This window comes from Lolium perenne, chromosome 2 (assembly GCF_019359855.2).
Source record: "Lolium perenne isolate Kyuss_39 chromosome 2, Kyuss_2.0, whole genome shotgun sequence".
Lineage (NCBI taxonomy): Eukaryota > Viridiplantae > Streptophyta > Magnoliopsida > Poales > Poaceae > Lolium > Lolium perenne.
Genome location: NC_067245.2, coordinates 238030192 through 238102280, shown reverse-complemented (window position 1 = coordinate 238102280; position 72089 = coordinate 238030192). Strand labels below are relative to the sequence as shown.

Genomic DNA, 72089 nt, shown 5'->3' with positions numbered 1-72089 from the left:
TCCAAGAGCAGAGTAGAAGAGCTACCCAATTGAGGGGCAGGTTCAATGATCGTTTCAATCCTTGTCCTTTTTGGTGAAGGAGCAAGGGGGCTTGATGGCGGAGTAGTGGTGACGACGTTTCGTTGAGGAGGCGAAGATTCTTATCCTTCAACTAGCGTATCCGAGGCAAGTAAAGTATGTGACGTGCTCGTCCGAGGAGCCACGTCAACAGTTGGTACTTCTTCCTCATCATCGCTGTGATTAAAAATCGACAGCATAAAAAGCAAGACAAGACAAACATTTCAAGTACAGAAATAAGGAGAAATAAAAATGACTTACGAGCTGACGAGGGATTCAAGATAAGGATCGTAAGCTGCCTTCTGATGTGAAGGATCAACTTCTTTGGCTTTGGAAGTGCCGGAATCTTCGACATCATTCCTCTTCCTTTTGCCTTTCGGGGAGACAGCGGAGGAGGAGATTGTGCCGACGCAGTACCTTCGGAAGAACCCGCAGATTTTCGAGAATCCACGGGTTCATTCACAAAAGATGGAGCTTCTTGATTGTCATCAGTGACAATGGCCCTTTCTTCGACTTCTCCACCTTCAGGGAGAGGAGGAAGCGAGACAAGGTCTGGATGATTCTGTGCAAAATAAAACAGGGAGCGATATCAGAAATAAAGCTACAAAAAAGATAGCAAAGCAACAACAGGACAATAGACAAGGATTACCTCGGGAAGTGGATTGGCGGCGCTGAATGGCGTCACACGACAAGAAGAAGGGACAGCATCTTTTTTGCTGAGAGATGAAATTTTTCGGACAAGTCTTTCTAAATCCTTGACCTCCAAATTCACCGACAGCCGATCTACGTCCTTGTCGCCGGCATATTTCCAGAAAGGATGTTTGCGAGCCTGAAGCGGCTGCACCCTAGTCCTAAGGAAGTATGCAGTGATTTGAATACCTGATAATTCTTTGCCGTGAGTATTTTGCAACTCGTGGATACGAGCCATCAAGGTTTCTGTCGACGCCCTTTCTTCTTCGGTGGCCTCCGCGTCCCATGAGCGGCGGCGAAAGATTTTCTCGGCGCCATCAAAAGGAGGGATGTTGTCTTCCGCACATCCATGGTTCTCCTCCTGAATGTACAACCACTTCTTGCGCCATCCTTGAACTGAGTCAGGAAGCTTGACATCGAAGTAGTCGACAGTGGGCCGAACAGAAATTACAACACCGCCTATATTATAGGCGACATTGGGCGAGCCATTACGGCGGCAGAAGAAAATGCGCTTCCATAGCGCCCAGTTAGGCTGGACGCCAAGGAAGGCCTCGCACAAAGTGATGAAAATGGAGATGTGGAGAATTGAATTTGGCGTGAGGTGGTGGAGTTGCAAACCATAGACAAAAAGCAGTCCGCGGAGAAAAGGATGAATAGGGGCGGAAAGACCGCGGATGAGGTGGTCGACAAAACTTACCCGGTACCCCATTGGAGGGGTTGTGTCGTTGCCTAATCGACGGTACCTCGGAAGAGGGATCCTCACGAGGGGGAGAAGAAGTAGGGGCCATAGGGCGGAGTGCTCTCGGGACGGTGGTACGCGAGTTACCCAGCTTCGGAACACCTGCACGATGACAGGGCCTACTGCTGCTTGTCTGGAATTATCTGGGCGCTTTCGCGTTGTTACAATGAGTTGTGATTGTTCTGAACGTGCACGTGAACGTGAACGTGAACGTGTTACAATGAGTTGTGATTGTGCTGAACGTGCACGTGAACGTGAACGTGAACGTGCCTCTAGGGCTCCCAGGATCCGGCTTATAAAGGCGCACGGATCTAGGGTTTACATGGAGAGTCCTAGCCGGATTACAGGTCGCCTAACTACGGTACAAGGTCTTGCCGTGTACGCCAAGGATCTGCCTTCCTCCCTACGTCGTACTGGATCCGGGTTCCACATGGGCCTCCATGGATCCGGGTTACTCCTGGGCCTCCATGGATCCGGGTTACTCCTGGGCCTCCATGGATCCGGGTTACTCCTGGGCCTCCATTGATCCGGGTTCCCTATCCTGGGCTGGACTTCATCCTTTAGGATCAACAGCAACTGGGCTGCCCGGTGGGTCATAAGCCATCACCACCATCTGTGAGCCACCCGGGCTTGCCGGAATCGGACCATGTCGATGGTATACCTATGAAGTATATCCACAACAGTAGCCCCCGGAGTTCTCCAAGATTCACCGTTCTTCCATCCAGCTCAGCTTGCGCATGTATCTTCATCCTTTGGCTGGAACGAATAATAGAGAATCTTGAAGGACTCCAAACTTCGTATCTCCAACCAAGTATTGGTCGGAAACTTCATGATCCAATGGTCAGATTCTTCGGAGACACCATCCAATGTAATCTTCGGTATGGATCCGACTAGCCAAATGTAGGTTCGGATCTGACTAGCCAAAATATAGGTGTGGATCCGACTACCCAAAATATAGGTGCGGATCCGACTAACAAAAGATTAGGTGCGGATCCGACTAACAAAAGATTAGGTGCGGATCCGGCTACCGAAAATTGAGGTGCGGATCCGACTACCAAAAATTAGGTGCGGATCCGGCTACCAAAAAATAGTTGCGGATCCAGCTACCAAATATATAGGTGCGGATCCGGCTACCAAAAATTAGGTGCGGATCCGGCTACCAAAAATTAGGTGCGGATCCGGCTACCAAAAAGTTAGGTGCGGATCCGGCTACCAAAAAGTTAGGTGCGGATCCGACTACCAAAAAATTAGGTGCGGATCCGACTAGTTAGCCAGATTTTCGCCATCTTTGAAATTTTTCTTGACATAACCATATGTATGTAGCCCCCGAGCGTTGAGTCGGCTTGCTCCAAGGAGACTCGATGCTCGTAAACTTAGCCCCAAGCGTCAAGGTGGAAAATTTCCGGCCTATTGCTCCAAAGAGAACTTCATCGGTGTAGCCCCCGAGCGCCAAGGTGAATTTACTTGAAAATCCGGCTTGGTGCTCTTAGAGTAGCTTTATCTTTATATGTGACTTAGGAATAGCGTAAATCCCAAGCATCTAGGCGGAAATTTCCAGCACTGATACCCGAAAGGAAACACACTTTTCACCTAAGATCAAACCGCAGCCCCCGAGGGTTGGTTCCAGCAAAGCATAGCGGAATCAAGACTCAAGCTGCTTCTCCAGCTGTGCACGCCATGGATCCGCCTAACCTTCTCTCATTGGATCCGGCTAGCTTCACCTGGGGCTTCGCGCGATGCTAGATCTACTTGAAAACACCTTAAATCGAGGACTGTTGTACGTCCAAGTGTCATGTACCTGATACATAAACATAAAAACATATTTGTATTAAATTGTTTCTTTGATCATGTTCAACGAACAAATGTAAGGCGGAACAAAAACGGCCTTTGAACAAATGTTTTAAAGCTGAAACTATGCAGCAGTTGAACAACATAATACTGTCAAGGCGGAAAAAACTCGACTATCTTGAACAGTTAATGTAATTTATATGTTTTAAGCAAGTGCTGGTTTATCCGTTCTTCTGGTTTATATGCTTGACTTTTCGCGAGCCGGCAAACTTTAAACACAGAACATCTGCTGAGGCGATAGCGCTTAATAGCGAAACAATCAAGAACCTCAGAAACAGAGGCCGGCTTTAAGTACCGAGATGTCACTACTAAGGAATCCACACATAAAACAACAGAAAACGTGTAGGCCAGAAAACTCAAGCTAACGCCCGAAGGCGGAAATTTTGCAACAGATCTTGGAGCCTTAAGCGGCAAAAACAGTACAAAGTTTTTCACGAGCGCGAGGCAAATCGTGGGAAAGATATGACCAACAGTGAAAGCGGTAAAAGACTCAGGATATGAGTGAACCAATCTTAATCTCATGATCATAAAATTTTAAAATATGAAATATAAATAGGGACTTAGCTGTTTGGAGCGGAGTCAACGTCGGTCGTGGCGGTTTTTCTTCGGCGTTCCGTCGAGCCGGTGCGAGATTGATTGTCGCAGTGGTCCTGTCGGTGCGGATCCACCTACCAAAATTTAGGTGTGGATCCGACCTCCAAAAATTTAGGTGCGGATCCACCTACCAAAATTTTGGTATGGATCCGGCTACAAAAATATAGGTGCGGATCCGACTACCAAAAACGTAGGCGCGGATCCGGCAACCAAAAATATAGGTGCGGATCCGACTACCAAAATCGTAGGCGCGGATCCGGCAACCAAAAATATAGGTGCGGATCCGACTACCAAAAACGTAGGCGCGGATCCGGCAACCAAAAATATAGGTGCGGATCCGACTACCAAAAACGTAGGCGCGGATCCGGCAACCAAAAATATAGGTGCGGATCCGACTACCAAAAACGTAGGCGCGGATCCGGCAACCAAAAATATAGGTGCGGATCCGACTACCAAAAACGTAGGCGCGGATCCGGCAACCAAAAATATAGGTGCGGATCCGACTACCAAAAACGTAGGCGCGGATCCGGCAACCAAAAATAGGTATGGATCCGGCTACCAAAAAATAGGTGCGGATCCGACTACCAAAACCAGAATTTGAAATTTCCAGGTCTAAGGCGGATTCTTCCGTGGAAAGCTCCAGCGACTCGGATCGGATCTTTGCAGCTGCGTCCTGCTCGGCGGCGGTCGTAGCTACATTACTTACCAGTGCGTTTCCGTCGAAATGAACGGTCTCGCAGATGAAGATGTGGAACCCGCCCGGTTCCGGCCTCCAGACGCCGCAGGCCCCACGGTGGGCGCCAACTGTCGTTGCCTAATCGACGGTACCTCGGAAGAGGGATCCTCACGAGGGGGAGAAGAAGTAGGGGCCATAGGGCGGAGTGCTCTCGGGACGGTGGTACGCGAGTTACCCAGCTTCGGAACACCTGCACGATGACAGGGCCTACTGCTGCTTGTCTGGAATTATCTGGGCGCTTTCGCGTTGTTACAATGAGTTGTGATTGTTCTGAACGTGCACGTGAACGTGAACGTGAACATGTTACAATGAGTTGTGATTGTGCTGAACGTGCACGTGAACGTGAACGTGAACGTGCCTCTAGGGCTCCCAGGATCCGGCTTATAAAGGCGCACGGATCTAGGGTTTACATGGAGAGTCCTAGCCGGATTACAGGTCGCCTAACTACGGTACAAGGTCTTGCTGTGTACGCCAAGGATCTGCCTTCCTCCCTACGTCGTACTGGATCCGGGTTCCACATGGGCCTCCATGGATCCGGGTTACTCCTGGGCCTCCATGGATCCGGGTTACTCCTGGGCCTCCATGGATCCGGGTTACTCCTGGGCCTCCATTGATCCGGGTTCCCTATCCTGGGCTGGACTTCATCCTTTAGGATCAACAGCAACTGGGCTGCCCGGTGGGTCATAAGCCATCACCACCATCTGTGAGCCACCCGGGCTTGCCGGAATCGGACCATGTCGATGGTATACCTATGAAGTATATCCACAACAGGTTGGGTAGCTCTCCTCACTGGGGAAGCACAATGCCTTGGGTTTCTTGCTGATCCCCAGCTTTTTCAGCATGTTGACGTCTTGAGTGGAAATTTTGGATCTTTCCCACTCCGCCGCTCCAAGATCCACGGCGGCCATGGAGGATTCCGGCGTGCTGTGCCTTGTCAATCGACGCGGTGGCATCAACAATGGCGCAGGGTTTGCAGCTTGGAAGCGAGGAGCTTAGGAGATTGTGGATCGCAAGGGGAAATTTGCAGATGAGAAAAGGAGGACGGCGCGAGCGGAAGTGCTCAAGGAGGAAGACGATGATCTTATATAAAGGTGCGGCGAAACGACGAACCGTTGGATAAGGAATATGTGTGACAGATGATAGCCACGTGGCAACAAGGGTAAAAAAGTAACTTAACGTTGGGGAAGTTACGGTGCGTGTGCCCGAAAAAGCGGAGGACGTGTGTCCCCCACTTGCACGACGTGTCAGGAAAGTGGATCAATTGGGCCCGCATGGCAGCGAGAACAGACTTGTCGCAAAATTCTGACTAGCAATCGTGGCTATCGTCAACAATAACGTCACCTTGGCAGAAGGAAAAATTCGACTACACAACTTCATAAAAGGCGACATGGAAAAATAATGCTGAGCCTTTGATCAAATACAAGTTTTTGATCAAATGCTCGGGGGCTACTTTGGAAAAAAGAAAAAAGATCCAGAAAGACAAAATAGAAATGGCGTGAGCCTATGACCAAATACAAATATTTGTTCATAGTCTCGGGGGCTACTCCCATCGGGAGCGCTGTTCGCGCACCCGAGAAATTATAAAACTTCGGGAGATTAAAGAAAATATATCGGCATAAGGCGCGGAGCCTACACCCAAGTACAAGTCCTTGGCTGTAGCCTCGGGGGCTACTCCCATCGGGAACGCTGCTCGCGTGCCCGATGAAGTTATAAAAAGAAAGAAAGAAAGAGAAAAAGAAAGATAGAAGAGCAAAAAAGTATATTTCGAGTTATAATTAACTCTTCATATACTCCCATCGGGAGAGCAATATAAGTCATCTTTGACCCGATAAAATGTGCCATTCCAACAGCCGAAAAAGCACTCGATAATATATTCTCAGAACGCCAAAGTTGCGATCAATTTCTGAATGCCGCAAATTTGCGAAGGTAAGACCCAGCATCCATTCTCACGGGCGTGGCATCGCCGAAGACTGCGCTCTGCTACTTTTATCCGTATCAACAGATACGAAGAAAAATCCTAACGGACGCGTTAGGTACCCGATAAATTTTACTGGGACTCGACAGAATGGTAAGACCTTAAGCGGCGCCTGTCGAAGTTTACACTGGTATCCCGAGGTCATGTCCAGGGACGTGATCTTGAAGTAGGTTTTTGCGGATTGCCACTAGAGCAGTTAACTAGTACCAGATCCGTCAGATGAACTAGCCCCAACTACCATTATCCCTGTACAATATAGATGTTTATGAGAAGAAATATAGAAAAGTCAAAGCTGTCGAATAAAGATAAACAGTGGAGATTTTCCTTGACCCTACGATTCAAGCAAAATCTCGGGGGCTACTGACATAGGCATCCCAAATGGGCTCGCGAAGATAGTACCCGGGGTTTACTGAAGGCCCACTACCCGAAGAATAAGAAGATTCGGAAGCCCAAGATATTATTAAGGAAAGTTAGAGTTGTAATAGGAAGCGTTATTTGTAATCTTGCGGGATGAGTTAGAAACCATCCCGGACTCTGTAACTTGTACAACACGAATCCCTCGGCTCCGCCTCCTATATAAAGGGGGAGTCGAGGGACGAGGAAGGCATCGAATCATTGTTTACAAACCCTAGTTTTCATAATCGTCGAGTACTTTTCGGCTGAAACCTTCGAGATCTACTTGCCCTCTACTTCCAACTAAACCCTAGCCTACAATCCATAGGCATTTACAAGTTAATACCTTGTCACTATGTGGTGTGTCATACTCATGAGAAATTCAAATTCTGAATGTCCATTAATCATCTCTAATCGATTTTTAGTTGCCTCGTGTTTAGAAGAAATGTTTTATCACATTATGGGGAGTAATATGTTTTGTACATATCACAAGCCTAGAAAATGTGAACATATGAGGTTTTGCCACTTAGAGTTGATGCTCTTAATTATCTTGCTTCTAGGTGGCATGTTTGCTCAAACAAGCTCCACTTGTAGTAAAAAGCTTTTATTGCTCATCTTTTGGTTCTTGTTTGAGTAAGAGATTCTTGGTACGGTTTTCCTCAAATACATATCTCTATATCTTATTTGGGACACCATTTGCTTCAAGTTATTCTAATCATTGCCGTGCGTGATTGTTTGACTAATTGAAGCTATCAAGAATCTTCATCCATGCATAGTGCTTAATTCTATATACTTATCCTATGCCTTTTATTGTGAAGTTGATCCTTACTATCCTTGTTATATACCACCAGAAGTTAATTCCAATATTCTCATTGTCTTTGACAATTGATAACCTTGTATGTGGTTGAATTTATGGATCATCTTCATCTTGGATTGCTTCCTATTTCCTTACTTTATTTCCAAGAAATTTTTGTTGCTCCCATGTGTCTTCCTTGTCCCTTTGAAAAACCTTTTGATAAATTCTCTTGATTCATATCAAGTGTTTGTTTTGGAAGACAAACCTTTTCCTTACGGTACATTGTGCCATTGTGAAAAGTGTAGAGGGTTTGGTTTATGTGTTTGAACCTTGCTCTTTTTGGGAGTTTGCTATCTCATTCCTTCTTACATATTTTATTTGCTTGAATGAGATAAATCTTTGAGCATGTTTGCTTTATTTCATCCTTTATGCTCGATGGTTTCTTCTTAGTTCATTTGTTGAACTTTGTTGAACAAATCTTTTGTGATTTGCTTCTTAGATATAACTTGGACAACAAATTTGTTTTTTGGCACCTCTATGCCTTATTTAATTCTTTTGGTGTTTTGTCCAAAGTATATCTTTCTTGGATCTTTAAAGGTTTTGGTGCATGCTTATATGTAATTTGTTTATACTTGTAGCATGCTTGCTTTCTTTTGATCCATTATGTAGGATATACTCCATCAAATCCTAAATGGCTAAGATGTGCATGAAATTCAAACTTCATCTAAATATGCACATGTTTATATGGAGTGTGTCCTATATATTGTGGTTAGTCTAACCATGTTGGACCCAATAAGTTTGGGGACCAAGATGTACTTGAATAATGTTTTAGGTACATTGGAGATGCAATGGAGGCTTGTCTCATCTATAAGGAAGGTGTTGTCACCATATGAGAATTGGAGTCAAGCTAGGATGATCGATGAACTCTTATCTACTACATCAAGCCATTGCTATCTCGGTAACAAGTATCTTATTCATGCATTCTCATATAGCATCCAACCTCTTGTAGGTTGTATCTTGGCATGAAATTATTTATTTCAAAAAATATTGCAGTTCTTGAAAACTCATTTTTAAAGTAAAACTTTTTATTGTACATTTGAGTAATTTGAGAAGATGCATATGTTGGGAATATATATACATCATGTTTATGATTCACCTACCCAAATATGCCCTCTAGCAATTTATTGCATATCAATTCCTCAAAGAGATCTTATGTGCAATATTGATGAAATTGCGAAATAAATCCATATTTATGATACTTGTTGCCTTTCTCAAAACACTCCAACTAGCTCTATTTCCCTTATTGTTAGTTGTGATGTTTTTGAGGTTTAACTTGGTTGAAGTTCATTCATACACCATAAGTGAAAATTGGAGCCATAGGCTATATATGCTTCTTAAGCAAACATCTGTTGGTATATTTTATGACTTCATCTTGGATATCTTGTCTTATCTATTTTGTTAACCTCTTGTGTGTGCATGTTTCTTTATGGATCACTTTGTCCACTTTAGGAACTCATATACATAAGAGCGTTAATCCATCATCTTGATATCCTTGTTCTTTGCCGACCATCTTTTACCCCTTTTGTTTTTAGTGGGTTGGTAAAGAAAATTTATGAGTGCTTGGTTTATTTATTTTCTTCATGCACTCATATCTCGTAATTGTTGGACTAAAGTTGTTCTTGATAAGCATACTCTCTTTATCTTAGTTGTGTTCTAAATGATATATAGGGAGTGAGGATTCCATGTTTGTGCATATTGTATTCAAATGCAAACATTATAAATTGTGCACGAACCTTGGGGAGCTTTCTTATTTTTAGAAGCACTATATCTCTCTTATCATGATATCTTTGTTTGTCCAATTGGATCTTTGATTGCTTGCTTTATTTGTTGAAGCTCACTTCACCATGTTATCTTTATGCAATCTTTGATCCTCAATATAGTTTGGCTTCCTTCAAGTATTCATCATTGGATATGTGCACTTGATTCCACTCAAATTATGAGAAGTGCACACTTTGGGGAGGAACTCACATTATATTGGCCTTCTAAATTTTTCACCCATTTTGACAATCGATGCCAATGGGGGAGAAGTTTAGAGGGTTTAAGGGAATGGTTTTATACTTAAGTTTGGTTTTTGCTTAAGTATTTTGCCTCTCATGCATAGTTTAGAGGGTTTAAGGGAATGGTTTTATACTTAAGTTTGGTTTGTGCTTAAGTGTTTTGCCTCTCATGCATTCCATATTTATATGTCTTGCATGGTTGTATATATATAGTGGAAACTATCCCAAAGGTTAATCTTGACAATGTATGCAATGAATTCATGTTCATCACACGTGCATATATTGTGGGGGAGTCTTCTCTATATATATTGGTTTTACTCACATCTCTTGCATTTGTTGTAGTTGTGTGAGTAGAGCCGGTTTTGAGATGGGCTAGTAGCTTTGTGTTACTTGACCATATCAAATACAACCTCTTGTATACAACTTATTCTCGGATAAGTTGCGTACTTGTTTCTAATATTCATTATATAAACCCTCTTAGTGTGGTTGTCATCAATTACCAAAATGGGGGAGATTGTAAGGGTACATTGCCCCTATGTGTGATTTTGGTAATCAATGACAACCCCTATGGACTAATGTTTTCATTGAGTTTATATGAAGGAATATTTCATAGGATCTACTTGCTCTCCATGTGTTGGATTCAAGTATGGATGCCATGAAGATAAAGATATACCTTGTGTATTGGCATCAAGATCATCGGTATGAAGATATATATGTGATATGATCAAGAAGAAGAAATGAAGATGGAGTTCTTATGTGGAACTCAATATTAGCCATGCTCTATCTTAAGTGAGTATGAGAAGATACAAGGTTGAGTTGGGCAAGTTCAAGATGAGCATCTTGAGTGGATCACATGCTTGAAGCTTGCCGTCCATTTGGTGATAGTGGACATGTGAAGATGTGCATCAATAGAGCTTTCCCATCATAGTGTATGGGGGAGCATTTGTAAGTATACACGAAGCGACAATGATCAAGTGATGGGATGCGCAAGGCAAAGGTATGACCTTGATAGGTTTTCCTTTTACCGGTCTCAAGGTGGTTGATGGGAGACCGGATTATAGGATAGATAGCCGCACTATTAAGAGGGGCTTTCGGTTGGGTAACTTGATCACATCGTCTTAGGGAGCTCAATCCTTTGCATACTTTGCACATTCTTATTGCTTCTTGGTATTTCTCGGTGTGAGGTTCTTGAGCTTGTTGCTAGCTTTACAACAAGCCCAAGTTCATCGAAAACGGAGTTCACATGCATCTTCTATTGCGTTTTCGAGGTTGGGTGATTTTACCGGTTATTCATGATATAAGGTTCTACCTTTTATATTCATGATAAAATCCCCTCCTACAGATTCTTGGGTTTTCACTTTCTATTAGATAGCATTCGTTGTTATCTTCTAAACAAAATTGGTTTCATGCGATTCGGAGTTCGGGAGCATTTGTTATTAAAGAAAAGATAAAAAGGGAAAAGAATAAAAAGAAAAGAAAAGAAAAAAAGAAAAAGGGGGAGAGGCTGCCGGCCGGCCGCCCGGCCTGCCGGGCCGCGCGCCGGCCCACCCGGCCAAATCCGGCCTGGCCGCTCGTGCCATCCGTGCGCCGGTCACGTGGGCCTGGCGGCTTTCTCCGCCCAGCGCCGGTTCCCTCACGGCCGCCGGCCGCCTCCCCGGCCCAGCCGGGGCCTCCTCCGGACCGCGCGCCGCTCCCCTTGCCTGCCGCCCGCGCACGCTGTGCAGCCGCCCGGCTGCTGGGCCAGTCCGGCCGGATGGGCCACCGGCCGCATCAGCGCCGAATCCGGTCGGCCGGCACAGCGGCCATTGGGCCGTTTCGATCGTTTTTACTGCCCGATTTTCTGTCTTTTTCCCCCAACAGCTATTTTTCCCCTTTAGCTATAAATAGGCTTCTTCCACCTTGGGCAAATGTAGTTCTTCCCATTCTCTCTCCTCCATTGCTACTATTTGAAGAACTTGCTCTCCCCCTTGAATCCTCCAACCATTCTTGCTCATATTTGAGGATTTGAGAGAGGGGATCTAGATCTACACTTCCACCAATCCATTTCTTCTCTAAGTGAGGGAATCTCTTGGGATCTAGATCTTGAAGTCTTTGGTTGACTTCCCCCCTTGTTCTTCCTCTCCAATCTCATCCTAGCATTCGTTGCTTTGGTGGGATTTGAGTGTGAAGGACTTGAACACCTCCGGTGTTCTTGCTTTGCATCATTGCATAGTATTGAGCTCTCCACCACGATTTGTTCGAGTGAGAGACCGTGAGCTTGTTACTCTTGGAGGGTGACCTCCTAGTTGGCTTGGTGATTGGTGCTCCGGTGATCTCTTCAAGAAGATTGTGAAGAGGCCCGGGCTTCTCCTTCGTGGAGCTTGTGAAGTGGTTGTGGAGCTTGCCATCTCCGGAGCGGAGGAAAAGCTAACCATAAGGAAAGGGCCATTATCCTTCGTGGGTGTGGTTCGGAGAATAGGGTGAGCCTTCGTGGCGCGGGGAATCCTTCGTGGGACCTCCACTCCTCCAAACGTGACGTACCTTGTTGCAAAGCAAGGGAACACGGGAATACATCCTCGTCTCCGCGTGCCTCGGTTATTTCTATACCCGAGCTCTCTTTCCTTGTGATAGCCATCGTGCTTGAAGTACATATATCTTGCTATCACTTGTGCTACATATATCTTGTGCCTATCTTGCTTAGCTCTAGTTGCTATTGTTACACTTAGTTGAGCTTAGCATATTTAGGGTTTGTGCTTGTAAACTAAACGATAGTTTAATTCCGCATTCATACAAGACAAATCCGCAAGAGTTGGTAATTGCCTATTCACCCCCCCCCCCCCCTCTAGGCGACATCTCGATCTTTCACTTAGTTTTGTGTTTTGTTGTGCCAAGTAAAGTCGTTGATAGTAAGGTTCATACTAGATTTGGATTACTGCGCAGAAACAGATTTCTTTGCTGTCACGAATCTGGGCAAAATTCTCTGTAGGTAACTCAGAAAATTATGCCAATTTACGTGAGTGATCCTCAGATATGTACTCAACTTTCATTCAATTTGAGTATTTTCATTTGAGCAAGTCTGGTGCCTCAATAAAATTCGTCTTTACGGACTGTTCTGTTTTGACAGATTCTGCCTTTTATTTCGCATTGCTTCTTTTGCTATGTGGGATGGATTTCTTTGTTTCATTGACTTCCAGTAGCTTTGAGCAATGTCCAAAAGTGTTAAGAATGATTGTGTCTGTCGCGGGTACTCCTCGCCAATGCCCTCCGATAGGGGCTTAGGGTTGATGGAATCCTGTAGGCTGACACGAGACATCGGTTCACAGACAAGCGGGAAGAGCGATTTACCCAGGTTCGGGGCCCTCGATGAGGTAAAACCCTTACGTCCTGCCTGTCTGTTCTTTGATTATGAAAACAATGGGTTACAATGGGGTGCCGAATAGTTCGGCTGAGATCTAGTCGAGATTGCTGCTACTAGGGTTACCTAGCTCTAAGCTTTTCCTGGCTAAGATTGCTAAGATTGTTCGTGTCCTTCGGCAGCCCCTCTCCTGGCCTTTATATAGGAGGCCAGGTCTCAAGAGGTCTAACCGAATACGACTAGATTTACAGTAGTTTAGATCCAATCTCTCCTTGTTTGTTCGCTTCCTTGTCTTGCCCGTCAAGGAATCTTCTGGTGCACCGACCTAGTGGCCCATCTAGCCTTCGGGTGTCTTCATGGGCCTCCAGTTTGTCAATACCGGATAGGGCAATACTGGTTACCCAAAGGGTAATGCCCACGTCAGTATCCCCCGAGTGTCTAGCCGAAAATAATTCGGGTAGAGACTAATGCATGTTTCCTCCTGACATTCTTCTCCTTCATTGTTCTTGTTCATCTTGATTATGCTTCATCTTCCTTTTATCGGATGCGCGTCAGCGCTCCCGATGGGAGTAGCCCCCGAGTCTAGGTACGGATGCTTGCAATCCGTGCGTAGACTCAAGTTGTACTACTCGAATACTTTCCTCTGCCGAGTTTTTCGCAAGTCTTCATAGGTCATCCGATATATTTTCTTTACACAAAGGATAATGAGTAACGTGCCCAACTTTTGTTGGTTAACTGCCGATGGCAAAACAACGTTACTCTACACAGAATCAAGTCCCCGGGCATGATCCTGGAGTGCAAAAAACTTTTACTGGATGTACATCATGCGCTCCCGATGGGAGTGTCTAGGTGTAATCGCTTGTAAACGAGAGCAGACTCAGCCCTTTTTTCTTCGACTACTCATTCTGTCGAGTCTTCATTTTATCGGGTGTGCGTCAGCGCTCCCGATGAGAGTAGCCCCCGAGTCCAGGTTCGGATGCTTGCAATCCGTGCGTGGACCCAAATCCTTCATCCGATGACTTTTTATGTTTCCTTCGAATGCTTCCAAATTATGATATCATTGCTGACGTGTAACTGCTGCAGGCTGATTTGACGGGTCCATCATGACGAGCTAGCCCTAGCCCTGTTCAATCAGTGTTTTAGGGCTTGACCACTATACGCGCAACGACCGAGGTGGCTCCTCGATTTTCGCGCTATCGTGGGCGTAGTGGGCCGTCAGTTCCTTCCCTTCCTCAAGCGCCACGTGCTTACTTATCTCTTAACTTCTCCTTAAAATATCTAAAGGCAAAAAATTCTCAATCTTCTCCACGATTCCCGCAGCATCTCCTCGTTCTCCTTCTTCTCCCTTCTTTCGCCATTGTCGCGCCGCCGCCACAGTTTCAATCTTCCTCAGATCTCGCGATGGTGAAGAAGAACGCCGCCGCCGCCGCTAGCTCCACCAGCGGAGGTGCCGCTGCCAAGTCCTCCTCTTCTCTTCCGAAGGGGAGCACTCCGAGCGCCCCTCCCCCAGCTCCGGCGCCGCCAGCACCGTCGGGCTCGATGGTCAAACCTGGGGACTGGGTAGCTTCAACCGTTACCAAGCGTGACGAGAAGAGGTCCCGAAGCTTAGGATTAATATCCTCCGACACGGGAGATGTGATCCTTCCAGGTGCGATTTCTCGGCCTGATCCTCCCGCGGGATTTTCTGTGATGTTCTTATCTTTTCTTCATCGAGGCCTTTCACTCCCCTCTCATGGATTCCTCCTCCATCTCTTGCGGACGTACGAGATCCAACTATGGCAACTTACCCCCAACTCAATCCTCCATGTTGCCGTGTTCATCACCCTTTGCGAGGCATTTTTGGGTATTGAACCTCATTTCGGGCTGTGGAAGAAGATCTTCTATGTGAAGAGATACAGCAGTAGTAATGGGTACTTTGTCACCGGAGGGGTAGGTTTTGTTGCTCGCTCAGAAGTTAATTACTTCAATTTCCCAATGAGAGAGTCTGTACAAGGGTGGAGGCTGAAATGGTTTTACGTCAAAGATTCCTCGTCACCCGAGTGTCGACTCCCCTGCTATGTCGACGTTTCTGAAGCCAAGCCTAAGGACTCTTGGAAGAACATCCTCTCAGCCGACGAAAGGGCCTCAGCCGAAGAATTGTTTGCCAAATTCCTTCGAATCAAAGAGGCTGACGGCCAAACTATGATTGGTACGGAGGTGGCAGCAGTTTTTCTGAAGCGCCGAATCCAGCCAGTCATGGCCAGAGTTCACCCGATGTGGTTGTACTCAGGTCCAAAGGATGAGACCAGGATTAATGCTGCCGATCTATCAGAAAAAGAGTTGCTTGATGAAGTTCGTCGTCTTACTTCCTTCAACCAGGAAGATTCGATCCCGCTAATCTCTTCTTATGCTCCCCTTGACGTTGATCATCCACCATCAGGGGTATTTTCCTTTCTTCACATCTCTACTATAGCTTCTTGCTCAGCTGACATGATTACCTTTGTTCTTACTTCATCATTTTTCTTTGCCAGATCCCTATTGCTTCTGAAAATACACGTGATTCACCGGATGATACTTCCGAGGGGAGAGGCTCCTCAATCCCCGTAGATTTTCACACCACCGATGAAACAGGTCTAAAGGATGAATATAACGGTCCGATGAATCTTGAAGTTGCGACGCTGATCTTCCCTCCTCAGCCGATAACACTTGTATCGCAGATGGATCAGTGCGTAACGTCGACACTGATCGTGATAGTTTTGTTGATGCAGCTGCTGATGGGGCCAGAGCTTCTCCTGCGAAGAGATCAACCGGCGGCTTTGCCGATGAAGATGATCTCTTCGACATGTAAATAGTTCTTTTCTGAAAGTTATACTATACCTTTTTTACCTTTCATACTCCTGTTATAATCACAGTCGACTGTTTACTTTTGCAGTGACGAGGGCTTTATCGAGCCTCCTCCTAAAAAGGCCAAGTCTGATGCCGTTTTGCCAGTTGTGGTGGCTTCCGAAGCTTCGGCTCCTAAGGCTGCCCCCATGGCTCAAGCATCGACTGCGTCTTCCCTTTCCAAAGGAAAGGATATTTCTCCAATCGCCATCTTGCGGCTCCTTTTTCTGTAAGTCCTCTTCTGATCTTAATACAGATTTCTTGGAGCATGCCTTGTTTAATTGTTTTTCTTTCTCTCTTAAGGACCTGCGTGGCGTTATCTCTTCTCTGGAGGTTTTCGCCTCCCGATTCACTTCTCTAGAGGCTGACAAAGTTCGGCTGCAAGAGGAAGTCGAATCTTCCTCCTCAAAACTAGATGGCGCAGTCAAGATAGCTGCCGCGGCTCGCCAAGAGATTGATTCTCTGAAGGAGGAGCTGGCCAGACTGAAAGGGAAGATGAAGGAGGAGGAAGCATCCAGGCTGGTGGCCGAGGCTCGAGCAGCCGAAAAGGATGAAGTCCTTCGTCAATCTTCTTTGGCCTTGCTTGGTAATCTCTAACATACTTCTGTTGAGTGACGTTCTTATGGATTTAAACTTTTTGTCAATGACTGAATTTTTCCCTTCCTTTCTACTGCAGAGGCAGCAAACATTCCTGTCGATGCCCTGGAGAGAGTTCCAAATAACTCCCCAGCAAATGCTGTGTCAACGATTCTCGCTTCTCACCAGCTTACACAAGAGCTTCTTGTGAAGGGGAAGGGTGCTCTGGCGCGGATGCACTCGATGATCTTCCCCAAGATCAAGCAAGAGAAGACCCTGGGACAGCTGATCGATACCTTCGCGGTTGACACCAAGGAGGTCATCGAGGTATTCAAGCGTACATCACGCACTTTTGGTGTTGTCCTTGCCTTCCAGCTTATGATGGGTTACGGCTTTAAGGGTGACATCGAGGAAATGACTAAGGGGCTTCCAAAAGAGCAAGACGGGCAGCCTGTTGATTTGAGCACCTTTAAGGCTTCTGCTCTTACTTGCGCCCGTCAGCTTCTTGAACTAGTTTCATCAAGGAAATCGTCGACTGGCCCTAGTTCATGGACTCAAACTCAGCTCCCTTGATTCTTGTAACAAACTTGTGCCTTGAGCTGATGCGAAACATTGTTCTGCCGCACAACTCATGCTTTGTAATAAACTCCGTGCTAGCATTCTTGTTAGCACACTTTTGTTATGATATCACTTTCTTGCACTTCTCCCGATGGGAGTTATTTTGGATGTTTGGCTGTACCATATCCATCACTTCTTTATAACCAGTATTTTTTTGCAGGTCTTCCCAGTACCCTCATTTGCAGACGACTCGTCGGGTGCTCTTCCTGAAAGCGATCGGATCCAGCGCATGAAAGACCGGATCACGCAGATGGAAAAGGATTTACGCAGCACTTATGCTTTAGCTGCCATCATCAATAAAAAGAGCGAGATTGCAGCCGACGTGGAGCGGTACACTCTTGGTGAACTGCATAAGGCTACCGAAAGTTTAAACTGTAAGTTTCCTGATCCCTTTGCCTGTTTGCTAGCAACTTCTTGTCTGAGTCTTGACTAATTCTTTTGGCAGTCATAGCGTTGAACCATGCGGAAGAGAACAAGCGGATACACGAGCGAGTGCATGCTTTAACTCAGCTTTCCTCATCCGAAGAAATTTTCTGGCGGGAACACTCGAAGGCCTCGGCTGTCGTCAAATTTCAGGATCGAGTGCAACAGGTCCACCAGTTCTTCGACAAGTGCTACAAGGCTATGAGGGTAGTTTGGAAAACAATGTTTCCTCTGAATGCAGTCCCCCCCTACCCTTTTGACTTTGATGTCTGAATTTGGGAGCGCCAAGAAGGTTCGGGAACTGGTAAGATCTCAAGTCTTTGCAGGGGCCAAGTGCACGCTTGCCCTTGTGCTTGCTTGTTATCCTTCGGCTTGCTTGTTGTCTATCGCCAATGCAACTGGTGATCTCGAGGAGCTGTACCCGAAGGTTTTAGCACCTGCACATATAATTGTCGACAGGCTTGAGGAGATGTCAAAGGTACCTGAGGAAAAGGAAACTCCGCAAGGGTGATGTAAAAGTGTAAAATTACTTTTGTAAATTGTTTTGGCTAGTCCATCCGAGTATTCGGATTTTTGAGCCGCAACTTTTTGTCTGGTTGATACATGAATATGTACTTTTACCATGCCGTTGGCAAATACTCAAAGGGGCGAAGCTTAATTGCCCGTTGGATGTATGTGTACTAGTTGGTTAGCAAATCATTATGAGTGATCAGCTCGTGTTGTAGGTTTTGCTAAACCTGTTGTATGCGCAACTTCGCTTTCAACCGTTTGTAAATTTTGACAGTCATTCCCGAATTTTTCGGGTGTAATGATTCTGCCGATGAGCCCGTTGCTCTCTGATATTTCCATAAGTGAAATATCGAGCGTGGGTTGTGTGTAAGTTTTCCAAACTCTTGCTTTGTACGGCACTCGTAGAGGCATCTGAAGCAGAGGGGAAGATTAATATCCTTATTCTTCTTTGCAGTGCTCGTAAAGGTTTTTGCCCTGAGCGCTATCTTCTGCCGCGCGTTAAGTTATGCCGCCACTTGGCGGCAGCACTGTCATAGATGCTTTAGATTACTGCAATGCTTTAACAAGAATCGGAACTTAAGTACTTATTGATAGGGTAAATATGAAACTGGAGGGCGAAAACAAGAGGCCCTGTGTAAAGTAAAAGGGACAAGTTTAAAAACTAAGGGAGTGTTTTATCAAGAAAGGGGTTCTTCTCCTCTTCAGAAGGATCTTCCGATTTCTTCGTCATGCTGGTGGTTGCGACAGTGCTGTTGATTTCGCCAGATGCTTGAGCAGCGATTGTTAGTATCTTGCCGCCTCCTGCATCTTCTGCCGAAACTTTTTCTGCCGATGCTATTGCTGCTGGGCCTTCGGGAGCTGGCTTCTTCTTGATTTCCCTGTCGAGTTTTTCCTCCTTGATTTCTTGTATCGTCAACTTGGGCGGGGGGTCGACAGTATCTCGTCGTGGCCCAAATTTAGCAGCAATCCTTTGAAAGTCACGGTCACAATTGTCCGAGCGTGAAAAGCTCCCATAGACTGTGATGTTTGTTCCATTGTTCCCTGGCATCTTCAGCTTGAGGTATGCGTAGTGCGGCACGGCCATGAACTTGGCGTAAGCTGGTCTCCCGAGTATGGCGTGGTACTGTGATTCCTAGTTCACGACTTCGAACTCGATCTTCTCCTTCCTGAAGTTGTCGGGTTTACCGAAAACGACGTTCAAGTAAGCTTTTCCAAGAGAATGCGCTGGTGAAGTAGGGAGTATCCCATGGAAGCGAGTATCTGAGTCTTCCAGCATTCTCATGGTGATCCCCATACTTTGAATTGTGTCAAGGAATATCAGGTTGAGTCCACTTCCTCCATCCATGAAGACTTTGCTCATCTTAAACCCTCCTATCTGTGCTTCGACCACTAGGGCGGCGTGCCCTGGCTTTGGTATAGTCATCGGGTGGTCCATTCGACTGAACGTGATTTCCTGAGACGACCATTCGACATATTCAGGAATGTTCGCCATGACTCTTTCTGCCAGGTTGATTTCTCGGGTGAGCTTCTTCATTTCTCTCCTTGAAACACCTGTCCTGTGGATCATATTCATTTTCCCACGTGGCGGTGGAAACGTCTCGTTGGGTTGATGAGGTTGGGCCTGCTGTACTTGATGCTGTGACGGGGGGTGGCGGTGGTGGTGGCGGTAGCTGCTTCTGGCCTGCCTGCTGGATGAGTTCATGCATATCGAGGAACTGCCGACAATCCCTAAGCAGGTGGCTAGACTTTACTTTTCCATCCTTGGAATCGGTATAAGAATGTAGGTAGCAAGGGACGTTGATCTGTTCAGCGTAAGGCAATTTGGGAGTTCTCTGAGGTCGTGGTTTATAGTTGCCACGGTTCCCAGAGTCGTTCCGATTACCGTCCTGCCGATCGTCTCGCCTGTTGTCGTACCGATCATCCTGTCGATCAGAGTAACCTGCGGCCACCAAGTTGTTGTCATCGTAACTGCGGTTCTTCCTTCTCTTATTCCGATCCCTTCGACCACCCGAATCATTCTTCGGCTGGTCATCCTCTTCGTCATCGCTGCGCTGCCGTGGTTTTCGGACATTGTCTTCACCATCGGCCCAGCTGTTGGCGATTTCCATTAGCTTGGTTATGGTCTTCGGCTTCTTGCGCCCAAGCTCTTCTATATAGCTTTCACGTCGGATGCCATCGCTGAAAGCGTCAATTGCCCTGTCGACAGATACGTCTTCCGTAGCATTTAGGAGTTTGGTGAACCTCCCGATGTACGCGCGCATCGACTCCTTCTGCTTCCGTTGGCAGTGCCGTAACTCCTCAATCCCGACGGGCCTTTTGTAGGTTGCTTGAAAGTTAGCGACAAAAGCTTCTACTAAGTCATCCCATGACTTGATGGAACCCTTCGGCAGCCCTCTGAGCCAGGCTCGTGCTGAGTCCTTTAGGTAAAGTTGTAGACATTCCATTGCTGCTATCTGATTCCCTTTTTGCAGAATTACTGTCTGCAGATAGTCCTCTATCCAGGATCTTGGCTCCTGCTACCCATCGTATTTGGCAGCGTCGGTAGGTGTAGGTTTGAACTTCTTGGGTGGCATCGCCTCCCGAATTTTGTAGCTCAGACAATCGGCTCCTCTAAGCTCGCCGTCGTTTTCCTGGGTCTCGTCCGAAGAATCACTGTCAAGTTCTTCTCTCATGGCGCGTCGTCGCCTTGCTTTGTCAATCCTGCTCTGTGTGATTTCGTCCCGAGCGTCTTTTGCGCGATGTTTTGACCCGCTGGCCTGCAGGGTCTTCTCTTTCGGTGGAACTAGATTATGTCCTAGTATCGCAAGACTCTCCAAAGCACCACGGTGGGCCTGAGCCATGGATCCTTCGGGACGCTGATTAATGAGGTACGCTGCAAGATTGGTTGTTGCTCCTGCGACGGTTTTTGGCCGTGGCATGCCCGCGGTGTCCGTGGTCATAAAGGATTTGGTAAAGTTTGATGTTATCTCCCTTGCATCATCTTCCGAAAGCCTGGACATCCTCGATCGATGTTTGCCCCCTCCGTGGGTACTTTGGGAGGCACTCCCCTGCGAGGCCCTTCGTCGCTCGCTGGACCGGTCTGCCGCAGATAGTCGTTTCTCGAGGGTGGCTTGCTCCTTAGACAGGCGCTCCCGATTTTTCTCCAATATGGAGCGGTAAGCATTGAGCGTGCCAACCGTGGTTCCCGCCGAAAGCGGTGTGTTGTTGAGCACGGCTGCCTTGGCTGCTGCCCACTCTTCTTCTGTAATGGTGTGGTCGCTATTGTCATTGCTGGCGCTATCTCCGAAACTAGCCCGCCTGCTGGAACGGGGGTGCGTTCTCCATCTCCCCTATTAGCGACGTAGACTTGGAGGGGCGCCACTCTTCGGGTGTCTCCTCGGACGACGCTACCGATGCTGTCCTCTCCCGACGAATAGTAGGCGTTGCAGATGAATGGCGTGTCGCTTGACCCTAGTCCATGCCTGGTGTCGCAGTTTATGCAGTAGTACGAGGTCATCTCCGAGGGCACGGGGAAATCAGATACAACCGACATGGAGGATGCCGAGCGAGGAGTCGATGGCGCGGACGGACTCGGCGGGTTTTCCTGGCCAGCCGAAAGGTCGGGTGTCGACGACGCACTTGGGCTTGTCGATCTGGAGATAGGAGATTCCAGTAGCCGGAGGATTCCCTCTGAGTTGACGTTGTAGTGGACGCTCCCGAACGCCATGTCCATGTTGCCTTGCAGACCAGAGAAGGTGGAGCGAGACGATTCGCTGTGCGGGGTGAATTCGTAGGAGCCAAAACAGATCGGGCTTCCCAGATGAGACGATGATGGTGCTGATGAAGCTGCTGATGACATGACGGGTTCAGCCGATGTCCGATCTTGTGCCGACAGGGTTCCCACAGACGGCGCCAATTGTCGAGGGTACTCCTCACCAATGCCCTCCGATAGGGGCTTAGGGTTGATGGAATCCTGTAGGCTGACACGAGACATCGGTTCACAGACAAGCGGGAAGAGCGATTTACCCAGGTTCGGGGCCCTCGATGAGGTAAAACCCTTACGTCCTGCCTGTCTGTTCTTTGATTATGAAAACAATGGGTTACAATGGGGTGCCGAATAGTTCGGCTGAGATCTAGTCGAGATTGCTGCTACTAGGGTTACCTAGCTCTAAGCTTTTCCTGGCTAAGATTGCTAAGATTGTTCGTGTCCTTCGGCAGCCCCTCTCCTGGCCTTTATATAGGAGGCCAGGTCTCAAGAGGTCTAACCGAATACGACTAGATTTACAGTAGTTTAGATCCAATCTCTCCTCGTTTGTTCGCTTCCTTGTCTTGCCCGTCAAGGAATCTTCTGGTGCACCGACCTAGTGGCCCATCTAGCCTTCGGGTGTCTTCATGGGCCTCCAGTTTGTCAATACCGGATAGGGCAATACTGGTTACCCAAAGGGTAATGCCCACGTCAGTGTCACCTCTGAACATGTGAGTTTTTGATTATGCACTAACCCTCTAATGAGTTTGTTTCGAGTTTGGTGTGGAGGAAGTTTTCAAGGGTCAAGAAAGGAGGATGATATACTATGACCAAGAAGAGTGAAAGCTCTAAGCTTGGGGATGCCCCGGTGGTTCATCCCTGCATATTTTAAGAAGACTCAAGCATCTAAGCTTGGGGATGCCCAAGGCATCCCCTTCTTCATCGACAAATTATCAGGTTCCTTCTCTTGAAACTATATTTTTATTCGGTCACATCTTATGTACTTTACTTGGAGCGTCTGTTTGTTTGTCTCTATTTTTGTTTTTGTTTGAATAAATGATTGTGTGGGAGAGAGACACGCTCCGCTGGTTCATATGAACACATGTGTTCTTAGCTTTTAATTTTCATGGCGAAGGTTGAAACTGCTTCGTTAATTGTTATATGGTTGGAAACGGGAAATGCTACATGTAGTAATTGCTAAAATGTCTTGGATAATGTGATACTTGGCAATTGTTGTGCTCATGTTTAAGCTCTTGCATCATATACTTTGCACTTATTAATGAAGAAATACATAGAGCATGCTAAAATTTGGTTTGCATATTTGGTCTCTCTAAAGTCTAGATAATTTCTAGTATTGAGTTTGAACAACAAGGAAGACGGTGTAGAGTTTTATAATGTTTACAATATGTCTTTTATGTGAGTTTTGCTGCACCGCTTCATCCTTGTGTTTGTTTCAAATAAACCTTGCTAGCCTAAGCCTTGTATCGAGAGGGAATACTTCTCATGCATCCAAATCCTTGAGCCAACCACTATGCCATTTGTGTCCACCATACCTACCTACTACATGGTATTTCTCTGCCATTCCAAAGTAAATTGCTTGAGTGCTACCTTTAAAATTTCTATCCTCTACCTTTACAATATATAGCTCATGGGACAAATAGCTTAAAAACTATTGTGGTATTGAATATGTACTTATGCACTTTATCTCTTATTAAGTTGCTTGTTGTGCGATAACCATGTTCCTGGGGACGCCATAAACTACTCTTTGTTGAATATCATGTGAGTTGCTATGCATGTCCATCTTGTCTGAAGTAAGGGCGATTTACCACCTTTATGGTTAGAGCATGCACACTGTTAGAGAAGAACATTGGGCCGCTAACTAAAGCCATGATCCATGGTGGAAGTTTCAGTTTTGGACATATATCCTCAATCTCATATGAGAAAATTAATTGTTGCTACATGCTTATGCATTAAAGAGGAGTCCATTATCTGTTGTCTATGTTGTCCCGGTATGGATGTCTAAGTTGAGAATAATCAATAGTGAGAAATCCGATGCGAGCTTTCTCCTCAGACCTTTGTACAGGCGGCATAGAGGTACCCCTTTGTGACACTTGGTTAAAACATATGCATTGCGATGATAATCCAGGTAATCCGAGCTAATTAGGACAAGGTGCGGGCACTATTAGTATACTATGCATGAGGCTTGCAACTTGTAAGATATAATTTACATAACACATATGCTTTATTACTACCGTTGACAAAATTGTTTCTTGTTTTCAAAACCAAAGCTCTAGCACAAATATAGCAATCAATGCTTCCCTCTGCGAAGGGCCTTTCTTTTACTTTTATTGTTGAGTCAGTTCACCTATTTCTCTCCACCTCAAGAAGCAAACACTTGTGTGAACTGTGCATTGATTCCTACATACTTGCATATTGCACTTGTTATATTACTTTACATTGACAATTATCCATGAGATACACATGTTATAAGTTGAAAGCAACTGCTGAAACTTAATCTTCCTTTGTGTTGCTTCAATGCCTTTACTTTGAATTATTGCTTTATGAGTTAACTCTTATGCAAGACTTATTGATGCTTGTCTTGAAGTACTATTCATGAAAAGTCTTTGCTTTATGATTCAGTTGTTTACTCATGTCATTACCATTGTTTTGATCGCTGCATTCATTACATATGCTTACAATATTATGATCAAGGTTATGATGGCATGTCACTCCAGAAATTATCTTTGTTATCGTTTACTCGCCGGGACGAGCAGAAACTAAGCTTGGGGATGCTGATACGTCTCCGACGTATCGATAATTTCTTATGTTCCATGCCACATTATTGATGATATCTACATGTTTTATGCACACTTTATGTCATATTTATGCGTTTTCCGGAACTAACCTATTGACGAGATGCCGAAGGGCCGCTTGTCTTTGTTTCTGCTGTTTTTGGTTTCAGAAATCCTAGTAAGGAAATATTCTCGGAATCGGACGAAATCAACGCCCAGCATCCTATTTTTCCACGAAGCTTCCAGAACACCCGAGAGTCGCCAGAGGTGGGCCACAGGGGCCCCAGGAGGGTGGCTGGCGCGGCCCAAGCCCTGGCCGCGCCGCCATACCCCCTCACCACCTCGTCGCCCCTCCGACTCCGCCTCTTCGCCTATATAAAGGTCCTCGACCTAAAACTTCGAGACGAAAAATCCACGGTACGAGAAACCTTCCAGAGCCGCCGCCATCGCGAAGCCAAGATCTGGGGGACAGGAGTCTCTGTTCCGGCACGCCGCCGGGACGGGGAAGTGCCCCCGGAAGGCTTCTCCATCGACACCACCGCCATCTTCATCACCGCTGCTGTCTCCCATGAGGAGGGAGTAGTTCTCCATCGAGGCTCGGGGCTGTACCGGTAGCTATGTGGTTAATCTCTCTCCCTATGTACTTCAATACAATAATCTCATGAGCTGCCTTACATGATTGAGATTCATATGATGATGCTTGTAATCTAGATGTCATTATGCTAGTCAAGTGGATTTTACTTATGTGATCTCCGGAGACTCCTTGTCCCACGTGTGTAAAGGTGACAGTGTGTGCACCGTGTGGGTCTCTTAGGCTATATTTCACAAAATACTTATTCACTGTTATGAATGGCATAGTGAAGTGCTTATTTATATCTCTTTATGATTGCAATGTGTTTTGTATCACAATTTATATGTGTGCTACTCTAGTGATGTTATTAAAGTAGTTTATTCCTCCTGCACGGTGTAATGGTGACAGTGTGTGCATCGTGTTAGTACTTGGCGTAGGCTATGATTGTGATCTCTTGTAGATTATGAAGTTAACTATTGCTATGATAGTATTGATGTGATCTATGCCTCCTTTCGTAGCGTGAAGGTGACAGTGTGCATGCTATGTTAGTACTTGGTTTGGTTATGTTGATCTGTCATGCACTCTAAGGTTATTTAAATATGAACATCGAATATTGTGGAGCTTGTTAACTCCGGCATTGAGGGTTCGTGTAATCCTACGCAGTTAGTGGTGTTCATCATCCAACAAGAGGGTGTAGAGTCTAGCATCTATCTATTTATTTATGTGATCAATGTTGAGAGTGTCCACTAGTGAAAGTATAATCCCTAGGTCTTGTTCCTAAATACTGCTATCGCTGCTTGTTTACTGTTTTACTGCATCTCTACTGCCTGCAATATTACCACCATCAACCACACGCCAGCAAGCACTTTTCTGGTGCCGTTGCTACTGCTCATATTTATTCATACCACCTGTATTTCACTATCTCTTCGCTTAACTAGTGCACCTATTAGGTGTGTTGGGGACACAAGAGACTTCTTGCTTTGTGGTTGCAGGGTTGCATGAGAGGGATATCTTTGACCTCTTCCTCCCTGAGATCGATAAACCTTGGGTGATCCACTTAAGGGAAACTTGCTGCTGTTCTACAAACCTCTGCTCTTGGAGGCCCAACACTGTCTACAAGAATAGAAGCTCCCGTAGACATCACCCACCATCTTGTTGGGCCGGCCCACTTGCTATATTGTGGACCCCACATACTAAATGGGCCGACCCTTTAACAGGAAAGTGGGACCCACCTGTGTTTTTGGCCCGGCCCACTATCTTGTTGGGCCGGCCCACTTGCTACACGGTGGACCCCACGTACTAAATGGGCCGGCCCTTTAGCAGGAAAGTGGGACCCACCTACGTTTTTTTGGCCCGGCCCACTTTTTTGTTGGGCCGACCCACTTGCTATATGGTGGACCCCACATACTAAATGGGCCGGCCCTTTAACAGGAAAGTGGGACCCACCTGTGTTTTTGGCCCGGCCCACTATCTTCTTGGGCTGGCCCACTTGCTATATGGTGGACCCCACATGCTAAATGGGCCGGCCCATTAACAGGAAAGTGGGACCCACCTGTGTTTTTGGCCCGGCCCACTGGCTTGTTGGGCCAGCCCATTTGACCTATTGTGGACCCCACGTACTAAATGGGCCGGCCCGATAGCAGGAAAGTGGGACCCACATGCTAATTGGGCCGGCCCAATAACTTCTTGGACCGGCCCACTTGCTTCAAGGTGGACCCCACTTTTTAAATGGGCCGGCCCATTAAAGTTTTGACCAGTCAACCTGAGAGGTTAGGCCCGACCCACGTAACTAATGGGCCAGCCCAGCTATATAGTTGACCGGTCAAACTAATTCACCTGGCCCGGCCCGCAAACTTAATGGGCCGGACCGCTTAAGACGTCGGGTTAGGCCCATAGGCGACGAAAAATACCCCTTAGCGGACGATTTTGGGACGTTGCCTATCAGAACTTTTCTTGTAGTGATACCAATTACCACATGAAGCATTTTCTGTTTCCAACCAAATAGCAATAAGTGCAATAGCTTCCAACTTTTGTCATGAACATTAAAAGTAAAGCTAAGAACACCAGTGTTCATATGAACGAGCAGAGCGTGTCTTTCTCCCACATAAGCATGAATTTATTCAGAGAATGAAAATAACAAAACGAAAATAAAAGCACACAAACGCTCCAAGTAAAGTACATAAGATGTGACCGAATAAAAATATAGTTTCACTAGAGGTGACCTGATAAGTTGTTGATGAAGAAGGGGATGCCTTGGGCATCCCCAAGCTTAGACGCTTGAGTCTTCTTGAAATATGCAGGGATGAACCACGGGGGCATCCCCAAGCTTAGACTTTTCACTCTTCTTGATCATATATCATCCTCCTCTCTTGACCCTTGAAAACTTCCTCCACACCAAACTCAAAACAAACTCATTAGAGGGTTAGTGCATAATCAAAAATTCACATATTCAGAGGTGACATAATCATTCTTAACACTTCTGGACATTGCCCAAAGCTACTGAAAGTTAATGGAACAAAGAAATCCATCCAACATAGCAAAAGAGGCAATGCGAAATAAAAGGCAGAATCTGTCAAAACAGAACAGTCCGTAAAGACGAATTTTTTAGAGGAACTTAACTTGCTCAGATGAAAATGCTCAAATTGAATGAAAGTTGCGTACATATCTGAGGATCACTCACGTAAATTGGCAGATTTTTCTGAGTTACCTACAGAGAGGGCTACTCAAATTCGTGAGAGCAAGAAATCTGTTTCTGTGCAGTAATCCAAATCTAGTATCAACCTTTTTTATCAAAGACTTTACTTGGCACAACAATGCAATAAAATAAAGATAAGGAGATGTTGCTACAGTAGTAACAACTTCCAAGACACAACAAAACAGTAGCAAAAATAAAAAACATGGGTTATCTCCCAAGAAGTGCTTTCTTTATAGCCATTAAGATGGGCTCAGCAATTTTAATGATGCTCACATAAGGATGAGAATTGAAGCAAAGAGAGCATCAAAAAGCAAGTATGAAACAAATTTAAGCCTAACCCGCTTCCTATGCATAGGAATCTTGTACACAAATAAATTCATGAAGAACAAAGTGACAAGCATAGGAAGATAAAACACGAGTAACTTCAAAATTTTCAGCATGTAGAGAGGTGTTTTAGTACCATGAAAATTTCTACAACCATATTTTCCTCTCTCATAATAATTTCCAATAGCATCATGAACAAACTCAACAATATAACTATCACATAAAGCATTCTCATCATGAGTCTCATGCATAAAATAATTACTACTCCCAACATAAGCATAGTCATTCTTATTAATTGTAGTGGGAGAAAATTCAACAAAGTAGCTATCATTATTATTCTCATCACCATAATCATCAAATGTAGGAGGCATAGTATAATCATAATAAACTTTATCCTCCATAGTAGGTGGCACCAAAATACCACTATCATTATAATCATCATAAATGGGAGGCAAAGTATCATCAAAGAAAATTTTCTCCTCCATGCTTGGGGGACTAAAAATATCATGCTCATCAAAACCAGCTTCCCCAAGCTTAGAATTTTCCATAGCATTAGCAACAATGGTGTTCAAAGCATTCATACTAATAACATTTCCATTAGCATGCATATAAAGTTCCATAGGTTTTTTAATTTTCTCTTCAAACACCTCATGTCCTAACTCAAGAAAAATACTATAAAGATCTCTAATATTTTTGTTGTTTTCCATTAAGCCTAACTAGTGAAAAATAAAAACAAGAAACAAAAAGATGCAATTGCAGGATCTAAAGGAAATACCTTCGAGCACTCACACACCGGCAACAGTGCTAGGAAATAGCTTAGTAGTCGGAGGATGTGAATACCTTTTACCTTACCTCCCCGGCAACGGCGCCAGAAAATAGCTTGATATCTACGCACGCTTCTATTCCTGTAGACAGTGTTGGGCCTGCAAGAGCAGAGGTTTGTAGAACAGCAGCAAGTTTCCCTTAAGTGAATCACCCAAGGTTTATTGAACTCAGGGAGGTAGAGGTCAAAGATATCCCTCTCAAGCAACCCTGCAATTACGATACAAGAAGTCTCTTGTGTCCCCAACACACCTAATACACTTGTCAGATGTATAGGTGCACTAGTTCGGCGAAGAGATAGTGAAATACAAGTAATATGGATGATTGTAAGTAGTAATTGCAATCTGAAATAAAAATGGCAGCAAGCGAACATGTAACAGAACTTGTTGGAAACGGTGTTTCAATGCTTAGAAATAAGGCCTAGGGATCATACTTTCACTAGTGGACACTCTCAACAATGATCACATAACTGAATAAATAAATGCTACTTTCTACACTCTCTTGTTGGATAACAAACACCATTCATTATGTAGGGCTACAAAAGCACACCTCAAGCCGGAGTAAACAAGCTCCACAACATCCGGAGTTCATATTAAAGTAACCTCTAGAGTGCATAATAGACCGTTGCAATTTAGACCGAGTACTAACATAGCATACACACTGTCAACAATAGCTATGAAAGGGGGAATAGATCACATCAATACTATCATAGTAATAGTTAACTTCATAATCTACTAGAGATTACAATCATAACCTACGCCAAGTACTACATGATGCACACACTGTCAACATTACATCATGGAGGAGGAATAGACTACTTTAATAACATCACTATAGTAGCACATAGATTAATAGTGATACAAAGCTCATGATCACATAAAGATCACATGGGAGAGAGATGAACCACATAGCTACCGGTAGAGCCCTCAGCCTCGGGGGAGAACTACTCCCTCCTCATCATGGGAGCCAGCAACGGCGATGAAGATGGCGGTGATGTCGATGGAGATGACTCCGGGGGCAATTCCCCGTCCCGGCAGGGTGCCGGAACAGAGACTTCTGTCCCCCGAAATGGAGTTTCGCGATGGCAGCGGCGCCCCTGGAGTCTTTCTGGAGTTTCGTCAATTGGTGTCGAGGTTTTAGGTCTCGAGGGACTTTATAGGCGAAGAGGCGGAGTCGGAGGAGCCACGGGGCCCCCTCCCCATAGGCTGGCGCGGCCAGGGGGCCACCCGCGCCGCCATATGGTGCGGGCCCCCTGCTGCCCGCCTCCGACTCTCCTTCGGTGTTCTGGAACCTTCCGGGAAAAATAAGATATTTGGACTTTGTTTCGTCGAATTCCGAGAATATTGCCCGAACAACCTTTCTGGAACCAAAAACAGCAGAAAACAGGAACTGGCACTTCGGCATCTTGTTAATAGGTTAGTCCGGGAAATGCATGAAATCATTATAAAGTGTGAGCAAAACATGTAGGTATTGTCATAAAACTAGCATGGAACATAAGAAATTATAGATACGTTTGAGACGTATCACAGGCCTCGACGGGACAGCAATGGCGGGCGGGAGAACGCGCGTGAAAAGGCCATGGACGTCGCCTCAGCATCGGCGACGACGAAGAAGTTGCAGCTCCATAGCACCTCTTGGGCAGCCTCTGCTCGGTCGCCAGATCCACCGGCAGATGCTCCTCTCCCTCGCCATCAAGGCCGGCCGAGAGGAGCATCGATAGTGGTTGGCCTCCAACGAAGAAGAGGCGACGACGCTTATTGAAGGGAGGCCTCACAGATGCGGAGAACTTCCCCATCTCCCACCTCAGGAGCAGAGGGAAGGACCTCACCTGTGATTGCATGGCACCGCGTCGAAGCGCCAGGGAAGAAGCTGACCTCCGGCTGACTCTAGGATCCGCTGAGCTAGCTCCTAGCTTCCTCATTCGCTCGCCTCCATGGCCGGCTAGAGGAGGAAACCAGAGCAGCAAAGCACACCAAATCCAGCAGCAACAAAGCAGTATCTTATTGACGGAGATCCCCGAGGTGGAGGAGCTCGCCTTCTCCGTCCGCCGGAGCTCGACGAGGCAAGACCCCCACACCCAGATGCATCAGATCTGACCCCAAAGATCTCGTGCCCTACTCCAAACTACCGGCAGACCGTCGAGATACTTAAATCTAACCCTATGTACAACTCCGGCGCCTCCCCTCCGCCATCTCCAACCGGCAGCGCCGCCGGAGAGGGCTCGGGTTCGGCCCGGTCTCACTTGGAGGACTCTCAAGGAGGAGAGCGGTGGGAGAGGAGAGCGGTATCACTTGTGTTGTTGTGTGGGATCTAATTTTGTCCCCAAAGACTTGAGTCTCTTACAACTGTAGTAATCATTCATTGTTTGATCGAATGGTTATTACTCAATATTCGAATTATTCTTTTTATTGTATTTCATTATGTCCAATTTGGACAGAGAGACAAGCTTGATTTAAATAAAGCTTGGCAAAACGATCAATTAATTCAAAAAATGCTAAAATGTCACTTTCTACACAGTATCTCTAACTCTCCGCAAGGGTTGTTCTGTTCAGGTCTAGTGTACGAGACTGTTGTATAATGACCCCCATTATTCGTTTTTCTTTTTCGAGAGAGTGACCAATCAGAGAACTCATGAACCTGTGGAGCTTGTGGCTCTTTTTTTTTTCTTCTTTTCTGTAGAAGGAACCGGTGGCACGCCATTTGTCAGCAAGCCCAAGCTGACCCGAAGTGCAAGTTTCTTTGCCTAGGTAGGCCCAACCAAGCAAAGCAAACCCTCCTCCCCTTCCTCTTCTAATCTAAAAAAAGAAAGCCCAAAAACCCTAACCCGCCGCCACACGCTCACCTCCAGCCATCGGCGCCGGCGCCGCTTCCCCCCACCCTACGCCCGCAGAGACAGGCAAGAAGAACCGCGCGCGAGGGCAGGGCGATGGCGGCGTCCGACGGGGACTGGAAGCGGCTGTTCTATGTGCGGCGCACGGTGTTGCAGATGCTGCGAGACCGAGGGTACCTGGTGGCGGACGCCGACATCGAGCTGACCGTGGCCGCGTTCCTCGAGCGCTACGGCGACCCCGTCAGCCGCGACGACCTCACCATCCACTGCGCCAAGAATGAAGACCCCAACGACCAGGTAGGTCCGCCCCTCGTAGCTTCCCCCTCCTCCTCCGCGATTTCCACGGCGGGTTGTCTTCAGGGTAACCGACGGCGCCCTTCTTCCAGGTCAACGTCTTCTTCCTGGACGAGTCCAAGTCCGGCCTGGGCGCGATCAGGACCTGCGTCGACAAGATGAAGCAGCTGAACGTCAGCAGCGGCATCCTCGTCCTGCAGAAGGCCCTGAGCGGCGCGGCCCGGACCGAGGTCCTGCAGAGCAAGAAGTACCGCCTCGAGGTCTTCAAGGTCGCCTCTCCTCTGCATCCCTGCAACCCTGCCTCGCGCTCGTGTGAAGAACCAGTGACTGAAGTTTAATTTGGTGCTTTGCCCCTGCAGGAAAGCGAGCTCCTTGTGAACATTACGGAGCACCATCTCGTTCCCAAGCACGAGCTCCTGTCGGACGAGGAGAAGAAGGAGCTGCTGGAGAAATACATGGCTAAAGAAATCCAGGTCAGATTAATTTGCCTCTTCTTTTCTATCTGTCACTGGCGTGATACTAAATCGTTCGTTACAAGCATGGCAATATGAAAAAAAGTTATTCGCTGTTAAAGTTATGTAACCCAACACACAAGTGTGAGTAGCAAACTAGAGACAACAAAACAACATCTAGCTCATGCCGGAGCTGAATAAAGCAGGAACGCCAAGCCCTAGCCAATGCCTACGCGGTTTTTGGCGAGGAAATGTGAGGTTTTCGCCATATACTTCGTCCTATCCACCAGATCCTTCCCTTCTACCTCACGCTTTGCCGGTAACAATGATATCCACTGGGAAACAATGGTATCATTTTGACCAAATCGACCAAGCCAAAGCCCAAAAAATGGCCTAGCCAAGAAAATTGGACCGTGATCCCCGTCGTTTCAAGGCTAAGCTAACAAAATCATTGAAGCTATAAGGAGGCCGTTCCCACCCCAAAGCTTCCTTCACGCACCACCAATTAAAATGTGACAACGGGCAACCGAAAATGAGAATATTGGCTGTTTCCAGCTCACCACACCTTTAGTTTTTAAATCGTCCGTAACCTGAATTCTCCCTCAGAAACACATCCACACACTGAATTCTCCCTCAGAAACACATTTGCACAAAATTTTTAATCTTCAGTGGAATATTACGCTTCCAAAGATCCACTATTCTGGCATCTCTAACCCCCCGGATTGACCTTCTCGTCATACAACGATTTGGAGGACAGCAAACCATTTTGAGAAAGGGCCCAAAAACCCACACCCCGACCATCCGAACAGCGGAAATCCCGCAGAAGCTCACGCATCGAAGTCCATTCCTCTCTTTCTCTGATACCAAAGAGTGATAAAACATCAAACGAATATGACCTGGTCTGATCACTTCGGCCACTGCCATTTTCTTTTATCATCAGTGTCCATAAATCGTTGGGGAGCAAGTAGGCACCTGACCATGCCAAACATCTTACCAGAAACAGGATATTTTTCCCATTACCTACTTTGTATTCGAACCCTCTTCGGACACAATGTTCAATGGCATGTAATCTCTTCCAGAATTGTGACGCATCTGCTGAGTCTGGTTGAAAAAAACTGCCTTCACCTAGATACTTATTTCTCAAAAGCTGACAGGCCAAATCATTGTTTCCTCTCTCCAGTTCGATAGTCCACTTGGCTAGAAGAGCCATATTACTGTCAAGCTTCATGCACTAGCCAACGCAACCAAAAGTCCAAACTGATGAAAAAGGCTAGGCAATCCACTTATACTCTTCAACAATTATGAACCCGGGTATCCACAAACCCCAGCCCAGCAAAAAAAACCCGCCTACAAAGGTTAGCCCAGCGGACCATATGATACTTGATTTCTTTTCCATTTCCTTCCCAGAAAAAAAAAATCAGCACAAACCATACCAGCTTTGTGATGTGTCCCCTCCGACAGCAAATAAAAGCCAAGGGTATAACTAGGAATGTTGTCCAATCATGGATCTATCAGCGCTGATCGACCGCCAGAAGGAACCTGTTGGCAATTGGCAAGTATTTTCTGGCTTTTGATACGCCAAAACTCAAAGTCTGAAGCTAACACTTTCCTATTCGAAACTGGTATGCCTAGAGATTTCATAGGAGAGCTGCCCGATTCACAATTAAACATATTAGCCACACGCTGTTGCTCAGTTCTGTCAACACCTAGAATAAAAATTCCGCTTGTCTGGTAGTTAATCTTGAGCCCCGACATTGCCTCATAGCAGTAGAGATGGAATTTCATAGCCACAATCGACCTTTCCTCCAATTAAAAGCATTGTTTGTTCCCTCTCACTCAATCCCTTGAGGTATCATTGTGGGAGCACTTTTCTCCTAACCTTGTTAAGACTTAAGACGGACGATTTTGCTAGCTTGAGATATTTAGCATTGCTTTATACTAAACGTGGCCAGTCTAATCCTACCCGCGTAACTACTAGGAATCCAAGATCATACCACCCCTAACAATAAGATCCATATCCATTTCTAGAGAAATATCCTGGCTGCCTGCCTGCCTTGTGCAGGTCATGCACTTAACCCTGTTACATTTGCAGCTGGAACAAAGACTATTGTGTCATTTTCGATCGTGGGGTGAACAACTTTGCTGAAAGAGTAGCATGGAAGGTGAGAATGTGAGACGCAGTTGATACAAGGATAAGCTAGTAGAATGGATACCCAAGGAACTCTGTTATAACTTGAAGAATGATACTATATGGTTTGTTTACATATGAGCATGTCTTCCCCATATGTTGTGGTTATTATTGTGGCCCATGTGTATAACCAGAAGCTCACTTGGTAGTGGCTGCATACTGCTGGTGTTCACCTGAGCAATTGGTTGTTTTCAAATCAGAAGCTCACTTGGTAGTGGCTGCATAACTCGCTGCATTTTACATCCATCATGTTTTGCTGCATCAGTTCTCTCAAAAAAAGCTGGACCCACACTTCATTATCACTAACGAACATCGGAACATAACACATATACTCGCCCAGTTTTTTACTGTAGTGGCACTCTTATGTTCTGATGTCTTGGAGTTGTCTCATGATGCAGCTCCCTAAGATTCAAATAACGGATCCGGTGGCAAGATACTATGGCATGAAGCGTGGGCAGGTCGTGAAGATCACCCGGAAAAGTGAGACCGCCGGAGAATATGTGACCTACCGTTATGTTATCTGAGCCACGATATACATTCTCAAGGCTTGAAATATTGAGCGAGTACTGCCAGTTGAAAAGGCTTCATCCACTGCTAAATCTGGTCAGCGGCAGGGAGATCCTGGTCTCTTAGAGTTCTGTAAGTGCCTTCTGAAGTGCCTTTGGTGTCTGTAATTGCTTGGCAATTTCGACATGATGCTGCTATCTAGCTCTAGACATAGGTTTCTGTAGATGTGTTGTGTTTGTTGCTGCTAAAATCACTCCGTGACTACATGAGATTGTCCATCTGTTCCGAAATTCAGTTACTTGTGCGCCCCTCTATTTTGACGAAATGGTATGAGCATATATGTATGCCTTTCTGGGACTCTTGAACATGGATTTTGCGTGCTGAGTATATTTATTGCTCGTTACCTGCTCCTATGTCTCTACTCGGACGAAAATGGCAGCTAAATGTCGAACCTAGACTCCTAGAGAGACTTTTGTTACTGCGTTTCATCTGCTAATTTTGTATTGGCAGTACGTGAACCTGGAAGGTTTGGGTTAAGGTATGCTATCGTTAGAGCATCTCCACCGGCGGCTCCAAGTAGGCACCAGAACTGCCATATGGGGTCGCCGCCAGAGCATATTCTATTTGGGGATACTGGTCCCCCATGCTAGCCCTGATAGAATTTGAAACTTAAAATAACATTTAAAACTGAAATTCATATGAAATTTACTTGAATTTAAACCTAAATAAAACTTAAACTTAACCCTAATCTACTGACCGTCGGTTGGGGCGCGCGACGGGCTTGCGTTGTCGTCGATCTTCCCCTTTGCCGTCTGCGTCCATGCCCACCTCTCGGCTCTTGCTTCGCGCATCTGGCGGTGAAGCATAGCGGCCGGCGTCGCAGGAGCTTGCCGGCGGCGCTGTCCCCGCGCTGCCAGCCTTTGTCGAGAAGCCTCGTTCTCGGCGCGCCTCGCTTGCTCGCGGGTGAACGTCAAGACATGGTGATGAGCGTTCAGCTCGATGAGCTTCTGTCGCTCCGCCTCCATGAGGAGGCGTCCTGCCTCCTTCGTGGCCGCTCGCTAGCGCGAGATCTCGAGGGTCGTTGACGAACTCCCGCTCCTCCTTCAACCTCCGGAAGCGCTGCGCATTCAACGACGCCAAGATTGCCGCCTGCGCGCGGCCGTTGAGGCCAAGCATGGAGTACGTTGTTTTAAGACGACGCAACATTTTTGACGTGGAGAGGAGAGACTAGCGCGGCGATGGTGGTGGAGACGAGAGGATATCGCGGCTACGGTGGTGGAGATGAGAGGATAGCACCGCGGCGGTGGATGGCGTCCATAGTGATAGGGGTGCCAACTACCCACATTTACGGTGGCGTAGGCGAGTGGACGCCGCGTGGCCAGTTGTTGCCCTCGGTTTCCGCGCGGAAGACCATTAAACGCCGATGACCAACCTTTTCACGTTGCTTCTGATGCGAACCGTCTCGCTGACAAGGCGCTCCCACCCGCGAAAATCATCGTGTCGCGAGGCGTCGACGCGTCCGATTCGCGCCCTTCGCGAAAAGGCCGGCACGAGCCCATTTTCGATGCCGGGTTCCAAAACTCTATCAAGGCGGCCGGTGGAGATGCTTTTAGGAACCTTGCAAGGTCGTCGATTTTGATAGTGAAATAAAAAGGCGGCCACGGTATTCTTTTGACGTTTCTACAGTTGCCGAAAGTGCACGGCAGTGACCCGGCCGGATCCGCTCGATGGACGCGGACCCGTTTGCAGTTTAGCTGCCGAGAAAATCGCCCCAAGTCAGTCAACGACGGCGACACGCCGGAGCGACTGGTCGCACGGCCGATGCGATCGCCTCATCGGCTCGTGTCCAACCGAATCTGCGATCCATCTGTTAGAAGTAGGATAGCTTTGGTACTAAGCTAATTAGGCAGTTATTAAGATTAGCTTAGTTCCTAAGCTAAGTAGTCAGTTAGTTTTGTCCAAACGCTGTAATACCGAAGAGGTGCCTTTGTAACCGCCTTATTGGCGTCTGTTCGGTGGGTATATATACCCCCAACAATCATCAATGAAACATCACTTGATTCTCTCAATCTTAGTTCTAAACACGTTATCAGCACTGACTCTACCGAGAGCAACACGCTAGATTGAGAATAGGAATGAAAGAAATACCGACAACGAAGCTTAACCGTCTCCGCCGGCGTCCTCATCACCGGCCCTGCCTCGGCTCGCACCGACGTAGGCCCTCGCGGCGTCCCGCGCCCGCGGCAGCAGCCCTCGATCCTGCCCCCACGAGCGCAGAGACGACGCCGGCCCCGGTGCCAGTTCTCCTGAGACGGCAGTGGCCCTCGGCCGGCTCCTCGCGGTGGCGTGGTTGCCTAGGCGCGGCGAAGGTGACGACCGACGACGGCCCCTGCGGGTGCGACTTTACGCGTGGCTCCTGGCGTCGCGGCGGCGCCCCACGTGATCCGGCCACCAGCCACGCCGACGACGGCTTCTGGCAACGCGACGCGTCGTCGTCCTCCAGGCGGCGAGACAAATCGACCTGACGGAGTCTGCCCGTCGCTCTTCTTCTCCTCAATCGACCGCACGGCGGTAATCTGGGCGAGCGAAGTTGATTGGAAGTGATACAAATCCATCGATTCGTATCTACTCCGTAGACAGGAAGATAGGGATTCTTATCTCTTTGCTGTATTGCAATTTAGCCCCTTCCCTACTACATTTATAAATGAGCCATCAGACTCACAAACTTGGAAGTCCAGAATTGATTTCTTGGCACTTCACGCTGTTGGTTCTTATTTGAACTTTAAGACCTTTTTCCATCAGGAAAATATTCATGATAAACTATCAGGTTATTTTTTCTTATAAATTGCATCTAAAATAATAATTATGCACAATTTTACATCATGTAGAATTACCATTGAGGCCATAACGTGCCTTCACATAATACAAATGTATGTGTACTACATACATTTCATACGAATTCCTCTTGAATTTATGTCATGTTATATATTTTCCTCTAGCTTTTCCATAACATGTAATTCGGTATAACAACTGTATCACAATCAAAAAAAAAAAAATCTTGCAAGCCTCTCATTTAAAACGAATGGTAGTATTATGTGACTATCTCAAATTTAATTTGTGAATCACAAGAAAATGGCATCGATTGCCAAAACGCATTAGCTTAACATTCAAGTTGTTCCTCTAGATCATACTTGTTGTTTACCAAATATATTTTACTATCATAGTAAAACGAATTCATGCATGATCCTTTCATGTTTCTATTACATGGTGCTACATAAAATTACGGATCCTACATCGTGAAATACTATTCGGGCATATTATGTCTATCAAGACAAAATCCATCATACATGACACTGATTGAGTTTCTCACAAAACTACTATAGGTTCTCCATTATATGGTGATAATTGTATTCACTATAAATAACCAATGTCAAAAATACATATCTATGTTTTGGCAATGAATTTAACATCTCCCATCACTTTGGGTAAGAAGAAGCATTGATAGAAGTATCATTTAATATCTCAATATTGAATGTCTACTCCATGGTCATTAATTAAGGAATTACCTCGGCCATTAATATGCTCAATCGAAGCATTTTCACAAACTTATTTATTATCATAGTAAATGATTTGCATGATCATCTCATGCAAGGCTAAAATCTCCATCAAAAGAATTCACTAAACTCATATCAGATGAGAGAAAATGGATAAATATCTATTCCTCTCTAAAATCTCCACCAAGGAGATATTTGTTGTATAAACAATGTTAATAGGTTCTCATTCACTTTTGAGGATTTCTAGTCCATTGAAGTTATTCACTTCTGTTGTCTATAAAATCAACTCCAAGTTTATATTTTGTGATTAGGCAATTTCAAATATGTGCCTGATTCAAAAACCTCAATGCACTTTACATCCTACTTTGATGGTAATGCACATACATCATCGTCTTTATTTCAGGATATATATATGTTATCTTCTTATGAAGATTCATTAGATACACCCTACGGGTGATATATAGCACGACCTGAAATTCAAGTATTACTCATAATACTAAGAATCTCAATGGTCTTGAAAAGAACCATGAAAAATCAATGTAAAGTGGAGGTAAAATGACAAGCATAAACATAATGGCCATGTTAAAAGGGGATAACATAACTCTCAAGTTCATCAAAGATGTTATTGTATGAATCATTATACATATGAAATCCCAATTCCCAAGACTTTTGGTTGGGTTATTCCCCTAAATTCATCATATAATATAAGTTCAACTGGATAATTTTGAAGGTCACTTCGATAATTTTGAAGCTCACTTCAATAAACACCAGAATATAATATGGTTATGGATTGTACTTATATTCTTCATCATGAAGAAAACAAAAGTGTAATCCGGCAGGAGATACACTCCTTCACAATAACATGTTTCTTGTGGAATAAAATTCCCAATAGATTTTTGGGACTTCATTTTGTCTCATGACTATCCAAATATGTCATTTAACATATACGCATACTATTAAATGTGGTATGTTATCCATTAATATCATGTTTCTCATACATGACATTTCAATGTATGAAGTAAATTCATACTAAACTTTGTTGCGTTGAAACTAATTTTTTCAGATTTTGATGAATCTAAGATTTTTCATAATCTCCTTGATCACCCATTATAGGGATAATGCGAAAAATTAGTGAAATTTTGCTGGTCACAATTTACAAGTTGCAAAATTCTCAAATCATTAGATTTTCTGAGCACCTAATGTGCCATGAGAATTTTTTTTTCTAAGTCTCTCACACTCCACTCAAATTACTTGAATTTATTCAAAAAGATACTTGTTGACTATTCAACAACTATCTGGGTCATATAAGTATTTCATGGTATTGATAGACACATCTAGTGGATGGTCTTACATGGGTTTTTAATCTCCACAGATCCATGATTTTACTAAATTAATTGCTCAAATTATCAAATTAAGAGCAAAATATTATATATATTGGTTAAACCAATACTAATATTTTTATCACGGGCATTTGTGATTTTATTAAGTACCTGCGTGTACATACCCAGAATAGTGCAACTAAATTCTTTATCAAAAGAATCGAACTAATTAGATGACCAGTGCAACAAAATTTTGATATACCAACATATTGTTAGAGACATGCGGTTTTACACGCCGTAGATCTAATCTAAATCACAACAGTTGCTTATCATACTGCTTTCCCTTGCAGTAAGTACGTGGAAATAAAACAAGTATTTCCCATCTGCGATAATTCGGTTATATACCGATATCACCACCCCAACGTACATCATGGGCCCTCACATCAATTTGGGATCTATGTGATAAATAACTAAGGTATAATTTTTCAATATCCGTCAAATACCTTAAACCCTATCAAGGGAGTTATTGATAGCCCGTACGCTGATTGCATTTGCAATAACGACATTTTTTGGCATTAGGGTGAGATTAGTACCACAAAGAATGCCGATAAATAAATAATAAATGTCATAGACTTTCAGTCCTTATATTCACGTACTTGAGAATCTAAACGACAAGTTTAGTCATAAATTTGCAACACATTGCAAATCTGCCACATACATTTACTCGTGACAAATATGTCACAAAATCATATTATGCATGCAACCAATGTGCCAAAAGAGTGAAGGTACCTAATGTAACCACTTTCCTCCAAAATGAGAGGAAAAGGGGGAGAAAATTGGCCACATGAGATATAAATTCTCACATGCTTCCGCGGAACAGAGGAAATTATATTCTCAACAAGTAAATGTAGTTCAACCTCAAGTTGAATAACACATAGTGGATGCTCATCATCCAAACCCAGCACAAATGTGCACATAATTTTAAGTGTTGGGACATCGAAACACCTTGACTCCATTGTTATGGGAAATCATGAGGAGTTCAAATATTTAATCACATTTCCACAAATATTATTGATTCAACAGAATCATACAACAAAGACTACATTTTGTCGACAAATATATTTATTCTTAAAAATTGCTAAAACCTTTAGGGCCCTGAACCAAAGTCCATGGCAGAGTACCTAATGCACTCATATATTGGTTCAACTAGAAGGATGCAATTGAATAAGAATAGTACTCACTCAACAAGGGAGGTATTTACCATTATAATACCTATTCCTCATAAGCACCTTCCCTCTGGAAGACAAATGACTTTTTGTTAACAACAACAAAAAAACAATGAGGTGGTGATAAAGTGAGGCTTGTAGCGCAAGGGTTCACGCAGAGACCCGACATCAATTATATATGATGTAACATACCCTATTGGTATAAGTGGAATTATGTTTCGATACTAATATTATTGGCAATTATAAATAAACTATCCATGTAGCTGATGGATGTAGTGATTACATAATCATATGGGTCACTCAATTTGGATATCTATATTAAAAGTCCTTAAGACTTATAAATCCAAATCCAAAATTAAATCGCAACATATGTGTAATAATACAAAAGTCACTCTATGACTTAAAATAGTCAAACACAAATTGTGTGGTACAATTGACTATAAGAGGTCCTTCTTATAAAGGATTACTCGTATAGTGATGATTGCTTATATGTTGTCATAAACAAAATCCCTAATTGGATTCTACATGACATTTGTATATATCAATGCTTTTATCATCAAAGTTTATAATATACACGAAAGGTCCTTGCAATCATATCAAGACGGAAATTTGGATAGAACCAAGTATTAACCAAGTTTATAACTTGAGTATATTCCTTCGGAATACATATCTACCAGTCTTTACATGTCCATAAAGTTTTGGAATAATTAAATATGGATAAATCAAATCAAAGATACATATGGTCACACTATCCCTAAGAGGGATACAAATTCATTCATACATTGTAGTAGTGATGAAGTGATACTGGACCTCTTGTTCTATATCTCAATACAAACTACATCATGAATGTGAATATTTTGTTGTCAACTTCTTTAAAGTGCAAGCCCCAACTAAAAGATTAGTGGAAGTAATATCCTCCGATATATTTAAGGCTCAAACGATCTTGATTAATTCCCTTAGGAATATCAAGATTTGACCATCGTGTAATCTACATTGGCTATAATTACCGATCCCGAAAATGCCATATCATAGACTGAATTCAATGAAAGAGCCTTCTAACTAAGAGAACAAAATAGACTCGACTGACCACATTCAAGATCATGTGGTTGAGATTCAATAGAATCACCCACCATTATTTATCAGATCGTACCACTTGTATTGCTCAAATGCATAAGGGTTAAATTAATATTTTCCAAACTAGGGAGATAAACACTTTGCAAACATATCATGTGAAATCTAACAGATTTATTCACAGTGCTTTACATATTCCCATATTCCTGAATTTAAGTTCATGGATTGGCGTGAGACAACTCTTAGTCTTGCAAAGTCCAGGGGGAGTAAAACTCCCAAATTATAACCCGTTGATGATCATTAGATCATATATTGTACTCTTTTTTACTTAATGAGTTTTTCCTAATGGTTTCTCATAAAAGGTTTTTAATGAGACGATATAAATACAAGTGTCTAGATATGCCACATTGCTTTCTCCTTGTTTTTTCCCCATTGGGTTTTAAAGGAGTTTTCGGTGGCACATCATATTGCACTCTTTGCAATATTTATATGTCGTACCTCCTATTTTCCCCACTGGGGTTTTTAAAGGAAGTATATAAGGCATATTTATTGATCTCTAAACTCACTAATGAGATTTTTCCTTATCAAGGTTTTGCTCATATGAGTTCTCAAGAGACAATAATCTTTAAATGTTGTATTATTTTCTCCTTATTTTTCCAACATGGTTTAAAGGAGTTTTAACAACATATCATATACAACTCTCCTCATATTTTTCCCACAGGGTTTTTGGGGGGAGAGATTTTAAAGATGATGACTTTCAAGATGATAGAATATTTACAAAGAGCACCGTTATTTACAAGGACATCCTCATATATAAGCAAGAAGACTTTCAAGACTATGCGAGAAGATCTTGAAGATTACACAAGAGATTTTTAAGAAACAGCGTTGTCCAAGGGGGAGTGTTAGAAGTAGGATAGCTTTGGTACTAAGCTAATTAGGCAGTTATTAAGATTAGCTTAGTTCCTAAGCTAAGTAGTCAGTTAGTTTTGTCCAAATGCTGTAATACCGAAAAGGTGCCTTTGTAACCGCCTTATTGGCGTCTGTTCGGTGGGTATATATACCCCCAACAATCATCAATGAAACATCACTTGATTCTCTCAATCTTAGTTCTAAACACCATCGACCCTCCTCTGGATTAGCGTGACCTGGCGAAGGAATATTTCACAGATCTCCGGCTGTCCTGGTGGCTGCAGGATCATCATCCATGGCCACGGAGGTGGATACAGCGGGTCCGGATACAGCAGGGGCGTATCCGTAGCTCCAGGCTCCACAGGGTATTTCATTCTCACTTTTTAAAAGCAGGTGTGAAAACTGCTAAATATGTGCCTGCATTTTGTGATTGTTGAAGTATCAAAGCTGGAAATTCAACAACAAAAAAAGCTGGAAATTCAACAAAGAAAAAGCTGGATATTTTGCGTGGCTCCTTCATCAACCAGGTGATGTGCTCCAGCATTCATGGCGCCGAGCCAGTCAAACACATGACTGATCAGACCACGGTTCTTCAATGCCCTTCGGTGTCTGAATTTGCCCTACAAACCCACACCCCGATCATGTGTGTAGCGTGCAGGGAGGGAGGCCCAGTGCCGGCTTATCCTACAGACAACGTACGGCCATCATTGCAGGCGATCAGCGGATGGCCAGCTGCCGAGCACTCCAGCCTTCCAGGTCACAGTACACCCAGCCCCATATGAGAAGAGGAACGTCAGGCTTCAGTTCAGAGTGGGTACCTTGGTTCAATGCCTGACGATGAGCAACTCGGAATGGCTGGAGGGTGATAACTGATAACCTACCAGGCAGCAAGCCCAGATATTTTTATCACACATCTCGTGAGTGGAGATACAGTTCAATTCCCGCGTCGGCCAAAACAGTTTAGTTTAACTGGCTCATAGGAGGTGGCGTTTAGTTTAAGGAGGTGGCGTTTTGGCTCATAGGAGCAAATGCTCCTATTATACAAAATAATTAAAAAACAATTTTAAAAATGTCAAAAATTCTGACATAATTTTTTTTGTTGTACAACGTGACATTCTATGTTAGTGCACAAGTTTTCATGGAGAAACAATATTTTATGTGGCGTGTACAAAAAAGATTAAAAATATCCTGTACGTGGTCGTGTTATAGCATCAAAATTTGTCTTTTTTACTGGAGCCACAAATTTTTATAGTTTTTTTTGAAAACTTGTGTATGGAAATAAAATGTGTAGATGTACATGAAAAATTTTAGTTTAGAATTTTTTGACACTTCAAAATGTTGATTCACACAATGAAAGCAAATGCTCCTATGAGCCAAAGTGAATATCCCGTCTAACTGCGTCTTTTGTCTTCTCTATGCGCAACATGCGAATCTGGACAGGGCGACAACAACAATAGTATAGTACAATAACTGCAGGCGCCAGCTAAGTAGGAGTACATGATTCAAACACAGTGGCGAACGGGTACATATGTTTCCTCATCTCTACCTGCTCACTCTAAGAGCAAGTACAATAGAGTCTAGTCAGCTGACTATAAGACATTAAATAATATATTTTAGATGAGTTGGAAGAGAGATAAGAGGAGAGAGAAGGGAGGTGGGCTACTATGCAATAGCCAGCTCTTGCACGTGCTCCTAGGCATTTTGTGAGAGTGAAATGTGGATCATATGTTAGTAAAGTACTTCATTCTTATAGCCAACTATTGTACATGTTAACTATATGATGACTACAAATGACATGTCATCTTGTTATAGCCAGCAGTTGGCTACACTATTGGAATTGCTCTAATTCTTAAGTCTAGCTCGCTGAAATACTCTTTCAGAAGTGATTTGTTTTGTCAGTTTCAATTTTCTAGCCATCCTACTATTATACTAGTGCATGTAAAAAAATACTATTATACAAGTGGTAGTACAATTTCTGCTAGTCAAGAGACCGGGCAGCACTCGCTATCCCTAGGAAAGGTCAAATCTGGGACTGCGATGTGAGCCTATGATGGTGACAATTATGTAAACTGGCATGTGAACCGGTATTAATTATTGTTATTTGACACAAAGAGCTGACTTTCAAACCAAAGAAAGCATACAGTACAAATAAGTGGGACAACTAGATAAGACTGGAGATACCGGTGAGTAGGGAGAAAAATAAAAGGCTAGAAATTAAAAGCGAGGTTGACGATGTCGTAATAATGCTTCCAAATAGTCTTTAGAATGCAGATCAGAGAGCACAAGTAGATGGTCCAAGGTTGAAAAGTATAGCACAGACCACATGGCTTGGAAATGTATGCTTAGGATTTTAGCACCCAAAATTGCTGTATTACCAACAATAGCAAAGCGGGCTAAGAGTGCACGCAAGTGTATGATAGCAGGCTTTAGAATATTGTTGAGAAAACTCACAATGACAAAATGGTCATGTAGGGCTAGGAGATAATAGCAGTGCTACAAAATGACATAGATTGGAAATGTATGCTTCGGATTTTAGCACCAAAATTGATGTATTACCAACAGCAGCAAAGTGGATTTAGAACACACGCAAAGAGCGGGATTTCGAATATCATTGAGCAAACTCAGAAAGGGAAACTGATAAATTAGATGCCATGCTAAAAAAATGACCATCTAGGTTAGGAGATAATAACAGAGTGCTAAAAAATGACCATGCAGGAACAAACAGGGTGCTATAAAATGACTATAAAGTAGTAGGCGATTACTAACAGAGTGAAATGTTCCTGTAAAACTAAGACAAATTGGTAAGAGATCAAAATTTTGAATAGCAATCTGACTGGAGAACATGCTAGTATTTGTTCCAAGAAGGAATGTGATATCAGAATTTAGACACAACAAGAATTACAGTTCCACAGAGATACTACAAGCACTAGCAATAATTTTTAAGGACAATACAGACTAATCATACAGCTTACATGATTATCTCAACAGGAGATGGAGCCATGATCCAGCAGAGCATCCAGCAATAGTTATGGTGTGCTTTTGCTTGGCTTGGCATGCCCCCAATCAATTCAAGTGGCAGGACTATGCAAGTAGCATATGTAGCTTGGGCAAGCGGTTTGCAATCCGAGGGTCGGTCACCGTAATTTACATGGTGTCCGAGTCATCCTTGTTATAGGCCAGGGGGAACTCATCAAACTGCTCCGAGACATCACGGCCCCTTCCGATAGTCTTGAGAGAGTGGTAAACCCGGTACATTGAGATCCTCTCCTTTGGGCGAGCCACAATACACTGAAACGCCACCTTCAAGAACTCGCTGATCTCCGCATCATGGCCCTTCCCGCTCAACGACTTATCCACAGCATCGGCGATTCGGCCGGAGCTCTTGAGCTGATATACCCAATCCACCAATGTCCCCTTGAACCCTTCGCCGACTACATCGCTTGACACGGTGGCAGCCTCCTGCCCGGTGACGAGCTCGAACAGGATGACCCCGAACGCATATGTATCGCCCTTCATGGTGCCAACTGGATTGCTAGCATACTCCGGGGCAACATACCCGAACTCCCCGAAGTCGCCGTTGAGGAAAGGGCTTGTATCTCCACCTTCACCGGGTGCCATCCGGACCAGCCTCGTGAGCCCGACATCCGTGATCCGAGCCTCGTAGTCCTCGTCGAGCAGCACCGCACTGGAGCTCAAGTTCTGGTGAACCTGCGGAACCTGGAACCCATGGTGCAGCCACGCGAGGCCCCGCGCGGCCCCGGCGGCGATCCTGAGCCGCGTCGCCCAGTCGAGCAACGTCTCCCCTGGCTCTTTCATGACCTTGGAGAGAGCCCCGCTCTCCATGTGCTTGTACACGAGCAGCCGCTCCTCCTCGACGACGCAGAAGCCGAGCAGCGGCACGATGTTGGGGTGCCGCAGCTGCCCGATGCGGCCCATCTCGGACCGGAAGGCCTTCTCGGAGAGCGGGCAGGAGTGCAGGCGCTTGACGGTGAGGGCGGAGCCGTCGCGCAGCACGGCGCGGTAGGCGGTCCCCGCGCGCGAGCTCCCGGCGACTACTATGTGGGAAGTGCTGAAACACTGCGTGGCGGCTAGCAGGTCGGCGAGCTTGACCTTGACGATCGGCTGCTGGAAGAGGGATACTGGTGCTAGGCGGTTGTGCGCGGCCTGCAGCCGCTCCGCCCACCAGCTCCCTTCCTCGGCGGTTGTGGGGGATGACTCGGTGACTCCGCGGCGGCGGCGGCGGCCGGCTTTGGTTTTCCCGGTGCATCGCCAGAGGAAGAAGGCGAGGAGGAGCGAGGCGGCGGCGCCGAGGACCCCGGCGGCGATGACGATGCCGAGGCCGGCGCCGCCCAGCCCGCCGCCGCAGCGGGAGGAGACGGGGTGGCCGCAGAGGCCGGGGTTGGCAGAGAAGGAGTCCTTGGAGAAGGCGGCGCCGAGCTGGGCCGGGATCTGGCCGGAGAGTTGGTTGTTGGAGAGGTCGAGCGACTTGAGGCGGTCGAGGCGGGCGAGGGAGGCGGGGATCTGGCCGGTGAAGGCGTTGTCGTTGAGTTTGAGGGAGTTGAGGAAGCGGCAGTTGGCGAGCTCGGCGGGGAGCGGGCCGGAGAGGCGGTTGCCGGAGAGGTCGAGGTTGACGACGAAGGGGATCCAGTCGCAGAGGGCGGGCGGGATGGGGCCGGTGAGGGCGTTGTTGGAGAAGTCGAAGGTGTTGGCGCTCCCGCAGTACTGGAGCGAGGAGGGGATGGGGCCCTGGAGGGCGAAGCCGGAGAGGGAGAGGGAGAGGACCCGCGACTCCTGCGGGTTCCAGCAGGTGACGCCGGAGAAGCTGCAGACGGCGCCCGCGGTGGAGTTGGTGGTCCAGGAGGAGAGGCGGCCGTCGGGGTCCTTGAGGTTGGTTTTGACGCCGCGGAGGCACCGCGCGTCGTCCTCCTGGGGGGCCGCCGGCGAGCCCGGCGGCGGCTGCGGGGCGGCGGGCGGGAGGGTGAGGGCTAGGGCGAGCAGGAGGAGGAGGAGCAGGGGCGAGGGAGGCATGGTGGATTGGTGGAGGCCGTGGTGGTGGGGGTGGGGGAGAGACGGAGAGTGGTTTGACCAGGTGGGGAGACTGCGTGCGGGGATGGAATGGAGTGGATGGGCAGTACCACTAGTGCTGTGCTGTGTGTGTCGCGTGTGCTTGTGTTTGTTTTGGTGGGGCGGTTTTGGGTTGGGTTGGACTGCAGGGGCCAGGAAGCCGGTGGATGGGGAGAGAAGTGGAGCAAGAGGACAGACAGACACGGAGTGGGGGAAGAGGAAAGACTGGCGAGATTTGGGAGGAACGGACAGCGGACTGCTGAGAGCATGTCTACTAGAGTCCCTAAACCCTCAAACCTCGATAGCCAGTTTTACAGGTTAGAAATAGTCATTTTTGTGCACTTTTACAGGTTGAAAAACAGGGGTAAAGAGTAGAACCCCTAAACCCCTAAAGAATGCAGTTTGAGGGTTCTAGTCTTTGGCTCAACCCCAACCTCTAAAACTGTCATATGCCATATCACAGTTTTCATCACATATCATCATTTCACATATCACAAATATCATCACATTTCACATAAAACAATAATCATTCACCATACAACAATAATTGTTCGAATCAAATAGAACAAAGGTAAATCATGCGCCACGGCGCTGCCCATCCAACTGCCACTGGTGCTCGACTAGATCATCACGGAGACGACCATGAGTGGGAGGAGGGCGGGGCGGGAGGAGGGCGAGGCGGGAGGAGGGCGGGGCGGCAGGAGGGCCGAGCGGGAGGAAGGGCGGGGCGCGGCGGGCAGCGGAGGAGGGCCGAGCGGAGGAGGCCGGGACGCGGCGGGCGGAGGAGGCGGGGCGCGGCGGGGCTGGAGGGCGGCGGCGGCGGCGGGATCGGGGGAGGAAGAGGGAGGAAGAGGGGAACGAGCTGAATGTTCCCTCCCGCGCGTGTCCGAGACGACTACAGGTCGGGGACGGGTTGGATTGCCCAACCCTCGTTTCTACAGGCCAAGAAGGGATTCCCAGGTCCGACCTGGGAATTTTTTTACAGTTTTACAGTTTTAGGGGCTCTAGTCTTTGCGATTTTTTCGTCAAAAACTGTAAAAAAAAAACGGTTATTTTTACAGATTTAGGGGTTTAGGGGCTCTACTAGACATGCTCTGACCACTGACCAGTGCCCATTGCTTGGGCCGTGCCGGGTGAATGCGGTGCCTTGGGCTCGGTACTTTGGCAAAATTCGGATGTATCTAAATGTGTATCTGAATAAAGTTATTGATTCGTAAGGTAACAATTATCTTCAAATGGAGAGAGTAATGATTTAACCGAATCATTTACTAAACAAAACCTGATTACATTTTATATTCTTTTTCATGCTAAGATGCAACTACAAGGTTGCATGCTAAAAAATATGCATGACACGATATTTGATTGTGACATACCCAAAGACATATCACTCCCCCATAATGGGATAGTCCATTAATCTCTCGTAAGAGCCATATAAGATACAATAGGCTCAAAAAGGAACACAAATACATTGTGTGCAAACCAACATATATAGATTTAATTTCTCAAGATAAAACAAGTAGGAAGCACAACATATATAAACACATGCTAGAACAAAACTAACACATGCAAATGGGCGAGTAACTTTTAATGTAAATAAGTTTAGCACATGTTACCGCAAGGAGGAACATTGGATATACTACCTCCATTTCAAGGAATAAGGCACCCTCGTTTTACGTGTTTTTTGTTTGACCAAAAATTACTTCAAATAGATAAATATTGTTTGTATGAAATTAGTATCATTAAAAAGTTCTTTTCAATACGAATCCAACAATACTAATTACATATAATATAATCAAGATTTTGTTGCTCAAATTTTATGGTCAAAGTTCGTATTGAAATACGTGTGCACCTTATTCCTTGAAACGGGGGTAGTATGATAGAAGTGAGATAATCAAAATGACTTGGTTTGAGACAATATAATTAATGAAGATCCCTTAATTCTTCATAATGTAGCCTCCAATGCCCTCCAAAAAGTACATATTGATCAAGTTTTGGCTTATTGGTCCCCAACCAAGTTGTGTCCTAAGAGATTAGTCACAATAGGCTTGACAACCCAAATAGCTCAAAAGCACAGGGAACTTCAGACACACCGTTCTATATATATGTTAGTGGAAGCAAAAGACGTTTTCCCCTTCTAAGTAAGTATATCGATAAATCATGATTTATTCAAAGTGCATTTCAATTGATCCTAGAAACAACCATATGGTGTTTTTGGAGAGTAGGAAATAAATATGTTGTACATAACAACACTTGTAAGGCTACTTTCTCTTTTTTTTGTGAACAAATATAGTTTACGGATTTTGTTTCAAACATGATTATGTTGCAGAGTTGTGGCGGGCACTGGATTTACAAGTCAAAAATGAACATGAACTAGAACCTCATTTTACTTCTACTTTTAGGGATGATGTATATTTCTCTGTGCTTTTGTATGTACTCTCTTTCCGATGCCGACTTTGAGTTTCTGTAAGATAAATATGTCCTAGTGTGATGTCTGAATTTTAATTTACTCACTATGTGGCATAAAGAATCTCTGAATTCAGATGACGCTATGTGTGCCATGATGTATTAGTTTCGCGACAATCCAATTCAGATAGAATTAAATTGTTGGTCACCTGAAATATGCATCTATGTTATACATCATTGCTCTTTCAGTATTTTATCTAGCAGGGATGTGCCGGAACGCCACCTCGACAGTGCACATAATGGACACTAATAAATATTGTTTGTATGAAATTAGTATCATTAAAAAGTTCTTTTCAATATGAATCCAACGATACTAATTATATATAATATAATCAAGTTTTTGTTGCTCAAATTTTATGGTCAAAGTTCGTATTGGAATACGTGTGCACCTTATTCCTTGAAACGGGGGTAGTATGATAGAAGTGAGATAATCAAAATGACTTGGCTTGAGACAATATAATTAATGAAGATCCCTTAATTCTTCATAATGTAGCCTCCAATGCCCTCCAAAAAGCACATATTGATCAAGTTTTGGCTTATTGGTCCCCAACCAAGTTGTGTCCTAAGAGATTAGTCACAATAGGCTTGACAACCCAAATAGCTCAAAAGCACAGGGAACTTCAGATACACCGTTCTATATATTAGTAAACAGTAAAATTTTCCTAGCTAGGCCCTTCCATAGCGATTTGACTCTCCAGACCGTCCGATCTGATATATCTACGGTCGCTGTACTCTACCCGATCTCACTGCACCAGTTCGATTCGTTAATTCGCACAGATTGGGCCGGCCCAACGTTGAAGGGCTGCTACTCCCGCGATCGAGTTGCACGTTTTCTGATTGATTGGGCTGAATCGTGCGAAATCTTCAAACGGACTGACATCCCTATACGTGAGGCATGTTCACTCTCTTCTTTTCACCTTCCCTATTCCTCTGCCTCCCCTAGAAAAAAAGTTCCATTCCTGCAACCGATGGGTTGCCTCGAACCATAAATGAGACGGCGACGGCAGCGGTAGCGGCAACGGCGACATCGAATTACCGGCAGTGATGGAGCACCAACGGTGTCCCTCTATGGTATTGTCCCGATCAAACTATCATCCCCAATCATCCGATCCTCCAACCCTGACTCCGATCTCGATCTCTTTCTCCTCTTCGCACAACGACTTGTCATGCGGCAACACCCACAGCGAGTAGCCAGCTCGCCTACACCTGGGCAAAGTTTGGGCCGGGCCGGGTTTCGGGCTGGGCTTAAAAAAGCCCACGGGTAAAAAGTCAGGCCCGAGCCCGGCCCGGCCCGACCGTCAGGCCTGTAATTTGAGCCTGAACCCGGCCCGAATGAGCAAAAAACCCGGCCCGACCCGAGAAGCCCGGCCCGACCAGGCTGCAATGCACAAAAATGAAGGCCCGAGCCCGGCCCAGCCCAACGTTCGGGCTCAGATTTCAGGCCCGAACCCGGCCCAAAGTGCAAGCCCGACCTGGCCCGGCCCGGGATTTTCGGGCCGGGTGATACGTCTCCAACGTATCTATAATTTCTTATGTTCCATGCTACTTTTATGATGATACTCACATGTTTTATACACACTTTATGTCATTATTATGCATTTTCCGAAACTAACCTATTGACAAGATGCCGAAGTGTCAGTTCCTGTTTTCTGCTGTTTTTGGTTTCAGAAATCCTAGTAAGGAAATATTCTCGGAATTGGACGAAATCAACGCCCAGTATCTTATTTTTCCACGAAGCTTCCAGAACACCAGAGAGAGACCAGAGGGGAGCCAGGGGGCCCCACACGCCAGGGCGACGCGGCCAAGGGGTGGGGCGCACCCCCCTATGGTGTGGCCCCACCAGGGCCCCTCCGAGGCTGCCCTTCCGCCTACTTAAAGCCTCCGTCGTGAAAACCCTAGGAGAATAAGCCACGATACGAGAAAAGTTCCAGAGCCGCCGCCATCGCGAAGCCAAGATTCGGGGGACAGAACTCTCTGTTCCGGCACGCTGCCGGGACGGGGAAGTGCCCCCGGAAGGCATCTCCATCGACACCACCGCCATCTTCATCAACGCTGCTGTCTCCTATGATGAGGAGGGAGTAGTTCTCCCCCGAGGCTGAGGACTCTACCGTAGCTATGTGGTTCATCTCTCTCTTTGTGATCTAGTTGAATATCATCTATGTGCTACTCTAGTGATGTTATTAAAGTAGTCTATCTCTCCTCCATGATGTAATGTTGACAGTGTGTGCATCATGTAGTACTTGGTATAAGCTATGATTGTGATCTCTTGTAGATTATGAAGTTAACTATTACTATGATAGTATTGATGTGATCTATTCCCCCTTTCATAGCCTGACGTTGACAGTGTGCATGCTATGTTAGTACTCGGTCTAAATTGCAATGGTCTATCTTGCACTCTAAAGGTTACTTAAATATGAACATCGAATGTTGTGGAGCTTGTTAACTCCGGCATTGAGGTGCTCTTGTAGCCCTACACAATGAATGGTGTTTGTCATCCAACAAGAGAGTGTAGAGTAGTTTCAGTTATGTGATCAATGTTGAGAGTGTCCACTAGTGAAAGTAGGATCCCTAGGCCTTGTTTCCAAATACTGCAATCTCCGTTTATTTACTGTTCTGCTGCATGTTTACTTACTACACGCCGGCAAGCACTTTTCTGGCGCCGTTACTACTGCTCATATACATTCATACCACCTGTATTTCACTATCTCTTCGCCAAACTAGTGCACCTATACATCTGACAAGTGTATTAGGTGTGTTGGGGACACAAGAGACTTCTTGTATTGTGGTTGCAGGGTTGCTTGAGAGGGATATCTTTGACCTCTTCCTCCCTGAGTTCGATAAACCTTGGGTGATCCACTTAAGGGAAACTTGCTGCTGTTCTACAAACCTAATACACTTGGAGGCCCAACACTGTCTACAAGAATAGAAGCACCCGTAGACATCAAGCACTTTTCTGGCGCCGTTGCCGGGGACCGAAAAGCTACACAACAGAGATTTCCTCCCTCGTCAACCACGCGCCAGTCCTGGACAGCAAGACTTTTCTGGCGCCGTTGCCGGGGAGGAAAGGTAAAAGGTACTCACACTCTGGTCCCAGGTAATCAAACACTTTTCTGGTACCGTTGTGAGTGCTCGAAGCTATTTCCTTTAGATCCTGCAATTGCATCTTTTTGTTTCTTGTTTTTATTTTCACTAGTTAGGCTTAATGGAAAACAACAAAAAAATTAGAGATCTTTATGAACTTTATCTTGAATTAGGACATGATGTGTTTGAAGAGAGAATTAAAAAATCCATGGAACTTTGTTTGCAAAATAGCAATGTTATTAGCATGAACTCTTTGAATACTATTATTGCTAATGCTATGGAAAATTCTAAGCTTGGGGAAGCTGGCTTTGATGAGCATGATATTTTTAGTCCCCCAAGCATTGAGGAGAAAATTTACTTTGATGATACTTTGCCTCCTATTTATGATGATTATAATGATAGTAGTCTTTTGGTGCCACCTACTATGGAGGATAAATCTGATTATGATTACAATATGCCTTCTATATTTGATGATAGCTACTTTGTTGAATTTGCTCCCACTACAATTAATAAGAATGACTATGCTTATGTTGGGAGTAGTAATTATTTTATGCATGAGACTCATGATAAGAATGCTTTATGTGATAGTTATATTGTTGAGTTTGCTCATGACACTACTGAAAGTTATTATGAGAGAGGAAAATATGGTTGTGGAAGTTTTCATGTTACTAAAACACCTCTCTATATGCTGAAATTTTTGAAGTTACACTTGTTTTATCTTTCTATGCTTGTTGCATTGTGCCTACATAACTTGTTTATTTACAAGATTCCTTTTCATAGGAAGCATGTTAGACTTAAATTTGTTTTGAATTTTCCTCTTGATGCTCTCTTTTGCTTCAAATACTATTTCTTACGAGTGCATCATTAAAACTGCTGAGCCCATCTTAATGGCTATAAAGAAAGAACTTCTTGGGAGATAACACATGTGTTTATTTTACTACAGTATTTTGTTTTATATTTGTGTCTTGGAAGTTGTTACTACTGTAGCAACCTCTCCTTATCTTTATTTTATTGCATTGTTGTGCCAAGTAAAGTCTTTGATAGTAGAGTTGATACTAGATTTGGATTACTGCGCAGAAACAGTTTTCTTGCTGTCACGAAATTGAGTCGCTACGTCTGTAGGTAACTCCGAAAAATAAGCCAATTTACGTGCGTGATCCTCAGATATGTACGCAACTTTCATTCAATTTGAGCATTTTCATCTGAGCAAGTTTAGTGCCCCAGAAAAATTCGTCTTTACGGACTATTCTGTTTTGACAGATTCTGCCTTTTATTTCGCATTGCCTCTTTTGCTATGTTGGATGGATTTCTTTGTTCCATTAACCTCCAGTAGCTTTGTGCAATGTCCAGAAGTTTTAAGCATGATTGTGTCACCTCTGAACATGTGAGTTTTTTATTATGCACTAACCCTCTAATGAGTTTGTTTCAAGTTTGGTGTGGAGGAAGTTTTCAAGGGTCAAGAGAGGAGGATGATACAATGTGATCAAGAAGAATGAAAGCTCTAAGCTTGGGGATGCCCCCGTGGTTCATCCCTGCATATTTCAAGAAGACTCAAGCATCCAAGCTTGGGGATGCCCGTGGTTCATCCCTGCATATTTCAAGAAGACTCAAGCATCCAAGCTTGGGGATGCCCAAGGCATCCCCTTCTTCATCGACAACTTATCAGGTCACTTCTCTTGAAACTATATTTTTATTCGGTCACATCTTATGTACTTTACCTGGAGCGTCTGTGTGCTTTTGTTTTAGTTTTGTTATTTTCATTCTCTGAATAAATGCTTGTGTGGGAGAGAGACACGCTCCGCTGGTTCATATGAACACATGTGTTCTTAGCTTTTAATGTTCATGGAGAAGGTTGAAACTGCTTCGTTAATTGTTATATGGTTGGAAACAGAAAATGCTACATGTGGTAATTGGTATGATGTCTTGAATAACTTGATACTTGGCAATTGTTGTGCTCATATAGATCATGTTTAAGCTCTTGCATCATATACTTTGCACCTATTAATGAAGAACTACATAAAGCTTGTTAAAATTTGGTTTGCATGATTGGTCTCTCTAAGTCTAGATATTTTCTAGTAAGGTGTTCGAACAACAAGGAGACGATGTAAAGTCTTATAATACTTACAATATGTTCATATGTGAGTCTTGCTGCACCGTTTTATACTTGAGTTTGCTTTAAACAACCTTGCTAGCCTAAACCTTGTATCGAGAGGGAATACTTCTCATGCATCCAAAATCCTTGAGCCAAACACTATGCCACTTGTGTCCACCATACCTACCTACTACATGGTATTTCTCCGCCATTCCAAAGTAAATTGCTTGAGTGCTACCTTTAAAATTGCTATCCTTTATCTTTGCAATATATAGCTCATGGAACAAATAGCTTAAAAACTATTGTGGTATTGAATATGTACTTATGTGTCTTATTTCTTATAAGTTGCTTGTTGTGCGATAACCATGTTCCTGGGGACGCCATCAACTATTTCTTTGTTGAATATCATGTGAGTTGCTATGCATGTTCGTCTTGTCTGAAGTAAGGGCGATTTACCATGAGTTGAATGGTTTGAGTATGCATATTGTTAGAGAAGAACATTGGGCCGCTAACTAAAGCCATGATTCATGGTGGAAGTTTCAGTTTTGGACAAATATCCTCAATCTCTTATGAGAATATTATCTGTTGCTAAATGCTTATGCATTAAAGAGGAGTCCATTATCTGTTGTCTATGTTGTCCCGGTATGGATGTCTAAGTTGAGAACAATCAAAAGCGAGAAATCCAATGCGAGCTTTCTCCTTAGACCTTTGTACAGGCGGCATAGAGGTACCCCATTGTGACCCTTGGTTAAAACATATGTATTGCGATGATAATCCAGGTAATCTGAGCTAATTAGGACAAGGTGCGGGCACTATTGGTATACTATGCATGAGGCTTGCAACTTGTAGGATATAATTTACATGATACATATGCTTTATTATTACCGTTGACAAAATTGTTTCTTGTTTTCAAAATAAAAGCTCTAGCACAAATATAGCAATCCATGCTTCCCTCTCCGAAGGGCCTTTCTTCTACTTTTATTGTTGAGTCAGTTTACCCACTTCTTTCTATCTTAGAAGCAAACACTTGTGTTAACTGTGCATTGATTCCTACATACTTGCATATTGCACTTGTTATACTACTTTATGTTGACAATATCCATGAGATATACATGTTACAAGTTGAAAGCAACCGCTGAAACTTAATCTTCCTTTGTGTTGCTTCAATGCCTTTACTTTGAATTTATTGCTTTATGAGTTAACTCTTATGCAAGACTTATTGATGCTTGTCTTGAAAGTACTATTCATGAAAGGTCTCTGCTATATGATTCAGTTGTTTACTCATTATCTTTACCATTGCTTTGAATCACTTCATTCATGCTTTACAATAGTATGATTAAGATCATGTTGGTAGCATGTCACTTCAGAAATTATCTTTGTTATCGTTTACCTACTCGGGACGAGTAGGAACTAAGCTTGGGGATGCTGATACGTCTCCAACGTATCGATAATTTCTTATGTTCCATGCTTGTTTTATGACAATACTTACATGTTTTGTTCACACTTTATGTCATTATTATGCATTTTCTAGAACTAACCTATTGACAAGATGCCGAAGTGCCAGTTCCTATTTTCTGATGTTTTTGGTTTCAGAAATCCTAGTAAGGAAATATTTTGGAATTGGACGAAATCAACGCCCAGAACCTTATTTTTCCCGGAAGCTTCCAGAGCACCAAAGGAGGGCCAGAGGGGAGCCAGGGGGGCCCCACCCCACAAGGCGGCGCGGCCAGGGGGTGGGCGCGCCACCCTATGGTGTGGCCCCACCAGGGCCCCTCTGACGCCGCCCTTCCGCCTACTTAAGGCCTCCGTCGTGAAAACCCTACCTGGATTGACGAAACCCGCAAAAACCTTCCTGAGCTGCCGCCATCGCGAAGCCAAGATCTGGGGTACAGGAGTCTCTGTTCCGGCACGCCGCCGGGACGGGGAAGTGCCCCCGGAAGGCATCTCCATCGACACCACCGCCATCTCCATCAACGCTGCTGTCTCCCATGAGGAGGGAGTAGTTCTCCATCGAGGCTAAGGGCTGTACCGGTAGCTATGTGGTTAATCTCTCTCCTATGTACTTCAATACAATGATGTCATGAGCTGCCTTACATGATTGAGATTCATATGAGTTTTGTATCACTATTCATCTATGTGCTACTCTAGTGATGTTATTAAAGTACTCTATTCCTCCTTCATGATGTAATGGTGACAGTGTGTGCATCATGTAGTACTTGGCGTAGTTTATGATTATGATCTCTTGTAGATTATGAAGTTAACTATTACTATGATGGTATTAATGTGATCTATTCCTCCTTTCATAGTATGAAGGTGACAGTGTGCATGCTATGTTAGTACTTGGTATAGTTGTGTTGATCTATCATGCACTCTAAGGTTATTTAAATATGAATATCGAATGTTGTGGAGCTTGTTAACTCCGGCATTGAGGTGCTCTTGTAGCCCTACACAAATAGCGGTGTTCATCATCCAACAAGAGAGAGTAGGTGTTCATCATCCAACAAGAGAGAGTAGAGTGGTTTTATTATGTGATCAATGTTGAGAGTGTCCACTAGTGAAAGTAGTATCCCTAGGCCTTGTTTCCAAATACTGTAATCTCCGTTTATTTGCTGTTCTGCTGCATGTTTACTTACTACACGCCGGCAAGCACTTTTCTGGCGCCGTTACTACTGCTCATATACATTCATACCACCTGTATTTCACTATCTCTTCGCCGAACTAGTGCACCTATACATCTGACAAGTGTATTAGGTGTGTTGGGGACACAAGAGACTTCTTGTATTGTGGTTGCAGGGTTGCTTGAGAGGGATATCTTTGACCTCTTCCTCCCTGAGTTTGATAAACCTTGGGTGATCCACTTAAGGGAAACTTGCTGCTGTTCTACAAACCTCTGCTCTTGGAGGCCCAACACTGTCTACAAGAATAGAAGCACCCGTAGACATCAAGGGACCATTCTTTTACCTTTATGTTGAGTCAGTTTACCTACTTCCTTCCATCTTAGAAGCAAACACTTGTGTCAACTGTGCATTGATTCTTACATACTTGCTTATTTGCATTCATCATATTACTTTATGTTGACAATTATCCATGAGATATGCATGTTGAAAGTTGAAAGCAATTGCTGAAACTTAATCATCCTTTGTGTTGCTTCAATGCCTTTACTTTGAATTTATTGCTTTATGAGTTAACTCTTATGCAAGACTTATTGATGCTTGTCTTGAAAGTACTATTCATGAAAAGTCTTTGCTATATGGTTCAGTTGTTTACTCATTGTCTTTACCATTGCTTCGAATCGCTGCATTCATCTCATATGCTTTACAATAGTATTGATCAAGATTATGATAGCATGTCACTTAAGAAATTATTTTTGTTATCGTTTACCTACTCGAGGGCGAGTAGGAACTAAGCTTGGGGATGCTGATACGTCTCCAACGTATCTATAATTTCTTATGTTCCATGCTACTTTTATGATGATAGTCACATGTTTTATACACACTTTATGTCATTATTATGCATTTTCCGGAACTAACATATTGACAAGATGCCGAAGTGCCAGTTCCTGTTTTCTGCTGTTTTTGGTTTCAGAAATCCTAGTAAGGAAATATTCTCGGAATTGGACGAAATCAACGCCCAGTATCTTATTTTTCCACGAAGCTTCCAGAACACCGGAGAGAGACCAGAGGGGAGCCAGGGGGGCCCCACACGCCAGGGCGGCGCGGCCAAGGGGTGGGGCGCGCCCCCCCTATGGTGTGGCCCCACCAGGGCCCCTCCGAGGCTGCCCTTCCGCCTACTTAAAGCCTCCGTCGTGAAAACCCTAGGAGAATAAGCCACGATACGAGAAAAGTTCCAGAGCCGCCGCCATCGCGAAGCCAAGATTCAGGAGACAGAACTCTCTGTTCCGGCACGCTGCCGGGACGGGGAAGTGCCCCCGGAAGGCATCTCCATCGACACCACCGCCATCTTCATCAACGCTGCTGTCTCCTATGATGAGGAGGGAGTAGTTCTCCGCCGAGGCTGAGGACTCTACCGTAGCTATGTGGTTCATCTCTCTCTTTGTGATCTAGTTGAATATCATCTATGTGCTACTCTAGTGATGTTATTAAAGTAGTCTATCCCTCCTCCATGATGTAATGTTGACAGTGTGTGCATCATGTAGTACTTGGTATAAGCTATGATTGTGATCTCTTGTAGATTATGAAGTTAACTATTACTATGATAGTATTGATGTGATCTATTCCCCCTTTCATAGCCTGACGTTGACAGTGTGCATGCTATGTTAGTACTCGGTCTAAATTGCAATGGTCTATCTTTCACTCTAAAGGTTACTTAAATATGAACATCGAATGTTGTGGAGCTTGTTAACTCCGGCATTGAGGTGCTCTTGTAGCCCTACACAATGAATGGTGTTTGTCATCCAACAAGAGAGTGTAGAGTAGTTTCAGTTATGTGATCAATATTGAGAGTGTACACTAGTGAAAGTAGGATCCCTATGCCTTATTTCCAAATATCGAATCTCCGTTTGTTTACTGTTCTATTGCATGTTTACTTGCTGCCATATTTTATTCAGATTGCTATTACCACTCATACTCATCCATATTACTTGTATTTCACTATCTCTTCGCCGAACTAGTGCGACTATACATCTGACAAGTGTATTAGGTGTGTTGGGGATACAAGAGACTTCTTGTATCGTGATTGCAGGGTTGCTTGAGAGGGATATCTTTGACCTCTTCCTCCCTGAGTTCGATAAACCTTGGGTGATTCACTTAAGGGAAACTTGCTGTTGTTCTACAAACCTCTGCTCTTGGAGGCCCAACACTGTCTACAGGAATAGAAGCATGCGTAGACTTCACCGGGTCGGGCCGGGCCGTTCGGGCCGGGCTGCCCATGCCCAGATGTAAGCTCGCCCAACGACTACGCCGCCAGAATCTGCATCCCAGGCACGATTCCGTCCAACGCGGCCCGACGGCCTTCAGCACTACCTCTACGTCGGCGCCTGTCCCTTCTGTGATATGCTTACTTGATCCTCTGCCATGCATCAACCCTATTTGCAGGAGATGAAGTACTTCACAAGGGACTAAAGATAAGGTAACCAAAAAATCAGTTGCCAAACGATTTTATTTGTCATAGACTCACAGTACCTGCTCTGAATATTTTAGTCGCTGAATGGTGATCTATTCCAAGCCATCTTTATTATTGTCATTTTCTATTTTTTTAGGCTACCTCATGGCCTATTGATTATCACGCAAATCATAAAATTTTACTTGCTACTCAGCCGGATATACCTTATTTGAATCACTGACCTTTTTTTTCTTTCAATTCATTTTACTGATCAAGTAAGCCCTTAAGAAAATGGGCTATGCATAGAAAAGTGACCTTGAGGTAACACATCTTGCTGTATTTGTTTCCACGCACCCGTTTGTCATTTTCTATTAGATCAAATGATGAATCTATTGTTTGTCCATTTGTATAGATCTTGCGCACACTTGGATATTCCTGGTAAGAGTTAGCTTGTTTAAATATATAAAACATTTGGGAACACACAAAATTTTGACATTGCTTTGTTACTTTGGTGCAGGATCTATCAGTGCCAACAAATGTACCTACCCGAAAGTATTTAGACTGGCATATCTAGGATTGATCTCATGGATGATTCAATAGCTCATGAAATAGAAATTCCTTTATTTTATTTCATTGGTATTCTGGACTTTTGGTCATTCATATTTTCCCCTATTTTCAATGGGTTCTATAAACTCACATGCCAGTGAATAGGCTTGGGATTTCTGGTAAAATTTAGCTCGTTCAAATATACAGAAGATTTGAGAAACACAAATTTATAACATTGCTTTCTTAATCTGGTGCATATCCATCAACGCTAGCAAACAGACTTACCCATACCAAATGATTTAGACTGGCATATCTACAGTTGATTTTGTGCACGATTCAACAGCTCATAAACTGAAAATTTCCTCTATTTTTTGTTATTATTCTGGACTTTTGGCCATTCATATGTTCCCCTCTTTTTTGTGGGTCCTGAAAACTCCCATGCCACTGAATATGCTTGGGATTTTTGGTAAGAGTTAGCTTGTTCAAATGTGCAAAAGATTTGGGAAACACATTTTTTTAACATTGGTTTGTTAATCTGGAGCAGATCTATCAATGCCAACAAATACTGACCCGGAACTAATGATTTCGACTGCCATATCCACTGTTGATGTAATGGATGATTCAATATATCATAATTAAAATACTCCTCTATTCGTTTGTTGGTCTCACACACAATAAATCTTGGGTTGTGATGTGTGAAAGTTTAGAGATGGTAAACCTAGAGGGGGGGGGGGTGAATAGGTTTCTACAGATTTTAATTCTTCCTTTGCAATATTAGGCTTTGCGGAATATAAAGATGAGCCTAATGCAAACTAGGTGAAACAACCTATATGAGGATACAACTAACTCGAGCACGAAGGCTCTCACAGGCAGTTAAATCACAAGTAAGGAGTTCGGTTAGAGATAACCGATAGCACGCGGAGACGAGGATGTATTCCCGTGTTCCCTTCCTTTGCAAGAAGGTACGTCACGTTTGGAGGGGTGGAGGTCCCACGAAGGATTCCCCACGCCACGAAGGCTCACCCTATTCTCCGGAGCCTATCCCACGAAGGAATAGCTCGCTCACTTGTGGTAGACTTTGAGGTAGCCTCCAAACCTTCACAATCTTGTCAGGAGCAAATCCACAGCCCGGATGCTTCCGGACCACTCTTGCCCACCTAGGGTTTCCAAGGAACCCTAGGAAGCAAGCTTCTTGATGAATACAAGGGGAAATGAGATTTGGCTTGGTAGAACAGTAGATCGGGTCCTCCTCTATCGTTTCCCCAGAGGGATTTGAGTTTGGGTGAAGGAGGAGGGAGATCTGAGGCTTTTGGTGTTTCTAGCAACGGAGTATGAGAGAGAGAGCTCAAGAACATATTATAGTGTAGTGCCTACCCTCTCAGAGGTAGGAGAAGGGCTATTTATAGTGTCACTTGAAATATAGCCGTTGCTCACTTGACACATCAGCTTTCTCCCGAGATTCCCGGTCAACCGGACCACAGACCGGACAGTCCGGCGCAGGGCCCGGTCCGACCGGACCAGGGACCGGACCCGCCGGTCCAAACCGGGCGGCAGACCGGACCCCAACCGAAGCCTTGAAATGTCTTGCAGTACTCCCTCCGGTTGCTGTCAGCGTAGAGCCCGGTCGCCGCCGGGGCGCCCGGTCCAGAGCCCGGTCAGACCGGGCCAGGGATCGGACCCGCCGGTCCAAACCGGGCGGCAGACCGGACCCCAACCGGGGGGCAGTCCGTGTCTTACAGTAGGTCGCCCGGTTGGCATCAGCGCAGGAGCCGGTCGGCGCCGGAGCGCCCGGCCGTGCGCCCGGTCGACCGGGCGGCAGGCCGGAGCCAGCCGACGCACGGTCCGGTCCAACCGGGTCTCTGACCGGATTCCTGCTGTAGACCCCTTTTTGATTGTTGTCGCAGTGGGGGGTCTCTTTTAGCATTCTTGTTCCTTTGATACACCATTTATGCCTCTTTGGCTAATACCTGGGATTATCCTTACAAACATGTATTAGACCAAATACTCTAGCACGGTGTCATTGTTACCAAAATAATGGATAAGGGTAAAATACCCTTACAATCTCCCCCTTTTTGGTATACGATGACAAACCGAGCTAGAGTCACATATAGATATTATGATAAGCTCTAAACCTTGATTCCATATAAGATATTACGATAGCTCCCCCATAATGTGTGCACTTGAAGAATTTGCGTTTGAATGCAAAGTGCACCATTTGTGAAATATGAGAAGCTCCCCCAATATCTTTAGGAAACAAGCATGGTATGGACAAGTATATCAAGATATATAAGCATAAAGCATGATCATCCTAATAGAGTGATTAAGCATACAAATAGTCGTCCATACACAAATTATTCAAAGTAGCAAATGGTTCTTGAGAAAGCAAAGCAAATAAGCACAAGCCATATAAGAATCAAATAAAGCAACACCCATGGCTTGTGACAACTAAAGAACCCCGTGGTCCTAGACTCTACTCTCTTCTCCCCCTTTGGCATCGGAACACCAAAAAGGCGAAGAAAAGAGGAGAGGTGCTAGTGCTCCCATCAGTAGAACTCATGCCCAGGGGAATAGGAGCCCTCTCCATCATCATCCTCTTCCTCATCCTCATCACCGACATCCTCTTCAGCATCATCAGCAGCAGGGGCACGAGCAGTCCTGGGAGGAAGACCACCATGAGCATACATGGAGAAGTCGAAGTTCTGGAACATCTCATCAGAAATGGGAGGCATCTCCCAAACAGGTGCAACAACAGGCTCCATCTCAGGTCCGGAAGGAGGAACAGGGGCATTCCTTGCAGCCATGAACTCATTCTGTCGCCTCCTTGTCTCCTGGTTCAAAGCAAGACTGTGATGTGCAACATCATTGGTATTCTTGCACATTTGCCACAAGCTGGAGAGGAAACGAGAGGCACCGCGCTTGGGGCGCCTAGAGTAGCTGGAGCTAGCTGCAGGATCATGTCGTTCCTTGGAACGACGCTCAGAGGGCATCATGGCAGGGATATACCACCTTGTTGATGAGCCGCTGAACATACTGGGCATAATTGGGAGTCATGCGGCCCATAACAGAACGCTTCAGCTCACAGTGAATGAGATCACGACCATCAATTTGCCTTATGTGGTCAGGATGGCAATAGTACATCAGATTTAGGTGATAGTTCCTGACTTCACTGGAGTCGCCTGACTTGTTGATGAGATTCTCACGGAACATCTTGGCAAGCACAAGATATGAGTAGTACATCCCAGATATAGTGGGAGGACCAGCTGTAGGGTTCGGGGGATAGCAAAAGGAAATGTCACCTTTAGTCATCTTAGGCCGAGAATGGATTCTGAACCCTTGAGCACAGCGACCACCAAAACCCATGGCTTCACAGAACTGAGTATAGGTGCATGAGTACTTCTCTTTGCCCGTCATCCAAGTCATAGTGCGATCATCATCATCATGGAAGAAGACGGTGCAATGGAATTGACGGACAAGAAGGGGACAATAGGTGCCTTCTCTTTGGTCATCATCGGGCTTCAGGCACACAAGATCATAGAGTCCCAAACCCTTCAAGGTGTCAACCACAAAGCGGTACTTGGTGGCTTCATGCAATACAAGCTCGTCAGGGTTGATGGCCTTGGGCATCACAACAACACCATTCTTCATACAGTCTCTAGTGTTGTAGAAATCTTCCCATAGACTTGCTTGAGTCTTGGTCCAGAAGAGACTGTCCCCACCAGTGTAAGTCCGTTGCACAAAGCGATACGGATTTTCCTTCGTCACACTTTGCCAATCACCAAGATGTGCTGCTCCCACATTATAATCTGGCACAATCTCATCATCATCTTGGGTGGCGTGCTTGTCTTTCCTCTTACCGCCAACTGTCTTGCTTCTTCCCCCAGCGGAGCTGCCAGTGTCAGTAGTCTGAGGTGCTTTAGAAGGCATGCGGCCGCTAGAACGGCGGGGTGGAGGCACCGTAGGCCTTCCTCTCTTGGCAATAGTGCCACGGTCTTCACCACTCCAACTATCTGTGAATGAGCAAATAGAGCGAGGATAGCAGTGGGGTAAGTGTACATATCATCAGTAAATGGGGAAGCCAAAAAGCATAGAATATATCCAAGTGTTTCGATGAGATTATGCGAAGAACTGGGCGATCCGGCGCACAGGCCGGTCCAACCGGACGACAGACCGGATGAGCCGGTTGCCAATCCGGTTGACCGGGCGGCATGCCGGGCCGGCCGGTTGAGAGGCCGGTTGGCCGGGTCTATGACCGGGTCTGTCGAATTGTGAGGTTTTGCCCAAAATTTCTACCACAAAATCATGCAAAAACTCATAAACTTGAACATAAACTATAGCAATAGAGTGAGCAATGTGTACAGTGGTGTGAGACACTCTAATGGCATGAGGACTTGCTAACCCTAACCCTAACCCTATTTTTTCTCAAAGTTCCTCAAAATTGTGAAATGGGAGAGGAAAAGCGTGAGGGAGAGGGAATAGAAGGAAGATTTACCCGAAGACATCGTTCTCTTTGCTCAAGTAAACAAGGAGAACACTTGAAGAGGGCTTGAGGGCAAAATCCCCAAGATCTCCAAAAGTAGCTTGAAGAAGACCAAATCCCTTGGTGAAGGTGCTTGAGAGATCCCGACCTACGATTGGGTGAAGTTTGGGGAGAATCTAGTGGCGGGAAGTGCCTAGGACGTGGTGGAGATGGTGTAGGCGGCGGCTATGGAGGTGGGGGATAATGAGGAAGAAGACCCCCAAGGGGTAACTTCCTCCAAACATAACCAGCCGGTCGGCCGGTCGGCCGCCCGGTTGACCGGGCCAGGCGCCGGGCCGGACGGCCCGGCGCAGAGGCCGGTCCGACCGGGCCAGAGACCGGCCACCGTTATTTTTGCCCGTTTATGTCCCGTTTTGCCTCGTTTTGCCCCTATTTTGTGTAAATGTGTATGAATGCTCAGATGATGAGCTGTACATATAGATAGATAGACGATGATGAGATGAGCATAGACATGGGGTTGGAAACACAAAGTTCTCTAGGCATACCCATTGGAGTGAAAATCCAAACAAGATATAAATAGCAACAATGGGCATGATTCGAAGTATATTAAGAACCATAAAACATTTTGAAATAGTTTTTGCAATAAGATCATTTAGCCTTATATAGTCAAATCAAGTTGTAATTGAGGCTCAATGAGGGGCGGGGGATTACTCCCCCTATGTGAAAGCGCAAATGTCATGAGACCACGAAGAGACATGCTTGGGTCCATATAATGACATTGGGTCTATTTATGTTGCACACATAGGTATGCATCATACCAAGACATGGTAAGATGACTATCCCCATATGTGCTATGCCTCTAAGCTAGATAGCAAGATAAATGCAAGAATATAGTGCAAGAAGTCATTCAATCTAAGTTTTTAGGATCAAGAATACCAAGTTCTCCTCTCAAGTTAACAAATCGGGCTTCATCCAAAGGCTTAGTGAAAATATCCGCCAATTGGTAGGTTGTCCCCACATGAGTGAGATCAATATCCTTATTGGCAACATGGTCACGTAGGAAGTGATGGCGAATGTCAATATGTTTGGTGCGACAATGTTGAACCGGGTTATTGGCGATTTTAATTGCACTTTCATTGTCACAAAGAAGAGGCACCGTACCAAGAGACACACCATAGTCTTTCAAGGTTTGCTTCATCCATAACAAATGAGTGCAACAAGATGCCGCGGATATGTATTCGGCTTCGGTGGTGGACAAAGCGGTGGAGTTTTGTTTCTTGGATGACCAACTCACCAATGACCGGCCAATAAATTGGCAAGCCCCGGAGGTAGACTTCCGGTCAACCTTATCACTGGCCCAATCGGAATCCGAATAGCCAATGAGTTCAAAGGTTGACCCCTTTGGATACCATAGCCCGAGAGTAGGAGTGAGAACAAGGTATCTTAGAATCCGTTTGACCGCCATTAAATGGCTCTCCTTAGGAGCGGATTGAAAATGAGCACACATCCCTACACTTAGCATGATGTTTGGCCTAGAGGCACAAAGGTAGTGCAAGGATCCTATCATGGAGCGGTATACCTTTATGTCCACATCCTTCTCACCGTCACATGAGCCAAGTTGTCCCTTTACGGGCATGGGTGTCTTCATTGGGCTTGCATTGGTCATGTTGAATTTCTTGAGCATGTCCTTCACATATTTTTCTTGAGAGATGAAGGTGCCTTTTGCAAGTTGCCTCACTTGGAAGCCTAGGAAGAACTTCAACTCTACCATCATGGACATCTCAAATTTCCTAGTCATCAATAGCTCAAAAGCTTTGTTATGATTGGGGTTAGTTCCACCAAAGATAATATCATCAACATATATTTGACATATAAATAAGCCACCACCTTTAACCCGTTTGGTGAAAAGGGTGGAATCGACCGTACCCATGCAAAACCCATCACGTAGTAAGAAATCCCTAAGGAACTCATACCAAGCCCGTGGAGCTTGCTTGAGACCGTAGAGCGCCTTATGGAGTAGATACACGTGGTTGGGTCGGCATGGGTCTTCGAAACCCGGGGGTTGAGCCACATATGCGGTTTCTTTTAGGGGACCATTCAAAAATGCACTTTTCACATCCATTTGATATAGTTTGAAATTGTGGAAATATGCAAATGCAAGCAAAAGACGAATAGCTTCAAGAAGGGCTACTGGCGCAAAGGTATCCTCAAAATCCATACCTTCTATTTGGGCAAACCCTTGCACCACTAACCTTGCTTTGTTTCGTATGATAATGCCATTCTCATCTTGCTTGTACTTGAATACCCATTTGGTCCCAATAACATTGATGCGATGATCCTTGGGTCTCTCAACTAGAGACCATACTTCATTACGAGTGAAACACTCCAATTCTTCTTGCATGGCAATTACCCAATCCGGATCAACCAAGGCTTCATGTACCTTGAGCGGTTCAAAACTAGACACAAAAGCATGGTGTTGACAATAAGTGATAAGTAATGCATGGTGTCTACGAGTTACCACTCCTCTTGAGATGCTACCAAGGACTTGATCTACTTTCATGTCACTTGCCCTTGTAGCGGCCTTGATCTTCCGAATGGTTCCTTCATGATCAATGAATTCATCTCTTGCTAGTACTTGATCATGAGGGACCACTTGAGCTTGATCATGAGTTGAGGATGTCTCTTGATCATCATCATGGTCTTGCTAAGTGGAATGGGGACTATCTTCTTGTTCTTCGGAATGTGACTCATCTTGAGTGGAGGATGGTTCTTGAGTTGCACTTGATGGTTCGACTTGAGTTGAGCTAGGCTCCACTTGAGCCGTGCTTGATACTTGTACTCCATCACTTCGATCATCAGTATGAACTTCTGTGGGCCGGATGTGTCCAATGCCCATAAGCTTGATGGCATTAGAAGGATCATCATCATTACCTGCAACACATGGAACAACTTGCTCCACTTGGGAGCCATTATCCTCCAAGAACACCATGTCACAAGATACTTCAATAGCCCCAGTGGACTTGTTGTAGTATCTATAGGCGTGGGAGTTCTCCGCATAACCAACAAATGTGCCCTCAATAGTTCTAGTTTCAAATTTACCGAGCTTTCCTTTGTTGTTCTTAACAAGACATTTGCATCCAAAGATACGAATGTACATGACGTTAGGCTTGTTACCTGTGAGAAGCTCGTATGGAGTTTTGTTGTGGAGGGGGCGGAGGAAGAGCCGGTTGGAGTAGTGGACAGCCGTAGAGATGGCTTCTCCCCAAAAGTTGTGGGGTGAGTTGAATTCACTCAACATGGTTCTTGCCATCTCAATGATAGTCCGGTTCTTCCTTTCAACAACACCATTTTGTTGAGGGGTGTATGGCGCCGAAAACTCATGCTTGATGCCCTCATCATCGACAAACTCTTGCATGGTGTAGTTCTTGAACTCGGTGCCATTGTCGGTCCTAATCGCCTTGATCTCGGATTCATACATCTGTTGAGCTTTCTAGGCGAAGGTGATGAACTCTCTATGTGTCTCATCCTTAGACTTAAGGAGAAAGACCCAAGAGTATCTTGAGTAATCATCAACAATGACAAGTCCATACTTGCTCCCACCAAGAGTATCATAATGTGATGGCCCAAAGAGATCCAAATGAAGGAGCTCCAAAGGCCTAGATGTGGTGAAGATACTCTTGATAGGATGTTTCTTCTTGAGTTGCTTTCCGGCTACCCATGCACTGCAAACACGATCTTTCTCAAAAGAAATGCCGGTTAGTCCAACAATGTGCTCACCCTTTAGGAGTTGTTTAAGATTTCTCATGTTGACATGACCAAGGCGGCGATGCCACAACCAACCTTCGTCATGCTTGGCCGCCATTAGACATGTGGAGGGAGAGGAGCTCTCTTTCGAGAGGTCAACCACGTAAAGGTTGTTCTCCACATATCCAACAAGGACCAATTTGAGATTGTCACTCCTAAAGACTTAATTTCACACAATAATTAGTAAAATATGAATTGTAACCGGCATCGGCAAGGTGATATATAGAAAGCAAATTATAGCCAAGGGATTCAACAAGCATGACCGTCTCAAGGCACAAGTCCTTAGAGATTGCCACCTTGTCATACTGATGTCTACGCACGCTTCTATTCCTGTAGACAGTGTTGGGCCTCCAAGAGCAGAGGTTTGTAGAACAGCAGCAAGTTTACCTTAAGTGGATCACCCAAGGTTTATCGAACTCAGGGAGGAAGAGGTCAAAGATATCCCTCTCAAGCAACCCTGCAACCACAATACAAGAAGTCTCTTGTGTCCCCAACACACCTAATACACTTGTCAGATGTATAGGTGCACTAGTTCGGCGAAGAGATAGTGAAATACAGGTGGTATGAATGTATATGAGCAGTAGTAACGGCGCCAGAAAAGTGCTTGCCGGCGTGTAGTTGACGTGGGAGATATTGCAGGAAGTACAGATGCAGTAAAACAGTAAACAAGCGATGTTTGCAGTATTTGGAAACAAGGCCTAGGGATCATACTTTCACTAGTGGACACTCTCAACATTGATCACATAATAAAACCACTCTACACTCTCTTGTTGGATGATGAACACCGCTAATTGTGTAGGGCTACAAGGGCACCTCAATGCCGGAGTTAACAAGCACCACAACATTCGATGTTCATATTTAAATAACCTTAGAGTGCATGATAGATCAACACAATTATACCAAGTACTAACATAGCATGCACACTGTCAACGACAAACTATGAAAGGAGGAATAGATCACATCAATACCATCATAGTAATAGTTAACTTCATAATCTACAAGAGATCACAATCATAGCATATACCAAGTACTTCATGATGCACACACTGTCAACATTACATCATGGAGGAGGAATAGACTACTTTAATAACATCACTAGAGTAGCACATAGATGATATTCAACTAGATCACAAAGAGAGAGAGATGAACCACATAACTACAGCAGAGCCCTCAGCCCCGGGGGTGAATTACTCCCTCCTCATCATGGAGACAGCGATGGCGGTGAAGATGGCGGTGGAGACGGCGGTGGAGATGACTCCGGGGGCAACTCCCCGTCCCGGCAGGGTGCCGGAACAGAGACTTCTGTCCCCCGAATTGGAGTTTCGCGATGGCGGCGGCTCTGGAAGGTTTTCTCGGGTTTCGTCAATTGGTGTCGATGTTTTAGGTCAGGGAGGCCTAAATAGGCGAAGAGGTGGAGTCGGAGGGGCTGCGGGGCAGCCACACAGTAGGGGGGCACGCCCCCCCTGGGCCGCGCCGCCCATACGTGTGGTGGCCGTGGGCCTCCCCTCTGGTGTCTCTCCGGTGTTCTGGAAGGTTCCGGGAAAAATAAGATGTTGGGCATTGATTTCGTCCGATTTCGAGAATATTTCCTTTGTAGGATTTCTGAAACCAAAAACAGCAGAAAACAACAACTGGCACTTCGGCATCTTGTCAATAGGTTAGTTCCGGAAAATGCATCAAAACGATATAAAGTGTGAACAAAACATGTAGGTATTGTCATAAAACAAGCATGGAACATGAGAAATTATACATACGTTGGAGATGTATCAGCATCCCCAAGCTTAGTTCCTACTCGTCCTCGAGTAGTTAAACGATAAAAGAATAATTTCTGAAGTGACATGCTACCAACATAATCTTGATCATAGTATTGTAAAGCATATGAGATGAATGAAGTGATTCAAAGCAATGATAAAGACAATGATTAAACAACTGAATCATATAGCAAAGACTTTTCATGAATAGTACTTTCAAGACAAGCATCAATAAGTCTTGCATAAGAGTTAACTCATAAAGCA

General features: G+C 45.0%; 2 protein-coding genes across 2 annotated transcripts; one reads left to right on the top strand and one right to left on the bottom strand.

The window, feature by feature from the left end:
• The first annotated feature begins 31916 nt into the window (after positions 1-31916).
• LOC127335332 (DNA-directed RNA polymerases II and IV subunit 5A) lies at positions 31917-35774 on the top strand. The gene is made up of 4 exons (XM_051361954.2): positions 31917-32263; positions 32353-32529; positions 32620-32733; positions 35299-35774. Exons 1-4 carry the CDS (start codon positions 32063-32065, stop codon positions 35422-35424), a joined length of 618 nt encoding a protein of 205 aa, XP_051217914.1. The 5' UTR covers positions 31917-32062; the 3' UTR covers positions 35425-35774.
• A 10514-nt stretch (positions 35775-46288) lies between these two features.
• On the bottom strand, positions 46289-48647 carry LOC127335331 (inactive LRR receptor-like serine/threonine-protein kinase BIR2). Its single transcript, XM_051361953.2, has one exon. It carries the CDS (start codon positions 48512-48514, stop codon positions 46631-46633), a length of 1884 nt encoding a protein of 627 aa, XP_051217913.1. The 5' UTR covers positions 48515-48647; the 3' UTR covers positions 46289-46630.
• Positions 48648-72089: the final 23442 nt, after the last annotated feature.

Coding starts and splice junctions, on each gene's coding strand:
- LOC127335332 (XM_051361954.2), top strand. CDS start 32,063: ATGGCGGCGTCCGACGGGGACTGGAAGCGGCTGTTCTATGTGCGGCGC. Junction 32,264..32,352: donor ATGAAGACCCCAACGACCAG/GTAGGTCCGCCC, acceptor CCCTTCTTCCAG/GTCAACGTCTTCTTCCTGGA. Junction 32,734..35,298: donor ACATGGCTAAAGAAATCCAG/GTCAGATTAATT, acceptor CTCATGATGCAG/CTCCCTAAGATTCAAATAAC.
- LOC127335331 (XM_051361953.2), bottom strand. CDS start 48,514: ATGCCTCCCTCGCCCCTGCTCCTCCTCCTCCTGCTCGCCCTAGCCCTC.